Genomic DNA, 71,514 nt, shown 5'->3' on the forward strand with positions numbered 1-71,514 from the left:
TTTCTATGAAATAAAAACAATTGTGGGCTCCAACCCCCTGGTGTAGATCCTCCAGTTTTTTGTTTTCCCTCAGATTCCACCCAGAAGCGAGTTGCCTTCGAAGCCTTTCTGTACATGGTAGCTGCCTGCCCATCATTAAAATGCTGCACACCACCAACTCCCATAAGGTTGTGGAGAAATATTCTGGGTTTCAGCCACATCTGTCCACTTTGCTGAGTACCTAGTTAACCTCACAGTGACCACAATTATGTACTGGAAGGAGTGAATACCCATGCAATTATCCCTATGAGCTGTAAACTGTGCTATAAAATGCTCTAGAGTAGGGATTGGCGACCCATCGAGAGCAGCCATGTGGCTGGTACATTGCTTCCCTGTGGTGCGGACCCCTCTCCCATTACCACTGCACTGTCCTAACCCAAGTCTATACTGCCTTGAAAGGATAAAGCCAGACAGCTGGGCCGGAACTCAACCAACCCCTCCAGCCAGCTAAAAAGGAAGGATTCTTTTTTTATTTCACAGTAATATTTGTATTACTTTTTCTTCAAATCTCCTTTGTAATGGGGCCTTGCTAGCTTATCTGTTTAAAAAGAGTGATGCACCCTGGTGATCTTTTACCAGACTCTCCAAGTCTACAAAGTTGCCCACCCCTGCGAGAATGTAAAAGATTTTTAATTTTATATATGCGCAAAAAAAAAAAAAAGAAAAAGAAGGTGATGAAAAATGCTTCATGCATATTATGCTTAATGAATTGCCGCTCCAGTCTATTAGTTGGAAACCCTTGTGTCACATCCAGACTGACGGGAGTTCTAGTAGGCTAAAATCCAATGTCATGAAAAACAAAAATGCACACATTTTACCGAGATAACATACACCACTTTATTCAGGTTTAAAAGCTTTCTTTACTTGATAACAAAAATCACCCTTTTTTACTTTTTCCTCTTATACTCCTAGTTAGTGTAAAAAAGCAAAAATATACAAACGCTCCATTTTTACCCAAAATATACATGACCTTTATACCAAAAAAGATACATTTCCTCTTGCGGTAAGATACAGTTGATAAGAAAAAAATATATATATACTGCCCATTTTTAACCAAAATATACATGACCTTTTTCTGCTGCCTAGAAAGAAAAGAAGAATTAAGATCAATGAATAAGCTTTACAAAAGAATGTAAAAGAGCAGCTAAAATTGTAATTTAAACTGAAATAAATGCTGAAAAACTGCAGTTCTTTATTAATTCAATATTGCATCAACCAAGTGCATACACAGAACTCTCATCATGGTGTAGTTGTGAAAACCTCAGACATAAAAATGTATCTTTTATTTAAACTGCATGCATTGTACCCATATGATCAAAAGGTTTTTAGTTCAACGGTTAATGACTATTTAGGTTACATGGGGGTGTGTGTATATTATATATATATAATATACACACACACACATTATATACAGTATATCACACACTGTTTTAATAACTACGTTATAACTAACAGGTTATTAAATCAAGCAGTGTTTGAACAAGACCATTTGCACGGTCCTTTAAAAACAGGTAAAAGAGATACTATTGTGGTATATACTGTACATGCGTGTACTATAAACTATTTGATAAAAGTGCATAGCATATGGCCTTGTTCATACAAGTGCTTTGGGATTGTGCTGGGCACCCCTGCTCAGCACAGTCCCAATGTAAGACAAGACAGTCGTTTTCCCATTCAGACGAGTTCACACCACTGTGATGTAGTGATGTGCCAGTGAAGACTCCTCCCACAGATGTCTTCTGTGGGAGGAGTCGTGATCTCCCAATGATGTCAGCTGGAGAGATCACGTGGCCGCTTGTCTCCTCCACAGAAGCTGTCTCGTGGCTATAAAGCAGCCACGAGTCACGTGACCAGCCTGAAGACAGCTCAAATTCAGGATTTAGAACGCTTGTTTTTTAAAACTACTTATATAGTGTGCTATGCCAGCCTCTAATAGAATGGCTGGCAGTGACGATTGTACCCCCCCACCCCAAGAATAGTGGCGGGGCGTAGACAGACACAGAGAGGGAGATGACAGGCAAGAAGGAGGGGGTAAGGAGGGAGAGAGGACAGCAGCATATGATGCAGGGACATACACTGACCACGGTGGTCAGAGCTGAGCAGCCCTGATTTTCGTGGTCGGTATAGAGAGTGGATACAGGAAGTGGCTGGATCAGAGAGGCTTTTTTTTTTTTAGTTTAGTTTAGATGGGGGCAGATTACACAGCACAAGCACTATGCAATCTGCTTTAAGGGACCAGGATCTATATTTTCTTTTTTTTTGGGTTAACAAACACTTAAAAAACCTTCCACTAGTTGTTCTCCCCCAAATGCTTAGTCTTGGATAGATTTAGTGATGTGCCACTCTCTCTTGCTCTCTCCTCACAGGCTCAGAGACAGTAGCAGGAGCCACTAGCTCTTTTTCAGGACAGCGTGCCTGCACACCACTGCAAAGCAGTAGTGTGAACCAGGCACATAGGAGACAAGGTATTTTGCCTAGTCTATGCGGTGGGACTGCTCTGGAATAGCTGCCCAACGCAGTCCCACTGCATGTGTTGTGAACATACTCTAAGTACCTCAACCTTTATTTGCTATACAGTATATTTTGGCAAGATTTAACCCCTCTTCACCCTATAAAAAAAAAAAAATTTAAAAATGAGTGGAATCCTACCTCTCTGTATATGTGCTGCATAACAGTAACAAAGAAAAAAAAAAAATAGTGCTTATGTACCACATTTTCATATGCAAGATTTAGAAAGCCACTTCGACAAATATGCAAAACAAAGTATGTTAATGCCTTTTAGATGATATTGCAGCAACAGCTACGCAGATCAGGAAGTCTTTACCTCCATCTTTGCTTTGGGTCAGTGACCTAAACTTTAGAAGCATGATAACTAGCATCAGAGGAGAGGTCTGCAAGTTTCTCTTATGAAAAGGTTCCTTTAAAAAGGGAATGTATATATGCCATGTGCCATACTGGAAACTGGATGCAGGGAGGCCAGAAATGAGACTGAGATAAGTATGGTAAAAGAACGGAGTGGGGTGGCAGAGTGACCTGATGATCATTCCAGCCCTCCTGTAGCATGCGGAGAAGGCACAGCAGGCAGAGTCAGAAGCAGTGGCGGCTGGTGCTCTATTTTTTTTTTGGGGGGGGGGGTCGGTCAAATGCCAGTGATTTGCGCCCAGAGCCCACCCTTTTGAAGCCAATTAGAGCCTCAACCCCATGCGTCCGGCACCCTATTAGGGGGCGGCGCCCCTAATGGAGCAGCCGCCACTGGTCAGAAGTAGCTGGCCTGCTCATTTGAACAAGACAACATATTTCCAGAACACCAGATCACAGACAACACACTGTCACCTTGAGAAAGGGACCCTGCAAGAAACATTGGCCATCGTGCCCTTTGTGCTGCTTCAACAACAGATCCTGCTTTTCTGGGGTTTTTTCGCCTTCCTCTGGATTAACAGAGTGTATAGGATTGGATATATGGGATTGTATGATGTTTTTTATTTTAGTTATTTTTATTTATGGTTGAACTAGATGGACGTGTGTCTTTTTTCAACCTGACTATGTAAAATGAGTGAAATGGACATTTAGTGGGTGCTGGTGACAGAAGCCTTGGATAGGTGCGCTGTACTGACTTCATGTCTGACTAGGGGTTACCAGTGATCAGTATGTTCTGTGCATAGTCTTGGGGGCTGCTGCATATGGTTCTGCATCCAGTAGTGATGGTCTCTATTATATACTGCAATCTACATTTCTTTCTTAAAGGAAACCTGCGCTAAGAGATGGAAGTGGAGTGCCATTGCTGACCTCTTTGTAAACAGTGGTTGACTGGCTTTCTCTGCTTCCAGAAGTGTACCTGAGATGGCTGCTTGCAGTGGTGGTAGAACTACCCATGTGGGCACGCACCGTCTCACACATAGCTGTGTCAAAGTCTCTGTCCGGTTGCTGTGCCCATCAGCGCTCTCCAACACTGAGCCCGCAGTTCTAATGGGCTGGACAGTGAGCTCACTAATGCCGGGCCTGTGCTTTTCACAGGCTCAGTGTTACTGAACAGCGCTAAGAACAGAATGCCAGTGTGAAGACTCCATGAGTGGGGCCACAGATGGCCTCAGATGGAATAGCCTTGTTTGCTTCTATACTGTGTCACTGACTCAACAAGCATGCAGATTAGAATCTTTATTTCTGCATATTTGTTTTTGACTAGTGCCTCATTGTATACAAGCCACTGGATCAGTATAACAGCCACACAACTAGCATTTTCAGAAGTAGATGTCAGGAATGCCAAACTTCATTTTCTCTTTGTACAGGATTTTTTTTTTTTTTTAATATATATAACATTGTTAGTCCCTTTTCCTGCTAACCTTGCTGTGGCAGGAATACCCCGGGAATGTTTCACCCGTGTGTGGGGCGATGCAGGAGATGTTAGTCTCTTTTCTTGGTGTCCTTCTGGTCTTCTTTCTTCCTGTATTTCACAATCACCAGTGTGACCCAGAAATTGAGGATTAGCAGCACGATAAACCGCAGCAAAACTGCAAAAAAGAGAGTCATGTATATTACTACCTAATGCAATATACATTTCACACAACTGTCAAACTGTTGCATATGTTTTCTAAACTCCAGTTCTCAAGGCGCCCCAACAGGTCATGTTTTCAGGATTTCAATTATTTTGCACAGGTGATTTGATCTGTTTCACTGCCCTAATAATTACCACAGCCGTTTCATCTAAAGGAAATCCTGAAAACATGACCTGTTGGGGCGCCTTGAGGACCAGAGTTGAGAAACACTGGTCTAAATATTAAAGGAAAACCCCAGGCAAAAATGTAGAAGAGATTCAGCATCACTTAGGGTCCTTTCACACTGGGGTGGGGGCGATGTCGGCGGTAAAGCGCCGCTACTGTAAGCGGCGCTTTACCGTCGGTATGCGGCCGCTAGCGGGGCGGTTTTACCCCCCTGCTAGCGGCCGAGAAAGGGTTAAAACCACCGCAAAGCGCCTCTGCAGAGGCGCTTTGCCGGCGGTATAGCCGCGCCATCCCATTGATTTCAATGGGCTGGAGCGGTAAAGGAGCGGTATACACGCCGCTCCTTCACCGCTCTGAAGATGCTGCTAGCAGGACTTTTTTTACCGTCCTGCTAGAGCACCGCTCCAGTGTGAAAGCCCTCGGGGCCTTCACACTGGAATTAAAGCAGCGGCTGTTTCGGGTCGGTTTGCAGGCGCTATTATTAGCGCAATAGCGCCTGCAAACCGCCTCAGTGTGAAAGGACCCTTAGGGTGCATTCACACATCCTGACCGTTCGTTTGATCAGCTCAGTCACATTTTTTCAAAGAAACAAATAGATGAAGTTTACATCAGTTTGTCATCTGTTTTTTAGATCCGCCAGCTAAAGTCCTTAAAGAGGAATTTCACCCACCCACCAAAAAAAATTTAAAGTCAGCAGTAGCTTCTGAATTTTAATATTAGAACGCTTACCTGTCCAGGGTTCTCGCGATGTCGGCACCCCAGCTGATTTTCCAAAATCGGCTCTTGGATGCTGCCGCCGCCATTCGTTGTAAGGGAGACTGGCAGTGAAGCCTTGCGGCTTCACAGGCTGTTCCCTACTGCGCATGTACAAAGCGAGCTGCGCCTTCTGAATTGCCCATCAGCAGGGGAAGCAAGAGGGGGCTGAACTTCCAAGGAATCTCACCGCGGCAGTGTTTAATGGAAGTAGGGACGGGTGCTTTCAAAAACCGGTACCCGCTCCCCCCTGAAAAGGTGCCAAATGTGGCACCAGAGCCAGAAGCAAACAAGCGGAACATCCCCTTTTGGGTGGAGCTCCGCTTTAACTACTTGATTCCTGGAACCATTTTTCAATGCAAAAACAGACTGTTTTGTCCGTTTTTACATCTGTTTTTGTCCGATGCAGAAAAAAAACAAAAAACAGGAGGTATTTGATCCATTACCAAAAAATGGATGTTGACTGAAGCAAATGTAAACGGATGTAAATGAATGATCATCCATTTACATCCGTTTTTCCATAGAGATGCACTGATGTCCGTTTTACATCCGTCAACGGTCCGCATGTGTGAAAGGGGCCATACTCTTCTGGGTGGGAGGGAGGGAGGGAATGTACAAACAGTATGTACTGTATGCTAAACTGTACTCTATAAAACAAACATTTCTGAACAATTCACAAAAGATTTGAAAATGTAAGGAACAGCAGGGGTGGGTATTGAATCAGTCACAGGATTTCAATGGTATTGAGGTCAGACCCTGAAGCGCCGTATCCTGTGAATTCCCTTACAGTACCTGCTTTGTCTCCTGTGGTCATCAATGTTGTAAATATTCTTGCTGTAAAGAGAGAATAGTTTTGTTTATATATATATATATGTGTAATTATACAGAAATTAAAACATTTCTCAGTATGCTGTGGATTTTCTTAGCTTTAACCTATGTTGTCTCTAATAAGTAATACATTAAGATCAAAACAAGATTTTTTTTTTTTTTTCAGAGATCTTCCTAGACAGACTGTTAGGGCTGGTTCACATCACAAAAAAACACTCCATATTCGTACCGGATGCATTTCTGCATGCGCGTTAACGGTGCGCTTTTGATGAGTTACCGAATGCATTCCAGGTGCTTTTCTTTTAGTGTACTGGGGTCCAGTGCGTTTTTGATGCATTCCGGTGCATTTTTTCATGTGTTTTACTGCGTTCCAGTACAGTGCAGGAAAAATGCAGCACGTTTTACTTTTTTTTTCTGGAACTGAAATGACCTGGAACTGACCGCACTGGTGTGAACTATGCCATTGGAAACCATATAACCTACTTTCCATGCAGAAAAAAAAAAAAAAAAAAACACACTGGACTGCATGTGGTGTGAACTGCCCCTTATGCCATAAAATGTCTGCTTCCACTAAAGAAAACTTGTGAAGAAAGCTACCGTGCAACTGCCATTACTAATCTCGCTTTCTAAAAACATCAGTCTCCTGGCTGTCCTGCTGTTCCAATGCCTCCAATTTTTTCAGATTTAAAGACCTGGAACAAGCAGGCAGATCAGGAGTTCTGACTTCATTTACTCCATGCTTATTTCAGGCCAACGGATCAAAGGAGGATCAGCATTGATGCCAGGCAGCCTGCATTTTTATAAGGAGGTCAACAATGGCAGCACGCTCTTCCTTTTAAAATTGGTTTGGTAAAAGTTCTGCCTTCAATCATGGCGAGAGTCTTACTAGCAGAGGTATAGGTCGCCATGGCCCATGTGAGGGCGCTAGCTTGTCCAGAGTCTTTTGCGCGCCAGAGATGTTGCAGCTGGAGAAACTTGCTTGAGGCGCTTATCACTGTGCACAGATTCTGAAAGACACAAAGTTAGCATTACACCAACAGCACATGGAGTAATCTAAACCAGGGGTCTCCAAACTGCGACCCTTTGCTTTTCTTTATCTGGCCCTTGGGGAACTTTTTTTTTTTTTATTCCTCCCTCTGATACCAATGATGGGGCATTATTTTGCCAATTGATGCCAACGATGGGGCACTATTAATCCCACAGACCCCAACGATGGGGTGTTATTCCTCCCATTGACAGTAAACAATGGGGCACTATTAATCCCACTGAAACCAATGATAGTGCACTATTCCTTCCTGACATCAATGACGGGGCACTACTAATCCCACTGACACCAATGATGGTACACTATTCCTTCCATATAAACAATTGCCGCGCTAAATAAAAAAAATAATATACCATGTGAAATAAAATAAAGTGGCAGTCAGTCCCTAGGATGTCCATACAGAAATAAAGTGATATATTGTTGCAACACGTGTCCAAAGGATAGTGAACGATCGTACACTCGGTGCGACTTCCACCATATAAATACAAGCTGTGCCCTTACCAGATAGCCAGATTCCACATTATAGGAGTTTAATCATGCATGGAATCACACATCATGAATGATCCATCCACTGGAGGTAGAGAAGGGTGGTGTCACAGCGGCTGGTGCTGGTCAATCACTCTTTCTCCCATAGGTATTGGACAGAGGTCCTGGCTACACTAAATCAGGTGTTCCAGGCCAATGTCCCCCTAGATCCATTGTGTTTACTGGGAGTTCTGGAGGGGGTGATCACGGAGGAGGTGACGAGGGTTGCTTTTGCGCGTGCGCTGTTCCAGGCTAGAAAGGTAATACTGATGGGATGGAAGTCTGCTACGCCACCTAGTAGCAAAACATGGATACCAAATATGGGAAAAACGCTTATAATGGAAAAATATATATACCAGCACAGGGGTAGTCCCGGAAAATTTGACAGATTGTGGGACCCGTGGTTGGATGTGCCGGGAATAAGCCCCATGGAATTGGTACAAATGAGGCTGCTAAGAAGTGTTTAAGATGTGACATGTAGTGGCCGAGAGTGTGTATTGGAGAATGGAGGAGGAAGATGTGTGGAGAATGGAGAATATATTGCCGGTTTAATCAGATGGGACATATAGTCCGAATGCTGCAGTTCTAAGATGTAAACTATAACACCTAATTGATAGCCATATTACTACGTGGAAAAAGAAATGTTGATTGTGGTTCATATATATCTGTAATGTGTGTTTTTTCTTATGAGCAATAAAACCTTTTTTGATTTAAAAAAAAAAAAAAAAATCACTCTTTCTCATGGAGGTTTATGTAAAAAAGGCAAAAAGTCGCCACATAGCAGAAAAACCAGGGTGCCATTAAAAGTGACCACAGGTCCAATACAATGTAACAAGTGGATAAAAATTTGCATAAAAATCTGTAGATCAGAGTAGCGTGGTATCGCTGGACATAAACTCCGGCCTACTAGTTTCATCATACATAATGTCATCAGGGGCATGATGACATCATGTACGGTGAAACTTTTTTCAATAAAACCTCCCTGGTTTTACGTGTTTTTTTTTTTTTTTTTTTTTTTTTAACATAAACCTCCATGAGAGAGTGATTGACCAGCACCAGCGGCCGTGATGCAACCCTTCACCTCCAGTGGATGGATCCTTTATGATGTGTGATTCACATGCTCACCATCTTCCCTAAGGCCCCTTTCACACTGGGGCGGTTTGCAGGCGTTATTGCGCTAAAAATACCGCCTGCAAACCGCCCCAAAACAGCCTCCGCTGTTTGTTCAGTGTGAAAGCCCGAGGGCTTTCACACTGAAGCGGTGCGCTGGCAGGAGAAGAAAAAAACTCCCGTCAGCTGCATCTTTGGAGCGGTGAAGGAGCGGTGTATTCACCGCTCCTAAACCGCTCCTGCCCATTGAAATCAATGGGCCAGCACGGCTATACCGCAGCAATACCGCGGCTATAGCCACGCTATACGAGTGGATTTAACCCTTTTTCGGCCGCCAGCGGGGGGGGGGGGGTTAAAATCGCACCGCTAGCGGCCGAATACCGCGGTAAAACAGCGCTAAAAATAGCGCTGTTTTACCGCCGACGCCCCCTACCGCCCCAGTGTGAAAGGGGCCTAAACGCCACTAGAAGCAGGTGGGGGTACAGGGGTGCTGTGGTCTTTTCTGAGCAGGAGGACCTCACACTTCTTAAACGCCCCTTTATACCTGGCCTTATAAAACATCAGACTTACCAGTGCCAAGTCTATTATCCATTTCTGGAGGACCAAAACATTCCAGAGTACTAAAAAGCTAATGTGCAGTTAAAGAAAAACTATAGTACATTTTCAGAGAGATCCTTCTACAATGTCTACTTGATAACAATGTCTGATTTGATTTATGGAATCTATTTTCTTGCTGTGCCATATTTTTATAAAAGATTTGTAGTTTCACACTGTAGTAGCAGAGTCAAATAATAAAGGAGGCAGTCATACTTAAAGCTTGCAGAGAAACCCCACCCTGTTGGTTTAAACAAGCCCTGCAATGCAAAGCTTTTTGCATTGGGACTGCGTGGGCAATGCTGCCCAATGGGGCTGGTGTGAACTAAATCTGCCAATTTTACTGTTTCTCAAAAGAAAGCTCATATTAGAGGAGTTCAATAAATTCATTTTTTAATCAAACTTACCATTGTTGTATTCTGAAATGTTTTCAATTAAAGTTTATGCACAGTGTATGCTACACTCAAGGCATGGTGATAACCATCCCAGTTGCCAGTGTGCTTATGTCAGGTGGTCTGCCCTATTCTTTTAAGTCCTTCACTGAAAAAGAAAAGCCCAACAAAAACTTTCAGGTCCTAAAATGACCGGTGTCATAGCTCATCACATGTGCAGCACCATAGCAATTGTAGAGCTAACCAGAGGCTAAGATAGCGTTATCTTCAGTAGATATGATGGTTTAGTTGGCTTTACGTTCATTGTTAAATACGTAGGTCAGTTTGGAAGAAATTTGTCTTAAGGCAATGAGGGAGGCTGCCATGTCTGACAACTCTCAAAAATACTAGTTGCCTGGTTATCATCCTGACCCTTTTCCTCCATCACTTAGGGGTATATTATGTGAATGTCACATTCGTTGTGTTATAAATATATGTCTCATAGTGTCACTGATCAACAAGTATGCACGTAAAGATTTATGACTGCTCTCCAAAACTAATCTACATATCCAGATCCATGGGTTAATTTTACAGCCAGCAACCATCATTTTTAGACGGTGGTCAGCAATTGCAATCCTCATATTTAAAGTGGGAGCAAACATCTCCTAAACGTGCACCATTTAGCAGATATTTACTGTATATGCAGCCGATGACGTCATTGGCGCATGCGCTCTGAAGGAACGGCCACCCGGGACGTTATTTTAGAGTCCTATGCCATAAACAGCGGCTCCCGCGCTGGAATTAAATCATCGTGGCTCTGGCCAGTCACACAGCCAGCGGACCCGGAAGGAAGACAGGCGAAGATGGAAGCGGCCTCCAGCGATGACAGCGCTTTGCTGGAATGCTTCTTTTTCAGGTGTCACATAATGTGCTAGTATGCAATGCATATTATAATATTACCTTGCAGGTCAGAAACAATAAAAAAAACTCGCCCAGCAGTTTACTTCTGCTTTAAAGTCATGAGAGATCTACTTCATAGGCTCAGTCCACCTTTTGCACCATGTTACACTTGTATTGAGGGTGTAACATGGTGCAAATGCCCCGCTCTGCAACTGAAAAAGGTATGGACAGAGAGCTAGAGGAAGAGTCTGCAGGAAGGGGACATTGCATAAGCAATACTTTGCAGGCTCCTGTTAAAAGATAAATAAATAAATAAAATAAAAAGTAAAAATGTGCATTTATTAAGGTGAAATTAGCCTTTAAAATTTCAGCGTCAGTTAAGGGAAAAAAGTTAGGTGTCAATTTTAAGGGCTGGAGTAAATATCATGGGTCTCAGGCATAGAACACACACACAGGATAGACCAGAGATGAAAAAGACCTGTGCACCGTTTTAATTTAATTTGTAGAAATTTTTTTTTTTTTTTTTTTTTTAATTTTTTTAAAAAGTACCATTGCTGGGCTGCCAGCACTACAATCCCCCATCTAGCGTGTGCCCTGCACGCCATTTATTGTATGTTTCAAAGTGAAGTATCACAGCTCCCATGAATGATTGTTGAAGTCACAGGCAGCACAGTGGCTAAGTAGTTAGCCCTTCTGCCTGGCAGTGCCAAGATCTTTAGTTTGAATCCCAACCATGGCACTGCCTACATAGGGCTCGCATGTTCTCCCTGTGTCGTTGTGGGTTTGCTCTCACATTCCAAATAAATCCTGGTAGATTAATTGTGTCCTTTCTAAACTGGACCCAGTATGTGTATGTATGAATGGGAGTTATTGACCCTTAGATTGTGAGCACCTTTAGGGCAGGGAGTGATGTCAATGTATATATTTGTAAATTGTCGGCACTGTAATAATAAATACAATTCACCAACATTGCTGTTGCTTCTCCACTCCCCAGTATTAAACACAACCTTCCCATACGAGGCGTCCGACTACCTTAATTATAAAGGATACATGCTGGAGTAAGTCAGGGCATTTTGCATGCTTCCAGTGTAGTAGAAGACAAACAACAAAAGAACAACATCTAGAAGAAAAAGAAATACTTGGCATGATTCAGTAAATAACATAATTGCTCCAATGGTGGACTTGAGTCACTTGGTCATTTTTACAACTGAAATTGGTTGAAATTGAAAAAGGTCCAGTAATCAGCACAGGAACCAGTAACATACAGGTAAAGATGGAGTCACATCATTCATAATGCACATCTAAAAAGTAGAAAGGATCCACAGTTTTTCAAAAGGGAATGTATAATATTTTTCTATTTATATATTCCCCCATTCTTTTCAGCCTGGGAAGGTGAAGGGAAATGGAGAAAGGATTTGGCCAGTATTGGTTTGGAGAAAGTATAAAAAAGTCACTTGTCCAACCATTAGATGGTGCCTTCATTGACTTGAATAATTTCAAATGACTTTTTGTTCAGGTACCATGTCAGTGTCTCGCTTTTCATAGACAGACATAGGTGTGTGCAGAAGTGATGAAATGTTACTTGATCATTAGACTCGTTATGATTTTTCTCAGCCAGGTGCCAATTCAACGATTAGAAATGTGTTTCTTCCTAGTAGGCTGGACAAAAACTTTCCATTTCTGTCCTTCATTTTGTCACTTAAGCCCCGTCACACACACAGGCTGGTTCATAAAATACAAAAAATAAAAAAGGCCGACATTCGGCCCGTGTGTATGTTGGTCTGGCTGGATTCTGTTGGACAACCAGCATTCGGCCGACTCCCGATCAGCACTCTCAGCCAATGGCATGGTTAGTACAGCTAACAAGTCCATCTAGTTCAACCAATGGGGGGGGTGGGGTGGGGATAAACAATCCTGTAGACACAATTCTATACCCACAGTTGATCCATGGGAAGGCAATAAACCCCCAAAAAGCATGATCCAATGTGCTCCAGCAGAGGAAAAATGTCCTTCCTGATTCCGAGAGGCAATGGGATATCCCTCTTAGATAATCAAACATTCTGAAAACTACAACTTGTGATAAGGGTCATACATCATCAATATCTTTCCACCATCTAGTGAGATAAATATTATTGCTTTTCCTCCCATTCCCTGCACTGTGGTCCTATCTGATAGAAGACAACTGATCAGTTCATACAGCCAGAAAACAAATGATAAACAAGGCTAAGCTGTACGTTGGGTCCTTTACACTCACCTTGTGCTATGAGCATTGGATACTCCAGGTAGGTTTGTATTGGGTATTCATAGTACATCTGGTATCGTAGAAATACAAGAAATCTAGAGGGAAAGAAACAATGCAACAAAGTTTAGTGAAAAGTATGACTGTCTCTAAAGAAACAGATTATCAGAGAAACCGGAGATACCGGTCTAATACAGGTATTTGCTCCCACTTCTGGCGAAGAGTGCCGCAGAATCTGCGGTGAACTACGCCATGTCCAGCCCTTCCTCCATCCCCCCGCTGTGTTCTGGGAGACACACAGGTCCCAGAAGACAGCAGGGACCATATAAAATGTGCATGCGCAGTGGGAAACAGGCTGTGAAGCTGCAAGGCTTCACTTCCTGATTCTCTTACTGAAAATGGCGGCGCCTCCACCTGGGAGCCAAGGGACGGGTCGGCTTTGGGTGAGGACATCGTGGGCGCCCTGGATAGATAAGTGTCCTTATTTTAAAAGTCAGCAGCTGCAGTATTTGTAGCTGCGGACTTAATTTTTTTTTTTTGCAGGCAGAACTCTGTAATAGCCAGACTAGCAATGCTAGTAGTGGGGCCGTTGGCTCCGGCAGCTGGCAAAGTCAGTCAGCCAACCAGGGGAGGGAGGGAGGGAGGGAGGGGGCGGGGCCAGGTTGGGGCTCCGTGTCTGAATGGATACACGGAGCTCTGACTTGGCTTGGGTGACCCCTGTAGCAAGCTGCTAACTGCGGGGCACTCAAAAGGAGGGAGGGGCCAGGAGCAGCAAAGAGGGACCCAAGAAGAGGAGGATCTGGGCTGCTCTGTGCACAACCAACTGCACAGAGGAGGCAATTATAACATGTTTGTTATTTAAAAAATATATATAACTAGTACTTTACAATCACTTTAAGTCAATTCACAAAAAAACACATTTGTTATTTATTTCATGGTGCAGGCAGTTGATATTATAGGAATATACAAAATAACAAATGATGGAAATCTACATTGGCCAGCAAGTTAAAAGTATTCAATGTATCAGTTCTGCACTGAGCTCAGGAATGTAAGGAAATTGTAACATTTCACGGGAATTTGTTCTCTGACTGAAGACACTAATGTTTTCATAGTTTCACAATATTTCTGTGTGCCTTCCCAACAATCATCCTTTGGCGCAGTATTAGTGTTATTAAAACCACAACAGTAAAATCAGTCTGTATATGCAGTAAAGCATGGTTGTTATACTCACTGTGGAACCTAAGGAGTTAGTCCTTTGCATTGTGTAAAAAAAGCTGTTTGATGCTGTCTTCTCTGATCCTCCCCTTCTTCCACTTTCCCCAACCCATCTTCTGACAGAACTGAGCCTTGGGGGCACTCTGCACATGCTCAGTTTGGTATGTATTGCTTTTTTTGCATGTGATCAGAACAAATCCAATCAGCACTGTCCAGACAGAGGGTCAGGGGTCCTGCAGCCTCATAGGACAGTCAGAGGAGAATGAAAACTCCTCCTACAAGTTTTAATCAGACACTGATAGAAGTCACAAGACTGCTAAAACTGCTGATTAGAAAAGGAATTTATCAGTTTATATTTACTAAAATAAATGCACTTCCATGTTCTGTGTACCATAGGAGACCAGATATAGTGAATGCAGGTTCCTGGATTTAGCAACACTTTAAACGCAAAGGCAGACATTTATTATAATGCCGCTTACCAATTCTTAGATGTGATAGCTGCATTAGTTTCTTTTTTAAGCTTCTATTTTCAGCTGGTGATCCAGCCAGTAAATCTGTTTGTTTTTCAAAAGAACAAGCTCTCCAGCAGAATGTCTCCATAAAGAGTACCTGTCACCTCCCCATTGTTATCCGATATAATAAAAGGTAAATTAAATACATTTAAAAAAATAAATAAATAAAAGGGGAGGGGGAACAGACTATCAGAAAGGTGGAGTATCCCTTTAACCAGTTCCTGACTGCGCTATAGCTGAATGACTGCCACAGCGTGGTTGCACATTGCCGGGAGGGCATCATATGACATCCTCCTGTGATCGTGCTTCCCATGTGCCCACTGTGGCACAGATGCTCAAAGAATGGGGTAAAGAGCCAATCACATCAGCTTTTTACCATGTGATCAGCTGTGTCCAATCGCAGCTGATCATTATGTAAACACAAGCCAGTTATCAGTGCAGTCCCAATAGTGCCACCAATCAGTGCAGCTTCAGCAGCACACATCAGTGAAGGGGAACAAATACCTGTTTGCAAAATTTTATGTCAAAATATATATAAAAAAAAAAAAAAAAAAAAAAAGGGTTTTAATTTTTGGTAATTTTTTGTTTTTTTTAGCAGAAAAAAAAAAATCCAGCGGTGATTAACCTGATGCGGACCGCCCTATGCACATTTACTGCGGCAGGGCGGCCCCTCTGTGCAGAATCATGTACAGGCGACCCGCTCCCACTGTGATCGGGACCTGCTGATCGTTCGAGACACAGGCAGACCAGCGATCTGACTATGTAAAGACAAGGCAGATCACCGTTTGGTGACAAGGGAAGGCAGTGATCTTGTGCTTCTGCTAAGCAGAGACACGGATCTCTGCCTTCCCACAGTACAACCACCACACACACACAGTTAGCAAGCACTCTCTAGGAACACATTTAAGCCTTCGATCGCCCCTGTTAACCCCTTCCCTACCAGTGTCATTAGTAAAGTGACAGTGCATATATAATAGAAGTCTACGGCAAAGTGCAGCTAACCCAGGAAGATTGCAGATGCACCACAGGTACAGGTAAACCACGGCACATCTGTGTAAAAGCAGTCTTATAGGGGGCTCAAGCATTAAGGGCTCATTTACATCTGTAGTTTGGGGGGGTGGTAAAACCCCATAGTTAACATGCGTGTTTTTTACCACCCTTGCACCAACCACACCCAAATAGCACCAGAAGAACAAAAGGCCATCCATTTAATTTGGGTACAATGTCGCACGACCGCGCAATTGTCTCTTAAAGTAACGCAGTGCCATATCGCAAAAAATGACCTGGTCATGAAGGGGGGTAAATCTTCCGGAGGTGAAGTGGTCCAACACCACCAAAACAAAGCTCAGTATTGAGGTGGCCAATTGCTCGGTATCACCCAGGCCAGGTTGCAGTGAGCTGCTCACCGATCTCATCCTCCAGTTCAGTCCCCATTGGTCTTACCCGGTCACCTCCAGCAGCACACTTCCTTGGCTCAGCCCCTCCGCACTCCGGGCTCTCATGACGGACAAGATCTGGGGGAATTTCAGCACCATACAGACGAGCAGAGTGCTCCAGTTAGCGAACACCAGCAGCTCCGTGTCCGGCCCCATGATCAGCGATCTCCTGGAGGATGGAATCCTAGCTCGTGTACTGTCAGAAGACGCTCATTTCCTCTTCCTGACCGGTCGGCTCCGCCCCCTCCTGTACGGGCTCCTCCTCTGCTGCCCAGACACCGCAGGAGAGATAACAGTGAGGGGCGGGGATCACAGGTCTCAGGCGCATCCCGAGCGGCAGATGGGACGTAACAGCTCCTCCCTCTGATGCACATGGCCCCTCCCCTACTGTGGAGAGGAGACAGTGATGGGCGGGGCTCGAAGCCCGACGTTCCCAGGTGAGTCCTGAGAGGACAGGTGCGATGACGTCAGTGGGCGGGTCCAGAGAAGTTGATTTCTCTCGGGGCGGGTCTCAGGTGAGACCTAGAAAGCAGACATGGCCGCCGGGAGGAGCGGGGAAGCGCTATGTGGATTTAGTGAGTACGGGGGACCCCGGGGCTGATCGCTATCACTCCACAATACTTGGGGGAGGGCTATTAATAATGCCTGAGCAGGGCTGAAGGGTGAACCCATACCTAACAACCAATCAGACCTCAGTTGCATGTAATCTGATCGCTGATGGTTACATTTTGATTGGTCGTTGTATTTTGCTTTCTCAGCAGTTGCAAACTTTTTACAACTATTTTGGTGCACTGAAATTAATATATATGCATATTTCTAATAATAATAATATTATTTTATATATATTTATTTTTTTGGTCTCTGCATGGATTCAGTACAACTGTATGAGATGCTGGGGCATTGGCCATGTGATCAGCACTCTGACATTCATCATGTAGTTGGTACTTGCAGTGAAATGGGCACTGGCCCTGAGATGGGCACTGGGAGGTGCACTGGGCAATGAGATGGGCACTGGGACGCGCACTGGCCGTGAGATTGGCACTGGGAGGTGCACTGGGCAATGAGATGGGCACTGGGACGCGCACTGGCCGTGAGATTGGCACTGGGAGGTGCACTGGGCAATGAGATGGGCACTGGGACGCGCACTGGCCGTGAGATTGGCACTGGGAGGTGCACTGGGCAATGAGATGGGCACTGGGACGCGCACTGGCCGTGAGATTGGCACTGGCTGTATGATGGGCACTGGGACGCGCACTGGCCAGTGAGATGGGCACTGGGACGCGCACTGGCCGTGAGATTGGCACTGGCTGTATGATGGGCACTGGGACGCGCACTGGCCATGTGATCTTGGCTGGCAAGTGCTGGTTTAAGTGGTGAGGGCACTTCATTGGGGTTATTTACTAAACATGGAACATCACCATCTGGTGCAGCTCTGCATAGAAACCGATCGGCTTCCAGGTTTTATTGTCAAAGCTTAATTTAACAAGCGACGTTAGAAGCTGATTGGCAACTATGCTCAGTTGCACCAGATTCTGAGTGCACCAGTTTTAGTAAATCTTCCCCTATGCCTCCACTTGAATAGTCTTCTGATATTGTTCTCCCTTCATCCCTCCCGCCCACCAAATCAATCAACCCTTGACTGGCCGCTCCGGCACTGAATTGTGCATGGCATGCCCTGTATCTGGACCTGGGGTTCAAGAGGGCTGTGGCAAGTACTGATGTGGGCATAGCTCCCAAATGTCCCTGATTTGGAGGGACTGTCCCTGATTTGGAGCAATGTCCCTCTGTCCCTCATTCCTCCTCATTTGTCCCTTGTTTTGGTCTGATCTATATAGTTGTATATAAAATGCACTTTTTATCTTTCGAAAAGTGTTTCCCAGTGCTAAACATTTCATCTGATTTCTATATTGCTGCATTTGTACATTTTAAAAGCCAATATAAAGGAATAGTAGTGGTAAAAAAAAAAAGTCCTTGTGGATTTAATTAACCTTTTTGTTTTGGTTAATTCTCCTTTAAGGGGGTGTGTCAGGGGGCGTGTTCTGTGCCTACATACATTTGCTGGTAGGTGTCCCTCATTCCCATCTCAAAATGTGGGGAGTTCGGGCTTCACCGGGTGCACCTTGTACAGTGGGGCTTGTTTGAGGGTTGTTATTATTATTTAGAAGTGGCATTAAACCCAAATGTAATTTTTATAATTTTCCATGCTGATGGAAAGACTTGCATTTTCTGTTGGTTTCTTCTGATCTTTTTTTGTTTTTCCTCCCTTTTTTTTTTTTTTTTTTCATCCAGTCCCCCAATCACTGGCCCCAATTTCCATGATCGGGGTGGCTCCTTGGCTTTTCGGGTCTTATGGAGCCCTGCCTGAGCCACCCTGACATGCAGCTGCTGCCTGTGCTAGATACTCTACAAGCAGGCCAGAGAAATAGAAACCATGACCTCATGATGGGCATAGTTCCCAACTGTCCCTGATTTCGGGGGATTGTCCGTGATTTGGAGCAATGTCCCTCTGTCCCTCATTTTGGTCAGATCTATATAGATGTATATAAAATGCACTTTTTATCTATCAAAAAGTGTTTCCAGCAAAACTTTCATCTGATTTCTAAATTGCTGCATTTGTAAATTCTAAAAGCCAATATAAAGGAATAGTAGTGGTAAATAAAGTACTTGTGGGTTGAACCAATCTTTTATTCATTTTTTTTTTTTGTACAATTCTCCTTTAAGGGGGCGTGGTAAGGGGTGTGTCCTATGCTTGCATACTTTTGCTGATAGGTGACCCTCATTCCCATCTCAAATAGTTGGGAAGTAGGTGATGGGGCGTGCATGCACAGCGGCGCTAGGAATGATGGAGCGCGTATCCCTGGGGAGGGCTGTCGGGAGACTTCTGTTTAAATTCAGACTGGCGAGATGATTAATAAAGGCAAGAGGGATACATTTCTAATAATCATAAATTGCGGCTTAACTACTGCTTAAAGGAAAAGTTAGAACCCCTGTCTAGTTTTTATTGCACTTTGTGACCCCCACTGGAGGAATTTGTCTATTTTGAAGACCACCTTCACCAATACAAAGCAATTGAAAATCTAACATTTTTGGTTGTTGCTGGAGCAGGAATAGAAGGAAAACCTTCCACTGGGGACACTTGTTTTGTGACAACGGGTCTACAGGAGGACTTCTCTGCTTTTTGGGAAGATGATCTCATACTGCAGTGTCTTGAGATGGAAGGTGAAAAAATCCTCCTTTAAAAGACAGAGGGGAAAAAAAAAACTTGACAGCTTTTAAATCTTCCAACCCTATCCAAAACAAAAAAGTATATGTGGCTTTAGATACAGGCACATAGGCAACTCAGACCACATTTATGGCCAGCACTGTGTGCCATGGGGATGGGACTCCCCGGGCGCACGTACAATAATGACTTCTTCTCAGCTGGCCATTCAAGTGGCCAAAGATACGAAACTTGGAAGGAAGACCGGGCAAGGATGGAAGCCACCAGGGAGAGCCATGTCAGCGCAGTTGCTGGAGGACTCAGTTTGTAGGTAAGTCTGTCATAATGTACTGATATGCGGTGCATACTATTACATTATGACTTAAACCTGCAGGGGGGACATTTATTTCGTGTGTTTTTTTTTTTTTTTTTTTTTTGTTTACTACTGCTTTAAAGTGTACTTGAGCGCTAAAAAAAAAAAAAAAAACACTTGACTGGTACTATTCTTAGGACAGAAGAGACTCCGTTGGTCTTTCTTCATCCTGCCTATCGGCATTAATGTACACTGAGCCCCACATGCACTGTAGAGCATATATTTATGGCACTACTTTGTGCTGTGATGATGTGACTCCTGTGAGAATGTGACATCATCGCTGCCTGCCAGTCAAGCAGCCAAAAAGTCCAAACCTGGAAGGAAGACCAGGAGACAATGGATGTGCCCATAACAGACGAGAATGCTGACCTCACAGCGCTGGAGGGGACAGTTTTGACGGGTAAGTCTACCATAATGTGCTAATACGCTGTGGCTACTAGTACATTATGGCATAAAGGTCCCTCAGGCCATTTTTATTTTTTTAAGAGCAGATTTAATTCTGTTTTAAGCTTGGCCTCAAATGTAATAATATAGTACAGTAGTCGCCAAACTGTTGCTCTTTGCTTGCCTTTATCTGGCCCTTGAGGCACTATTCTGCCCACTGGCGCTAAGGATGGGGCACTATTCCGCCCTTTACTGACTCCAAGGATGGGGGGGGAGCACTCTTCCGCCCTTTACTGACGCCAAGGATGGGGGGGTACTATTCTGCCCTTTACTAAGACCAGGGATGGGGGGGTACCGTTCCACCCTTTACTGACGCCAAGGATGGGGGGGGCACCATTCCGGCCTTTATTGATGCCAAGGATGGGGGGGGCACTATTCTGCCCTTTACTGATGCCAAGGATGGGGGGGGCACTATTCTGCCCTTTACTGATGCCAAGGATGGGGGGGGCACTATTCTGCCCTTTACTGATGCCAAGGATGGGGGGGCACTATTCCGCCCTTTACTGATGCCAAGGATGGGGGGGACTATTCCGCCCTTTACTGATGCCAAGGATGGGGGGGACTATTCCGCCCTTTACTGATGCCAAGGATGGGGAGGCACTATTCTGCCCTTTACTGATGCCAAGGATGGGGGGGCACTATTCTGCCCTTTACTGATGCCAAGGATGGGGGGGCACTATTCCGCCCTTTACAGGCAGTCCCCAAGTTACGAACACAATAAGGACTGTAGGTTTGTTCCTAAGTCAAAGCTGTTTGTAAGTCGCAACACTGCATTTGTAAGTGTAACTTCCGGTCAGAACACTGCATTCATAAGTGTTTGTAAGTGTAACTGCCGCCTGTGCATGGATGTGGGATGTTCCGGGGGCTTGTTATGTTATCTGGGACGTAGTACAGCAGTGTGTGGGATGTGTCTGGAGGTGCTTGAAAGGTGTCCAGGACCAGCGTGGAGCACAAGTGGCTCGCATTTGAGGCCGTTCATAACTCGGGGACTGCCTGTACTGATGCCAAGGATGGGGGCACTATTCCGCCCTTTACTGACCATAAGCGCCATGCAATTTTACTTCCACTGGTCAGTCTGGCCCACCCTAAGAGCTAAAACATGAGACTGTCCCTGGAAATTATTGACATATTGTATTTGTTCAGTAAAGATAATATACAGCCATATATGATCTCTGCCTTCCCTCACTGTGTAGCTGCCATTGATCTCCTTGGATTGACCAATTTCTGGGTATTGGAGGATTTTCTTCACCATCTGTCATGGTTTGGATTGATCAGTTAAAGGCTTATCCTATTCTGAACTCATTGTAATTGTGCTAAAATTTGTTTGTCCAATATATATGTTCAGCCCCTTCTTGCACATCTGTGGCCTGCTTCTCATGTATTCTGCTTTGTGCAGCCTCCTTCTCTAGAAAGTGCAGAGTGGACCTCAGAACCCCCCCCCCCCCCATGCTGCTGACCGGGCCTAGGCAGTTACACAGATGACCCACAGCTCCCCTCTCCTCTGTCACAAACCAGGTGACTGCATGCAAAGTAAGCTAGAAGAGAGAACAGGTAGATGAGTGTGGGGGGGGGGGGGGGGGAGTGAGTATCAGCTGCCCGGTTACACTGGGAAAACTATTTTTGGGCTTAAGGGGCAGCTGGTCTGGGCCCAGGGCAGCTGCCCCTTTTGCCCTGGTGGTCCTTAGAACTTTGAACAGGTGACATGCTATCTCCCAAATGGGACAGCTGAAAACCATTAAAAAAAATTAAAATAAAAAAGACTTGCCCCAACAGATGCAAAAAATAAAGTGACAAACTACCAATCCCCTTCCTCCATTGGATAGTTGAAACGTAATGTTTGGAATGATGGAATTGTATTTTGCACTGTTCTAGGGCTGGTGGGAATCCTGAGAAAAGACCCCACAGCTGCCATATTGTTGGCACCTCATGGGTGAAAAAATTGAGTCTCATTCCTACATGATTTATACCAGACTTTGTAGCTCTCGTTTTATGGGTATCTGTGACTAACCTAGCCTTTTGTGTTTTATCTGCTGCTCAGTACACCTTACCTGGTTTTATTGGTGACCGGTTTTCTATTTTCTCTCTGCTACTCAAATAAAACTTAGTCCTGTATTGCAGAGGAGAGATCATGGCGTCCACACCCAGTCTGTATTGTGTGCTGTGAAACCAGTGAGATCTTATCCTACAATCATGTAAATACATGACTTCTATGAGCTTTCCAGACTCCCTGAGGGAGGAAGATGACACAATGGGCCTCCTACATGAACAGTCCCACTGGTTTGTGTTGTCCAGAGTACCACACTGGAAACATGGGGGACAATCTGATTGCCTGGTACAGATGCACAATTCTTGTTTCATCAGTCACAAGGGCCCGTTTACACCAGCAGCACACACTATTGCACACCCTGCTGGTGATTGATGTGAAGGCAGTGGTGTTGTGCTGTATTCATAATAATACATTTCCTGACATTTTAACTTACATTTTATTCAGTTCTATTGGCCCAGTGTGATGTAATGGGTTGTATGGCACCAAGCAGCACAGTGGGGTGATCTGTCATAATAGGGAATGAGGCTTTTTGCCTTGTTATGTAATGGGACTGCGTTAGCAAGCCCAGCACAGCCCAAGGCATCTGGTAAGAACCGGCCCAATGCCTTTTGTAGTGGTTGGAAGCTTTGCTCTGAAATTGAAGCCTCTGTATTCCAATACACTGTAATCTTCCTGAAAGTTTTTCTTTCAGTGCCCATCTCTGGACTTCTGTGCCATGTTACACCAAGCCCCCCGTTCACATTGGCTGTGGCTTTGAAAGCGCACAATTTCAAAACTGCATGTCAGCGCAACTTCAGGTGTGACTTTGGAAGACGTACGGCTTCATGCCGAGATGTCTATGCAAGTTGCACCTGAAATTGGCAAAAGTAATGCATGAACTACTTTTTCAAATCGGTGTGGCACTGCAAGGTCAGCATTGCACCAATTTGTACAGTGTGATTGCCAGCAATAGGGTGTGACTTGTCAAATCGCATGACAAGTTGCTCCAATGTGAACAAGGGCTAAATGCAACACAGCTCCTTCCTTTCTGAGTTGACTGTCATTCACACCCCTGTGATGTCAGCTTCTCCATGACTATATGTTCTTTGTGGGGTTTTTTTTCTCTTGCTCTTTTTCTGCTCTCCCTTATTCCTGCATTTCCTCCTTGTCATTTTATACCTTCTATCATCAGCGTGGAAAAATGTGTCGCTTGCTTCTCAACCTTGAGCCCAGGTTCACACTGCTGTGGAATTGGAATTGTGTGAGTTCAGCTGTCTGACTTCGGAGTAATTTCAGAGACCTCTGTGCGGGTTCCTGTGAAATCACACCTGAAGTTGCCAAAAGTAGTACAGAAACTACTTTTGGGAATCGGTGGAGCGCTGAAAAGTCGGCGTCACACCAATTCCGATGGTGCAATAGCTGCCGATTTGGCATGTGATTTGACATGTCAAATCGCATGCCAAAATTGCATAAATGTGAACCTCAGCTAACGCAAAGTATACCAAGGTGGGTGTCTCTCAAAAATTACCAGGTGACGTAGCCCACCAATCTCAACCTATAACTTGATCAAGATATTCCCTTTTATCCTATTAAGGATTCTAAAGTAGCTGTGAAGTTATCAACGTTCATAAGCTCTTCTAAGCTGGCCATACTCTGGTAGGTTTTCAAATGAACGTTCATGCGAAAATTTTCAGTACGCTTGATGTCTTGACCAATGTCTTTTTTAAAGTACTTCAAAATTTAATTGGATTTTAATAATCAATTTTGGAATGAATAATTTTTACTGAATGAAAACCGCATTCACTATTAGGAATTTGTTCACGAAAAATTTCCCATCTTGCTCTTTCAAATTCTCGACACTGTGATCAAAAACTAACTCCGATTTTTCACCCAACTAACAATTGGAAGATTGAATGTTTTTAAAAACTAAAAATTTCAAACCAAATTCTACTAATTTATGGCCAGCTTTAGACCTCTTGGGGTAACGTCCAAGGAGGAAGTTTTATGACCATCAGGTTGCATATGTCTGAGGTTATCCTGTCCCTGGCTTCTTTTATCTATAATAAGGCATCCAATGTTGAGCAATCAGTTCAGAATAATTATGCTGTCCAAAACCTTCCAATTTCTAAGTCTAGGTTCATATCTATGCGGCTGCGCTTGATGTGTTTTTCAGGAACATTTTGCATTTTTAAACCCTTGTTTTCACACATTTTGCGTCCTTCTTCTTTTTTTTTTCTCTGAACACACTATATATAGCTGGTTGCTAAGGAGGGGACTCTAACGGCGTGGGGTCCCCTCTCAGGTCCATACCAGGCCCTTCAGGTCTAGTATAGATTCGGAGGTCCCCCCAGGCCAAAAAAAAAATGGTATGGGGTCCCCCCAATATCTATACCAGGTCAGGAAAGGGAGGGGATGAGAGAGCGCTCCCCCCCCATGGGATGGGTGCTTTGGGGCGGCGTGACCCCCTGCCCCATGTTTATGGGGCAGAAACTGCCCCAAGTTTCTGATTAATCTGGCAGGTGGTTGTTGGGGTCTGCAGGTAGGGGGCTTATTGGATTCTGGAAGCCTCCTTTAACAAGGGAGGGCCCCCAGATCCCCCCCCCAATGTGAATGGGTATACCTATCCATTCACCCCAAAGAGCAGTGGAATGTAAAAAATAAGAGCTGGTTTTTGACAAGTTCTTTATTTAAAAAAAAAAAAAAAAATAGTTCCGAGCTGCTGTCTTCTCCCTCGCTGCCGGTTACACGCTTGGGAAAAAAAAAAAAAAAACTCATCCCCTCCCTTACCTGGCCTGCCGGGTGGCATGCTTGTATCAGGGTCTGGTATGGATTTTGGGGGAGAGGGGGAACCATGCTGTGTTTGTGTGTAAATTTTTTTTGTTTTTGTTTTTTCTTACACCGCTCCCTTAGCAACTAGCTATATACAGTGTTTTAAACAGAAAAATAAAAAAATGCAAAACACATCAAAAATCGCATCATAAACACAACACTTGCGGTTCCGTTGAAGTCTATTGCACACAAAAAAAGCCCCTCGACCCTTTTCAAAAACGCACTGGCTGCAAAACGCATAGATGTGAACATGTACCATTGGAAACCATGTTACATGCACTGTAGTGAGTTTCTGCAAACTGCAAAGCACGCTAAAAAATGCAGAGTTGTGAACCTAGGGTAAATTCTGTTTATGCATTTGCTTCATTGTACAAATATTGTTGCAGAACATCTGTGCACATATGTCAATAAAATCTCACCTTCCCACCATAAGAAAAGTGGTCTTGACTGAAGTCCACAAAAACTTTTCCATTTTTAATAGATGTCAAGAGGATAGACTGAAAAAGCTAAAGGAGAATAGCAATCCAGTTCTGGTTACACTTGCTTACCTCTTTGAAGCATATATATGGGTTATATGTACTGGTTTACTATATCTGTGTTGGTCCCTTTCACCACAATAAAAACCTAAGCTCTTGTTTTACTGTTTTTAGGCCTGGAGAAGGGACCCCGGCAGTTGATGAGAGCTGGTATTGCCCTGATCTTTGTGGGCCATATAAACTTTATCTTGGGAGCCATTGTTCATGGAACTGTCTTAAGGCATGTTGCCAATCCAGAGAAGAGGGTGAGCCCGGAATATTGCACCGCCAATGTCATCTCTGTCGTGTCAGGATTGTTGGTGAGTGGAAAAGAGGGTCAAGATATAAGATTCATGTCTGTGCAGTGTGTTGCATTATGGCAGTCTATTCCCTATGATTGTACTGCCATTTTAAGCACTTTTTTTAATGCACCAGCCCAGTGTTGTGAACTGAGCTGAGGGCTCTCGGTAGGCTGACCAGTACATATGGTGTGAATGGACCCTAAGGCCTCATGCACACGAGACGCCGTTGCAAACTCTGCTGAACACATGTTTTTAAAAGCTGAAACTGGCGTATAGAAACGCCCGTTTTGCCGCGTTTGCATCTAGAAGCATCTGCAGAGCAGAGTGAAATTTTGCAACCCAGCTTTGGGGCCCCGTATCTCTGGGCCACTTGATGCTAGGAACTACACTACAACATATCCAAATTTGGGGTTCTCGAGATATGGGGCCCCAAAGTCGGGTCGCAAAATGTCAAGCACTTTTCTGCAGCAGAGAATGACATTTTGTGACCCGACTTTGGGGCCCCGTATCTCGGGGCACTTGGTGCTAGGAACCCCAAATTTGGATATGTTGTAGTGCTAGTTCCACTGTGTTTGGCACACCAAATTCGGGGTTCCTAGCATAAATAATATATAAACGCAAACGCGGCACCGGCGTTTGGCGTCTGAAACGTGGAAAACTTTTGCGTCTGAACCCATTTTTTCGCTTCTGGAAAAACGAGGTTAAACGCAACTGCCTAAAAACGCCAAACGAGACTGTGTACATGGACACGTAGGATAACATTGAATGGGTTCAGGGGCAGTTGAAAGTGTCCAACTGCCTCAGAACGCGCATTTAACAGCGTCTCGTGTGCATGAGGCCTTAAGGCCTCTTTCACACGAGGGATCCGTAAGTCCGTTTTTCATCATGTATCCCTATGGAGCGTCGGATGTCACCGCTGACATCCGACCCGCTCCGATCCGAAAAGTGTAACGGAGGAAAACCCTACTTTTCCATCCCTGATCGGATCGGGTGACGACGGACACTACGGTCCGTCATCACCTGATCCCCCATAGGAGAGAGCAGCGCTCTGACAGGTCCGTCGCTGCACAGTGTGGGTGTTCACGGGGTGGATCATCACTCATCCGCCCCGTGTGAAAGAGCCCTAAGAATTGAATATACTAAGAGGCCTACACAGTCACCATCACATACACATTTTCTAAATCCACATTCATATAATTTTTATATATATTTTCTGTGCAGGCCTAAGGTATATAGTAACCACTCTTTCTGTACATAAACCAGTCCTTTCACTATGTATATGAAGTTATTTATTCACAAAACTCTTTATCCTTAATGCAAAGTCCAGCCCACAAGTATATATCCTTATTGATTAGATAAAGTTACTTTCAATTTTGGTTCTGTGTTTCAAAGCATTTAACTTCCGGATGGACTGTCTGAGCTCAAATAATTAAAGTTTGCTCTAGACCAGGGGATTCCAAACTTTATTTTCAAAGAGGGCCAGATTTGATGAAGTGAAGTGAACATGCGGGAGGGCCAACCATTTTGTCTGAAATTCTTTGAACCATTAAAATTCGGTCTAAGGCCCCTTTCACACTGGGGTGGTGGGGGCGTCGGCGGTAAAACGGCGCTATTTTTTGTGGCGATATTCGGCCGCTAGCGGTGCGGTTTTAACCCCCACTGGCGGCCGAAAAAGGGTTAAAACCGCTCGCATAGCGCCACTACAGCGGCGGTATAGCCGCGCTGCCCCATTTATTTCAATGGGCAGGAGCGGTGAATACACCGCTCCAAAGATGCTGTTTGCAGGAGTTTTTTTTTCTCTCCTGCCAGCGCACCTCGGGCTTTCACACTGGAGAAACGGCAGCGGCAGTTTTAGGTCGGTTTGCGCAATAATATTTTTAGCGCAATAACGACTGCAAACCGCCCCATTGTGAAAGGGCTCCAAGTGTGTTCGTCCGAGCACTAATACACTGCCCAACAAGAATTCTCTTGCCTTTGTGGCTGTGTGTGGTGAAGAGATGAGCTTGGGCGTGTTATTTGTGTATATATCTATATATCACAGTTGTGCTCAAGTTTGCATACCTTGGCAGAAATTGTGAAATTTTGGCATTAATATTAAAAATCTGACCGATCATGCCAAAAATCTGTCTTTTTATTCAAGGATGGTGATCGCATGAAGCCATTTATTATCAGCGATAGTAAATTAGAACACTTGCAGAATTGAGCGATAGTGAATCGTGGGGAAATTAATTTTATTATTATTATATTTTTTAAAATTATTTATATTTATTATATTATTTATGTTTTTGTGTTTCAAACTTCATCATACCCGGGATATCTACTAGACTCTTGGTGGACAGATTTAAGTGTGTTATTGTTAAGAATTACAGTCCTACAATATAAAACGCCAAATTTCCATGCAAAATAATTGTACCGCTTTCAGCACCTAAAATCCGAAATAATCATACCGCCAGGGAGGTTAAAAACAACCACGCTGTCTTTTTTTGGAGAGCAGCCTGTATTTCTCCTGAGGTTACCTGTGGGTTTTTTCTTTGTATCCTAGGAAAGTCTTCCCCCAGTTGTGGCTGAGATCTTTTTTGGTCTTTCAGGTGACATTGGCTTGGCATCAAGACCCCCTGAATTTTCCACATCCTAATAAGGGATTTCATTTTGTTTGTTTTTTTTTGTTTTTTTTGTTGTTGTTTTTTTTTTTTATCCTTTTCCATCTTTATAAAGTTCCATTACTTTGTTACGCAGGTCTTTTGACTGTTCTTTTCTACCTCCTCGTGGCCCATTGTCTAGCCTGCGTAGGACATCCAAGTGAGAGCTAACAAACTCATTGACTATTTATACAAAATCGCTAATTGTGATTTAAAAAGCCATAAATGTGGTAAATCTTTAGTCGCCAATTTAACCTGTGCGTGCCACCTTCTGTGTCTGTACTAAGGCCAAACATTCCAGGGTATGTAAACTTTTGCTCAGGACCATTTGAGCGTTTTCTGTTGTGATTTTAGAAGGAGCCAAAAAACTATGTGATAATAAATGGCTTCATGTGATCGCTATCCTTAAATAAACGACTGTTTGTGTTTTGTTTTTGTTTTTTGGCATGATTAGTCATATTTTCAATATAAATGCCAAAACTTCACAATTTGTACAAAGGTATGAAAACTTTTGAGCACAACTGTATGTATGTATGGTGGCCCCCAATAAATCCCCGAGCACCGCTCGGGACTAAGGATGAGCTCGGGCGTGTTATTTGTATATACTGAATTTATTGGCGTATAACACGCACCTTCGCTTTAAGAGGGAAGTTTCAGGGAAAAAAAAAAAAAAATTTTAAATAAAGAACTGTGAAGCAAAATGATGGTCATTGCAGTGACTGCAGCCTGATCAATGCCCATCTGCAGCCTTGGAGGGGACAGGGAGGGGGGCAGGATGAGCGTCGACAGATTACACACAGAAGCATCTCCTGTTCACTTGGTGGCCTCTGTAATACAAAGTCCTGCCTCCTATGATAGACAGAATAGTCGTCCAATGCAAGCCCAGGTGACAGGACTTCCTATTACAGAGGCAGCCGAGTAAACAGATTTTCCTGTATGTAATCTGACGGCGCTCGCCCCCCCCCCCTGTCCCCTCCAAGGCAGCGCTGGTAAATAAATACACTCCTCCAAATCACCAAGGGGGGAAATAAATTAAACCGGAACGCGGGCCGCAATAGGCCAGAATTTGGACATGCTTGATCTAGACTGAGTGATTGTCACAGATGAAACAAGTATATGTAACTTGGAAGTTCTTTGATGCAATGTGCTTAAATGTCAATGGGGATTCCTGTGCTTGGCTGGTAATGGCTTCTGTGAGGTACCGAAATTTACTTAATGGATATTGACTCCTCAAGTACACACTCTGAATACTCAAAGTTAGAAATGGTTAGCATTCCTTTAATACACATCGCCCTCTTGTGGAGTTTCACACGAAAACATACGTATTTGTACGGACAGATGTGAAGAAGAATCAAACCTGAGTCTGATGCTGTCACTTCACATCTTTCTGTGGGAGGAATTTGTCACAAGACATTGATGCCTGCAGCTTTTTTTTTTTTTTTTTTTTTTTTTTGAATTGTATTTTTATTTGGATAACAAGTACAAAATTGTAACAAAATGTAGAATATACTATCAATGAAAGTGTATCATAAACAGTCATAATAGAAAAGAAAAACAAAATAGAAGGTAACATTTATAAGTAAAAAGGAAAAAGAAAAGTGTTCACAGATACTAGGCACACGTGTGAATTGCATCGTTTCCCTTTGGTGTACACAGTAAACGTATTAAGGATAAAAATCTAGAACCTCAAGATTAATTAGAGCCATATAATAGGTAAAGAATTCCACGATAGAAGCAATTAGGGAGTTAGGGCGTGTTTGGTGGTATAGGATTCCGAAAGATCCCACGGTTCCCATATTTTATTAAATTGGGAGATGCAGTCATGTACTGAGGCTGTCAAAAACTCCATCATCCGTATCTCACCCACCAGATGGAGAAATCTGGACCATGAAGGAGGCGCATTGGATAACCAGGACTGTGGGATAAGCCTCTTGGCTAGTAAGATATAGGATATTAGTCTATTTGTCTTTTTAGATACACCCAAAGAAGGTAAACCTAGCAGATAATTCAAGGGATCCATCGGAAAGGACACCCCAACCACGTTTTGTATAAGTAAATGCACATCACGCCAAAAGGGTTGAATCAGGGAGCATTGCCAGAAGATATGAAATAAAGAGCCTATGTCAGTCCCACACCTCCAGCAATGTGGCGGAATTGAGGGTTTATATTTATGAATTACGTCAGGAGTTTTATACCAGAACATGAGAATTTTAATGGATGATGCCTGCAGCTTTTGATACATCTACTTTGCCTCATTGAGGGAACACTGCCACTCTTTATTGGAGGCTCTTCTGTCACATTAGACGGCCTTGCATAGATCTTTGAGTATAGTGGATTTTCCATAATTTCCATTTGTAACAAAGCCTGCCTTCAAGCTTCAGCATCTTTCTGACCAGTCTATCAACACACCATTCTCTGGGTAAGGACCCTCAGTGGATGCTGTCCCGCGTGCCCCCCCATATACCTAGCAAGTGTGACCTTGTAGGCATTCTTGAGTTGTTACTGTATACTTTTCCTTTCTGCAGTTATTTCAAGAACTGTAATGAAAATAATTTTGTAATAGGTTGGTAACAACTCTTGACTCTAGATGTCAAATACTGTAATGATGTTAATGTACCATAAGCTGTAGGTTTAGCAGGGTTCTTCAGGAACCTGAAAATCATTTCGGGGGGGTTCTCAGGGGCAATGAGGTTTAGAAAGGCTGGTCTAGACAAAACTGCATTCTCTACGTATGTTGACATCCATCCACAATGCTTATATGACCGCTAATATGGTTTGCACTGTTGTAGTTCTCCACTTAGCAAGGTGTGTTTGTATGGAGGCACTTTTCAAAAGCCGTATTAAATTGAACAATAAAGTCTCACCATATGATACCATCTATATAGCTGTGGTTGCATCAGATATTTCTACTGGGTGCTATTATGAAAGAATGAAGCACCATCCAGGTTTCAGTATGACTTTGTCTTTCGGCCCAATACAACAAAACAAGGCAGATAGAAATCGTTTGGTCTTCAGCACGGCCTTGACATGGAGCATTGCTGACAACCAACAGCTTTCTACCAGCAGATATTTTGGATTGCAGATTGCATTAATGGACTAATCCTATTGTGCCTAAAGAGCTATAGGCATATTAAGATGCAGATGGAAGGTCTTTCTTTCATAACTCATGTAGTTGCGAACACTGGAAGTTATTTGCTATATGTGCATCTGCCAGGAAGGCCCCAATTGCTTTTCTCAGTATGGATTCTGCTTAAACATAAACAACAAATAAAAGTTTACTTGCTACTTTGGAGCCTTTTCTATCTGTCTTGCCCCTGTAGTCCATTTGTGTATCTTTACCAGTATTTAGTTGTCAATACTAAATTTATTTTTATTCACGGCTTGTAAATGATCTCTGTACAGCAAAGCTGGGTGAAAAGTCACACAGCCTTTACTAACTTGCACGGTTTCAGTAAAATGTTGACATGTAATAACTTTTCTGTGTCCTGCAGAGCATCACTACAGGGATCTGTGCAATCCTAGCCTCCAGGAACCTTGCAAGCGCCAAACTTGTAAGTGTGTGCTATTTCTTCTCTCTCATGAATTCTTTGTCTGATCAGAGTTCCACCTAGCAGCACTAGGGTCCTCTGAATCCCAACAAGGACCCTACCAGTATGGAGTTTGCATGTTCTTGTGCTTGCATGGGTTTCCTCTCACATGGTGATTTGGCTGCTGTATAAATTGGCACCAATGCTGTGTATGTGAGGTAGAGATCTTGGTTTGTAAGCTCTTTGAGGGCTGATGTAAATGTACCATATGTGGTAACTTGCTGGTACTATACAATTACCTATTCTAATAACAGAAATGAGACCAGTGGAGCAGTTGTCTATATCTCCCAGGCAGGTTTTATTTTGACTTGGTAAAAGGAAAGAGGGAATCTAGTAGCTGTGGGCAACCTTTCACTTTCTCTAGATTTGCTCCTGGGCTTATAATCCATGTTCTAGAATAACCATATACCTTGCTATATATATATTACCAACAGATCTTTCTTTGTTAGGCCTTCCCGCCTCTCTGCTTCTTGATAATAGGCAGTTTTCTGTGTTTGTGTCTCTTCACCTTTTTATCTATGGTTGTGTATGCTACCTTTTTTCCTTAATCTTTCCTCGTGTCTTGGTTTACCACTCATCTGTCTTCTCCTTTCTACTACTTTTCATCTCTTGTTCCTACTTTGGGACCCTAATTAGTTCTGTCATTAACATGTTTGTGTCCATGCAGCACTGGGCCCTCCTGGCCTTCTCCTTGCTGAATGCTCTGCTATCGGCGGCCTGTTTTGTGGGTCTTATCCTGTCCATCTCCCTTACAATTGCCAATGGAGGCAAGAACCTCATATCTGGATGTAATGCTACGGTCCTTCCTGCAGACACCCGCTCTGTCATCATGAGCAATGAGTGCCCCTTTGACACTACGCGGATCTATGTGAGTTTCTGGCATTACTGGTTATATATGACAAGTTTATTTTGTTTCATACATTTTAATTTGATTTAAATGTCGATTCAAAACCATACTAAATACACATTTGACATTCACACCACCACTACACTTCCAGGTTTTAGTACCAAAGCTTAATTGAACAAGCTGAGGTTAGAAGCTCATTGGTTTCTATGCAGAAGTGAGCCTGATTTTGCACTTTCCAACTTTAGTAAATAAACCCCATTGTGTACTTAAAAGTGGGGTATGCCTGTACTGCTTTAAACACTTACTGAGTATGCAGCACCCTCCTTCTTTGTTCTCAGTTTAGGCTGGGGCCATGATCACTGCCCCAGTTTCCTGTTTCAGGGTGGCTCCTTTTCTCTTGCAAATTCCTATGGAGCCACCCTTCCATGCAGGTACTAGGGTTGCTTCTTCCTACATGGTGTGCATCAATAGAAACACACAGCCCCATAGCCTAGAATAGCAAGGCACCCCCCTCCCCCTCATCCCCTCCAAGCTAACAGACTGGCTGTAAATGTCACTGTCCCAACTGTTTAACAATTTTCCTTTTGAAGAGGTTTAATACTAATAGAGCTTTCCTTGTAAATATGGAGCCAGTTTGACTTTTTTTTTTCTGTTGGCCTGTGCTTCTAAATGGTAAAGGAATGAAAATGTTAAACTGCCTATAGCAGCTCCCCAGTCTCCAGATGTGTTTGGTTACCTATCAGAACCAACAGTTTTCCTCAATCTACTTTCAGTATTTGTTTTTGCATCATTGCTGCCTTATTAGTGATGTCTCTTATTTCTTGTCTGTGCAGGAAACAACCCTGGCTCTCTGGTTCCCCTCCATGTTTCTGTCTGCAGTGGAAGCTGCACTGTCTATCCGCTTCTGCGTTGTGGCATTCATATTGAGGGGCATTGGACCATGCGGGGAGAATTACCTCAGAGAAAAGGTAGGTTAAATTCAATGGGCTTAATTAATAAGTCTTAGAGAAGATTTTGTCTGGAGGCCAGAATCCCCTTTAATTTATCAGTGCACCCTGAAAGGGTGCAGTGCTAATAGGCGTTAAAACCACATATTTGAGATGCACGATAAATGCTTAGGGGCCCCCGCCCAGGCTGACAAGGTTGAATGGTGCTGACTGAGGGTGTCGGCTGGGAAAGGTTAGTCAAAGACCCAGAGCACGCTGTAGAAATAGGAACAGATAACCCTGCGTCACACACCCCGCCTTCTGCTCTATTCATCCAGACCATGCTCCCAACCTGTTTCGCCCTGCCCCTGGGGCTTCACCATGATTAAGCCTGTGGGGTGGGCGAAATAAGTTGGGGGCATGGTCTGAATGAATCAAGCTGAGGCTGCTTTTACCTGCTAACCACTCAGGCCAGGTGAGGTGTGTGGCGGCCACATGAGAGCTTTTGCATTTTTTGAAATTATTTTTGTAAAGGGGAAATTTTGGGAAATTTTGTTTGCGTGCAATGCCATTGTAAACATTTTTAGGAGCTTTAGTTCAGGGTGTCACAACAAAATTGCAAATCCTTTTGGAAAATAAACCATTTGTATTTCACACTGTAGTTAGTGTTGCCTACAGTTTATGGCTGCAAAATAAACATCTCCAGCCACCATCAAGTGATTACTCAAACGGCACGGGTCTACCTTGCCACAAGGGCTTCTGTGTAAGTGCCACTTACTTTGACCGTTGCTGACTGCATAACCCAAATAATATTTTATCTACCCAAATCCATCAATTTGTCTTAGAAACTGGAGGTACAAAATCTTAGTAACCGGGACATCTAAAGCTCATATTTAGATCTAAGTAGTACTAAGTGACCATGGCCTGTCCTAATTCATTATAACCTATTCTACTGCATTTTGTTTCAGCTGCAGGAAGAAGAGGCTGAGAGAGAGAAGCTGGAGGATGTTGGAAGACCAGAGACCCACCAGCTGATTGCAGCACGGGCCTAAGAATTGCACTGGTGAGTGACCTGTCCAGAATTCAGATATCTTGGTGGAATATCGAGAGACTTTAAATGAATACACCAGTGAAACAGGACCTGTTTAGGGTCTGAGCATTGATCTTCTACCTGGATATCCAGCATTCTAAATCCCTAAAGTAGCTGATGGTATGCTTGCCAGCCCTGAAACCGTTTGTGAAAAAGCAAGTCTGTTTGCCCAGTGCTTCAGACACAACAGTCTGTGTGCCAGTACAGCCTGATCTAGGACCTTGGCAGACTACCCACTCTTCTTACCTTCACACTTTGACTCACAGTTGTTGGTGTGACCTTTTTTCTGGCTTCTCCCTCCTTTTTTTTTTTTTTTCTCCCCAGTACAGTCAGAACACTGCTAAATCAGTGCTGAGCTATTTGTAGGCCAGAGTCGGCAGACTGGGAAGCTTGCATTAAGAGGGGAAGTGATTCTAAAGGGTACCAGTAAGGGCTCTTTCACACTTTTCTGCAGTAAAAAGCGCAGATGCAATTTTGATGCATTCAAAAAGCACACCAAAATCGTGGTTGCTTTTTTTTTTTTTTTTTTTTTCCACCCATTGATTTCAATGTTTAGGTGTTTTTGGTGCACTTTGTAAAGATGCAGCATGCAGGACTTTTAAAAGTGCACCACACTCACGGCACGTTGGTGTGAAGCGTTCCTTGGGTTTTAAAGGGATATATTTTTCATGCATTTTTGTTCTGCTTTTTAAACATCAAAAACTGATGTGTGAAAGGGCCTCAAGCAGGAAATATAGGAAATATATGTAATGATCAAATATGGATGCATGCATATACTGTATATAGATTTACATTAAACTTGTTACACTTTAAAAAAAAGTTAGCCAGAAGCATTTTTATTTAAGTTTAATATTTGTATGTATTGTATAAAGGGCTGTGTTATTGCCACTGAATTTGTCGGTTTCTCTTCCCTTCAGATGTTTGTTGAATAGGAGGGCTGTGGGGACACATGTCTGAGAAGTATCGCCAGGTCTAAAGAGCCAGGATATGAAAATCCGAATGGTCGTAATGCTTTTCTACAGTGCCCTTCCAACCGAGACACTACCATTACCTGTGACAGCAGGAGCTGCTCTTTGTTTTTGTGTTTTTTTTTCCTTTTTGTGAAGATTTTTCGTTCATGTTTTTTTAATATATTTTTTATTAATTAAAACACAGCCATTGTTTCCTGTTTGTTCTGGTTAGGCGGAATTGTGATTGTTTTCCAAAATTAAATATATTTAAAAGAGTTAGGAGTTTGTCTGTCCTTCTTTTTTTTTTTTTTGTTTGTTTTTTTTTTTTTTTTGTATGTGAGTACACCCCTTTTTAAGAAATTTGAAGAAATGGCACTTTGCTACAATGTAAAGTTAGTGAGTGCACAGCTTGTATAACAGTGTAAATTTGCTGCCCCCTCAAAATAACTCAACACACAGCTGTTAATGTCTAAACCGCTGGCTACAAAAGTGAGTACACATATATATATATATATATTTAATATTACTTTTATGAGATTCATCGCCAAGGATTCGCCAAACCCGGGCAGTTTAAATTATTTTTACTAACACTGTTATAAGACTTAACAGATATTTCTGCTTCTACTTGTGTATGGAAGGAGCTCTGAACAGGAGGAATTTGGATGACTATGGTTCAAATTATTCAGATCACTGCAGCATGACAGCCTGCTTTTACTGCTTTCCAATCCTACCCTATGGTAATATCTCCAAATGCCCTCTTGGCCATGCCTGTAACCTGATATTACTCAAAAGGAAGATAAGGTGTCTCCAACCCCAGAGAAAATCTGCAATCTACTAAGCAATGCCTGCATATAAGGAGGAAATCAAACACCCCCTTACATAAACACAATGTTTCTTGTGTGTCTTCCCACAGGGAACATAATCTTTCAGAGTAAGGTGACCAGACTTTGAGGGCAGGGCAGTGGCAGATTATTGGGTATGGCTAAATTGTACCATTGAGTGGAAAGGGGTTTAAAGAGGTATGGTTAAATAAAACATGAGCCTTCTCTGCTCTAGGTCAAGAGTACAGGGATCAGAAGTGATTCAAAGTAAACTTTGCCAACTTGCAGCTTCCAGACGCAGTAACTGCAAGAGCCTCAAGACTTCAAGGAGCTGCTATAGTGTAGACAATGCAAAATGCACACTGTACATACAGCTGTGGAAATATGCTCTCTCTGAATCAGCCGCTGAAATAATACTTTTGTGGACACACATCAGTGTTGCAGCACCTGGAGGGAAGTCTTTAGTGGAATATTACACTTATGAACCATGCAGCATCACAGAAATTATTGCTTTGCCATAGGGGAACAAGGCGCTTCCCCATAGTCTGTGCTATATCAGCCATTTACATGCCCACCTCATGTAAAGTCCCAGGGCGAGGTTTTTTTTTTTTGCGCATTTTAGGGATGGAGGTGATTCACTGGTGGTGACACCAGACCTTTCCCTTTCTTCTATGAAGTATGGACTACGAATGTAGTGGTAGAGGGGGGAGGGGGCATTTGCTAAATACAAGTGTAACCTAGTGAAAAAAGGTGGCGTTAGTCTTTAAAGCTAAACGAAATTCTAAAAGAAGGGAAAAAAATAACATGCCGGCTCTTGATTGCTGCAGAGGCATGTAGTGTACTGTAATTAATAAAATAAACCAACCTGCCTGCTCAGTCTTCTGTGGAATGTATACCCAAGCAGAGTTTTTTTTTTTTTTGGTTTGTTTTTTGTTTTTTTGTTTTTTTGCAGAAAATTGTTTTTCTTTGTAATTAGAATTTTTCATATCGTGTCGAGTGGTAATCCCTATCAGATCAGAGCTGGGAATAGACATGCATAGGGGCAATGCCTGTTGGGCCTCATGCACGCAGGATGTTTTTGAGGCTGCTTCTAGTGCCATCTATCAATTTTGTGCTTTTTTTTTTTTTTTTTTTTTTTCTGCTTCTAAACTCCCCTGCATGTTGGCCTGTGTCCTTGCACGCATAGGCTTTTAGCAGCGTTTAGGAAAAAAACCCCGGTCAAGGATAGCCTCTTAGTATATCTGATTCAACAAATAACATGCATAATCTACAAAATTCATATGTTTATTACAAACCTTAAAATAAAAACACACTAGGGAATCTAATTCCACCATGTATCACAGAAAATCAATGAGGCAATGGTCAGAAGGGTAGAAGAATGTCCTACACTCTACGCTGTCACAGCCGTTTCCACAGGGCTTCAAAGTCTCCATGTGACAAGATGCCGGTGAGGGACCTCTTGGACATTGGACCAGTAATGCCAAAGTTAAGTATAGCTGGATTTATTTTCACTTTAAGGCTGGGTTCACACTTATGCGAATTGAATGCGGTTTTCTCCAGCATCCAATTCGCATCTCGATGGAGCCGGTTCACACAGCTCCGGGGTGGCTGCGGTCTGCATTTGGAAAAGTGTCCTGTGTGTCTTTTGACTCTGAATCGGGTGCGAATTCAGGCAAAAATTTGGAACTGATTCTTACCTGAATCGAACAGGGATGCACCAGACTCCCTATTGTGAGCTGCAGCAAGTGTGAATCCAGCCTTAGTCCAACTCTAGTTGTTTTAATTTGGCTGGAGCAGGGAAGGGTTAAGCTTATGTCCAAGTTATGAGTTAACCTCTTGGCAAGATATCCTCTTGCTGTGCTGACCTCTTATGGTGACAGAAAATTATTAAAACTGTTTTTTGAATATGGAAGTGTTTGAATCTGCCAGTTTTTTTTTTTTTTTTTTATTGTATACTATGTACAACTCCCAATTTCTAGAAATCACAACACACTGTTGTACATGCCTTCCTGTCCAGGTGACACTTGCACCCCTGTACATGTCTTAGGGACAGGAAGTGAGAAAACCTCTCTAATAGGGGTCACATATAAGACAAAAAATTGGAGGAATATTGCATTTGAACTTCTGACAGATATATAAGGCAGGCATGAATAAAGCTCTGCTTTAAACATTTCAGCCGATGCTTATACCAAGTCAAGCTTGGGTACATTAAGGCTTCATGTACACATAGCCTACTTTGACTGCTGGCTGTGGGAAAATGCAAAACACTGGTCAAAACGTTCCTATCCTGAATGCGATTCTTCTGCATTCAGGAGAGGGAGGTTGAAGCTCCCCTAACTGCAGCAGCCCCTAAACTGGAAAAGCCTATGAGTACATTGACATTTGGCATTTATGAAGATGAGTTTAGGAGCTTTGCCAAAAAAAAAATGCCAAAAGATCCTACACAAGTTTAGGAGCTGTAGTGTACATTAAGCCTAAACGATGAAGTTTGATTTCTTTAGAAATCAGTGACAGCCGGAGTAGAAAGATTGTCCCCTGCAAACTTGCTGTAGAGGAGGACCCTTGGTCTCTGCAAGAAAATAGTGATCTCATTGGGAGAGGTCCACTATGCCCCCTGCTGTGCTCACCAATCAGTGGGGAGTATGAACTTCGGAGCTAAAGGTCTGCCGCAGTAGGGGGTATGTTGGACCTCTGCTATGAGACCACTACTTTCCTCATAGCCGGAAAAGTTTTCACTCTGTATCTGCTGGCTGGGGGACAGGCTTTTCTACTTGGGTTGTTGTTGCTGCTGTCTAAAGAAAAACTCAAGACATTGACCACCTTTTTGGTTTTGATTCACCTGAAATTTATTTAGCCAATTTAAATGGAAGGGTCAATCTGACTTATCTGTCATGTACAGCTCCCAATTTCTAGAAATCACAACTCACTGTTCAGGTTTTTAGTAAAAAAATTGATAATCTGGGAGCTGATCTGTTTCACCTTATTTTGAGGCAAGCAGTAAAACCGTACCCCGAAGACACTGGCCCATGGTACCAGAAGTTGCCTTATGGACATCTGGTTCTATCTTGCTTACAGTGCTAAATTCTAGCAGGGTTCCTCCTTTCCTTCAAACCATGTGTAGAAAATATTCTGCTGAGGTATATAGACATTCATGACCGTTTATCAGCAATTGCAGTGTTATGTCAATAAGTAGTCAGTTGTGCTTCTGATTAACAGGGCAGAAGTTCTGTTCCCAACTTCTTCTTCTGATTTCCACTGGTCAGAATGAAATCCATGTGTATGAGGCTCTTCCCCAGGTCTGTGTTCATTCTGCTTCCAATGCTCTGGTTGGTGGTATTGGGCACTTGGTCTGAGAAAACTGCCACTTGTTCAGGTAGCTTCTCTACTTCTTTTTTATTGCCCTAAACAGAACAGAAAACAACAAAGCTGGGTTAGTCGGGACAAGAGATCATAGGGCCCTGTACAGCTTACCTGACACCCCCCCTCAATACTGTATGTACTACTTCTACTAACTCACTGCTGGCCTTGGGCCAGGCAGTTATTATTTAGGAGTGTTCAATGGCAGCACACACATGATGGAGATCCCACTGCCTTTACCAGTCTGCTTGCTCAGCATGTGATTGGTGCAGTCCTTGGCATCACCCTGTACAATTCTCCCCTCTGCCAGCCTTCCTCACAGTCCAGCTGTTTCCTGTGCCTGTCACATGAGTAATCAGCCCTAGGCGATTGTCCTAAAGATCCCAATTAATGCACAACCCATACTCTCCAATCTTGCTGCCCAGAGAGGGACTGAGTCCCCCTTGCTTCTCCCTGTCTGGTTCTGCCATTCCTACTCCTCAGCCACCCTCCCCTGCATCACCCTACACCATCCTCACTTCTGCCAACTTCACTCACCACCTTCTTCCTATGACTGCAGCGTTCCCCTGCTCACCGGATGGAGCTCAAGCCCAGTACGGGAGGACTAGCTGTATCCCCCAATCGGTGCCTCAGGTTGGGGCTATAATAAATGGCTATAGCAAATAAAATAAAGTTCTCAAAAGGAGGAAAAGGGTATAAGGCCTAGTTCAAACAGGATACACATTGGGCTTCAGAACAATGGGCATAGCTAGGAACTATCTGCCTTTCACCCAGAGACTCCAACTAAGCTGTTTTATTACCTTGTCTCTGGGCCAGTCACTAGTTTGACTACCTTCTTTTTGTCTGGAACATTGAATCTTTTTCTGCTAGTCAGAGGACAATAGAGATAAAATGACTAGATTTGGTCAGGATCAAGGTCATAGTCAGGATCAGTGTGATTATATAGGAGGAAAAAAAAAGCAGCAAAATGGGCACTATTATTTCTTGGCTGTACTCTGGCTAAAAACAACAAATAATATACACATAGGAGGTATTGTGAATGCCAAGAGTAGAATTTATTTCATTGGTTTTATTTTTGGTGGTGGGCCATGGTAATGACAAGAAATCTACAGCCACATTTTAAAAAAATGGTTACTATTTTGGGGCAGAATTTGAAAATTTTTTGCATGTTTTTCTTGGAGGATACATACCACTAAGGCCCCTTTCACATGGCCTTGACCGATCGAGTCTGCCTGTCAGTTTTTTAGGTGAGCCTATTCAGACCCTCCATTGCCCTCTATGGAGCGTTGACACCCACCGACATTCGATCCAATCCTATCCACTAAAAACAGGTGGATGAGGTTTCAATCCCCATCCGTCGATAGGATGACAGTTGGGTGTAAACAGATGTCTGTTTATAACCGTCTGCCCATAAAGGACAGTGGGCTGTGTCTGTATCCATTCTTAATAAGCAGAGCGGGCATGGACAAGCCACCCGCCTGCAGCAGGGATCAGCGGACAGATTCCCTGCAGGGCAGGTGGAGTCCGCCTCATGTGAAAAAGGCCTGAGGGGTTAGTGGGCAAAAAGCAAAAATGACAAGCATTTTTAGAACGAGAGGTCAACAATGACAATATATATATTTCTCTCAGACTCTCACTAAGAGTCGGTTCACATTAGAAGCGGCACGACTTGCAGGTCGCCTCACCGAGGCGACCTGCACACGACTGCCGCGGCGACTTGCAAGACGACTTCTGTATAGAAGTCTATGCAAGTCGCCCCCAAAGTAGTACAGGAACCTTTCTTCTAAGTCGAAGCGACTTGCGTCGCACCGATTAGAACGGTTCCATTGTACAGAACGGGAGGCGACTTGTCAGGCGGCTAGGTCGCCTGACAAGTCGCCCCCGTGTGAACCGGCTCTGAAGGTTTTCTTTTGAAGAGAAGGGGGGGGGGGGGTTGCTAAAACCCAACCACTCTGGTGCAGCTGTGAATGGTAGCCAATCAGTTTCTAACTTCAGCTGGTTTAATTAAGCTTTGTCAATAAAACCTAATAGCTGATTGTTTTTTATGAAGAACCATACAACCATACCTCCCAACATTTTGAGATGGGAATGAGGGACACCTACTAACAAATGTATGTAGGCATAGGACACGCCCCCTGCCACACACCCTTAAAGGAGAATTAACCTAAAAAAAAAAAATAGGGGGTTAATTAAATCCACAAGACTTTATTTTACCACTACTATTCCTTTATATTGGCTTTTAAAATGTAAAAATGCAGCAATTTAGAAATTGGATGAAAGGTTTAGCACTGGGAAAAACTTTTTGAAAGATAAAAAGTGCATTTTATATACGACTATATGGATCAGACCAAAAATGAGGGACAAATGAGGAGGAATGAGGGACAGAGGGACATTGCTCCAAATCAGGGACAGTCCCTCCAAATCAGGGACAATTGGGAGCTATGGAAGAACTGCACCAGATTTTGCACACTCCCGTTTTAGTAAATCTCCCCCACTGTCTTTGCCAAGGCCCCGCTCCTTATGCGCACCTTACCGGCACCCTGAAATCACCGACCAAAGAGGAGTGATAACATCTCTCTAGACTGGTTGCTAGGCCTGAGAACTGTCACAGGGATGGAAGTCAGATGCTCCCCCATGCCTGGAAACATTCGATAGTGTCACCGGCTGCAGCAAAGAAAGGAGTGCAGGTCAGTATAGCTGGGTTGGAGGGAGTCCTTTGCAGATCCACTGTCACATTTCATGGGAAAGGGGACAGTGAGAGAAGTATGTATTCTGTCATTGTTGACCTCTCCTTCTAAAAATGCTGGTTGCTTGGCTGTTATGCTGAGCAAATGACAATAGTACTTTAAGTCAGAAAACAAGTATGCAGATCCGGAATTCTCTTGCTGTATACTTGTTCTAGGACAGATACTTAGCACCAAAGCTAGATACAGCCAGAAAGCTAGCATTTTCACAAGGAGGTTAGTTTTAGCAGGCAATATTTGTTTTCCAGTTCTTTTTTTAAAAAACAATTATTAAAAGCTTGCCTTACCAGTGCATCATACTCCTTTAGGAAGCTCCAATTTTCATGCCTACATGAAGTAAAAGAAAAATCATCTTCATTACTTATTTGTTACTTTATACTGGTAGCAGCTTTGACCAGCTTAAAGAAGAATTCCAGGTATAGATATTTTATACATTATATTGGTCCAGCTTGGTCCAATGTAACCATGCATTTACCATACCTGGCCGATCCCCCTGAAATCATTGCCCAGCCTCTCCACTTCTTCCAGTTAGAGAACAATTTTTTTCATTCAGAAAATGCAAAGCATTCTCTGACTGGCACCTGTTTCACGTGGATGACCTCCTGTGTTCAGAATACAGCAAGGCAACTATTTGGCGTGGGACCTGGAAGTAAGTGGAGATCACTGGATTAGCAATGTCTACTTCATTGATTTCTAGTTTCCAGTTACATTGGCCAGGTATGGTAAATGTATAAGTAAATATGTAAAAATATACAGTACCCTGCTTGGAATTCATCTTTAACATAGTCTATAACACCCCCAAACCAATAGCTAGCTAGATAGACATACAGATATTTACAACATATGCAGTATATATATATATATATATATATATATATATATATATATATATATATATATTTCATCAGCACCCTCCCTTCTGGTAAAATAGAAAATGAATGGTAACAAATGGAACAATCCAACTATGAACAGAAGTGTGATTAGACTTTTCCATAATACAAGTGAGGGAACATATCCTGAATAGTGTCAAAGACAGAAATAAAGAAAATGAAAAATTTGTAATCATTGTTCCCCATTCCATCTCCTAAATGTTTTTTTTACAGCTCTACAGTTAAAACAGTGGTTTGACAATCAAATCTAATTTCAAATTATTCATGCGCTGGTACATGGTCCCTCAGCATTTGGGAACATTTGTCTCCAATGCTTCTGATTAATGTTTTAGGCCCTAAAGGGGATGTCAGACTCGGGTTGCCCATTTACACATATGGTGGGAGTGCCCAAAATTAGAAGACATTGGACTGGTGTATCAATTGGTCTATGTACTCCTGGGGAAAGATATTCCAAAAAACTCAAAAGAAGCTTTATTAAACCTGAAACCTGAGTTGTACGAATAAGCCATTTCATCTACTGGCATTTATTTTCATGGCGGCTAAACAGATTCTAGCAAAAAGCATGATAGTTGTCAACCCCTACAACTGGCCAAATTAAACAGTAAATTAATTTCTCAATGAGAAAATGGCAGCATTCCTCCAAGACTCCAACTAAATTCAAATGGATTTGGATGCCCTGGATCGACCACCTGATTCTGATTGGATGCTATTGGAACTTTGATGAAGTAGCCGTTAATCCCAACAATAGGGTGACGAGAACCCAACCTCCCACCCATCTGTAACACTCCTTTCTAGAACTCTCTACTACTGTATAACTCCCAACACTTCAATTCTTTTGCTCTGACTTCCCACTTTCGCCTACCAACAATTTCATACCAGGGGTGGTAGATATCTATGATGAACTCTCCTCCTTTTGGCTCCTTCAGGAACTTCTGAGCTTTGATTAAATAAAACTTGAAACCTGGCAGACACATCCATACATGATCAATGATCATTCATAGTGAAATGACTGAGCAAGTGAGAGGATGTCTTTCCAATGTGAGGGAAATCTCTTGAGATGGCCATATAGCAGTAGAATTTTGTTTAACCACTTGCTTACTGGGCACTTAAACCCCCCTCCTGCCCACACCAATTTTCAGCTTTCAGCGCTGACGCACTTTGAATGACAACTGCGCGGTCATACAACACTGTAGCCAAGTGAAATTTTTATCATTTTTTTCACACAAATAGAGCTTTCTTTTGGTGGTATTTAATTACAGTTGGGATTTTTATTTTTTGCTAAACAAACAAAAATAATGGAAAATTTTGAAGAAAAAAAATCATGTTTCATAGTTTGTTATAAAATTTTGCAAATAGGTAATTTTTCTCCTTCATTGATATGCGCTGATGAGGCGGCACTGGTGGGCACTGATAGGCTGCACTGATGGGCACTGAAAGACACAGTTAAGGTGGCACTGATAGGCACAGATAAGGCAGCAATGATGGGGACAGATAAGGCGGCACTGATGGGTAGTACTGATGGGCACTGATAGGTACCACTGATGGATGGCACTGATAGGTGGTACTGATAGGTGGCACTGATGGGCACTGATAGGTGACACTGATGGGCACTGATAGGTGGCACTGATGTTCAGGACTGTAATGATGCACTGATTGTGGACACTGATGGGTGGCACTGTGGGCACTGATAGGTGGCGCTGGTGGGCACTGGTAGGTGGCTGCTAGGTGGCACAGGTGGGCATTGAGGAGCTGGCGGCAGCTCTCCGTGATCGGGACTGATGTCCCTCTCATGGCCGCTGGTGATCGACTTCTTTTTTTCTCCTCACGCTATCAGCGTGAAGGGAAAAAATAGCCGATTACTGGCTCTGTTTACATCACGTGATCAGCTGTCATTGGCTGACAGCTGATCACGTAGTAAGGGGTCGGGATCGACCCCTTACTCCGATCCGTGATCCAGCGAGTCTCATAGACTCACTGATCACAGAGTGCACCACGCGCGCCCTGCTGGAGGCATGCAGGCCGCTCAGGTATGGGAGGACGTCAATAGACACCCTCCCGGCAAAGCAAGTGTGCATGGTAGCCGTCATTTTGCTATAGCACGGATCTGAAGAAGTTAAAATGTTTTATTTTCGTCAACTTTCTAATGCAGTCTTTCTCAACCAGGGTTGCTAGAGGTTTCTTGAGCAATACACACTTTCTACTTCACAGATAAGTGACCACCAACACTAATATCTTTTTAGATTTCTGTAAGAGAGACATTCCTCACACTGACCATCAATGTAAGAAGTATTCTTCCCACTGACCACCACACTAATGTACCAGGAGCTGGTAATATAGTAATTATTGTCAGGGGTTTCCTAAAACCTAAAAGTAATTTAAGCGTTCATCCCTGTTAAAAAGGTTGAGAAAGGCTGTTCTAATAATTAGTGGGGTCAAATTGATGATCGGTTTCAATCGTAGTGATGAGAAAATTCAAAGGCGCAGGATAGAAAATTTTTTTGTGTATGGACAAAGTTCTAAGTGTGTGTGTGTGTGATTTTTTTTTTCTTTGTTCAGGAAAAAATCGTACATATTGTAATGCAGTCTATTTAGTTCATCTGGGATTTCATTCAGAATGCAGATCTGGACAAAGGGCTTTCAAGTGAAATCAATCGACTCAGTGATAGAAAGAAAGAATGTTCTGATGGATGATTTTTATATGAACGTTCAAATGAAAATCTGTGTATGGCCAGTTTTTGTCTCAGGAATAAATGCCCCCTTTGGAAGATTTACCCTCTATTTCCATTCTGGTGGCAACTCAAAATTTTGGATTTATTCCCACTTTCATTACCAGTGACATTGGTCATCAGAACAGTTAAGTTTCTACAGGTGGTAAAAGGGTGATAAAAAAAAAGGTGGTTGATCCACATTTTTACCAGCCCCCCCGACCACCCACTGCATCTACAATTTAACTTAATGAGTGATCAGGTCTATTCACGTTGCCACAGCCATAATGTTTTGAACATTTTTACTTGGCATAGAGTGGTAAAGTCCTCCGCTTGTGTGAAAGGGGCTTTGGGGTAGTGCATCTCCCTAAAGGGGACACAGGTTGCAATAAAAACCTGACAGTGGTTCAAACTCCTCTCTATCAAAATCGAAAAAAGTTTTGCCTTTAGTTATAATGTAATCGCCACACATTGGGAACCAATAGTTGCCTATGGTGAGAGGTACCAAGTAGTAGTTATTAATCACCCACATTTGAAGAATTGGGGGATCGTTAGCGTATCAAATTGTAAAAGTTGTAGAAATGCACCAGAAAAAACTCCTACCCACAACTTTGATACAACTACATTTTTTTTAGAAATCTCAATGACTTACCATTTTTTTTCACCTCTCCTTTCTGCTTCCACAAACTCTCTCCATACATGGTCCTGCCTGACCGCATCCCCCCAAGTTTGCTGCTCTTTATCCTTATTGGACAGAACAGGGGAATGTTTGGTCCCAGCGTGGCTCAGTGACACGGAAGAAGTGGATGTCAGCTTTGTTTTGGGTTTGTCTGGCATCCTATACCCGGCGGAAGTGGCCCTCCTTAACGGAATCTGTCTGCTGCCCATTTCCAGCGTCTGCTTAAACAAGACAAGGAGATAAAGTTCCAATGATGAAATCCCTTGCTTTTTCTACGTTGTGTAATTAGGCGAGCTCTTAGAATGATTTCATTAGTGCGTGGAGGATGTGAGCTGTGCTTTTGCTGTGTTGTGGAAGTAAATAGCACAGAGAAGTATACACATTGCCGGTGTGTTTATTGTAGCCATGGGTAACCAGATCTACGACAGGGATCATGAATACTTAGCAGAACAAAAGAACTAAGCAGCCAAGACTTTGCATGCATTACTTCATAGGGGACTGCTATGGAGATCAGGGAAGATCACAGAGGACACAAGGCACAGGGGCCAGATAGAAAGGGAGAGTCAAAGATCAATAGGGCTGGATTATATTACATAATTATTAAATTATTATTATTGAATTATTGTAGGCCTGGTCCACATCAGATTTGTTTTCATTTATTTACATATAATACAATACATACAATACATTTTCCAGGGCAGGCAAGGTGAATGGACAAGAGGAAATGTTTATTTTAAGAGCGCCTCCAGTGCTGAAGACAAAAATAGCATGGCCGAGTGATGATGGTTTCGACTGACCTAAGTTTGGTTGTCGAAGATAAAATTTTCGTAGTCACTTTCGGTTTTTATAATCAGCAGAAAAAATCTGTACACTGCGAGTACCAAAAAAAATGATCGGACGGCTCTAGGGCTGCCCAGATCACTTTTAGGGTCCATTCATACCACACAGTGTGCATTAAGCACACATAAACATGTTGCGTTTTAAAATGCACTGAAATACTTTTTTTAATTAAAACTTCACTAGGCTTTATTTGTAAAGGAAACATGACCTGACTGTTTTGACTCTTGTGTTTATGTGCGTTGCATTGGACTTACATACATTGCGTCAAAAACAGTAGGGTCTATTCTAACAAGGTGTGAACTGCTCCTATTGAACTACATCGATTTTTCGATGTATACACATTGACATGCGTTGATCAACTTCTGTCAGCGCATCTGATGTGAATGGACCCTTACATAAAAGCAGGAGCCAGCTGCTTGTCTTTCTTCTTTATACTCTGGACGTACCAGACAAATCTTCAAGAGCTGAAAAGGTTAAAGCGGAACTTCACCCAAAAAGGGAAATTCCGCTTGTTTGCATCCTCCCCCCTTTTTTTTGGGGGGGGGAGCGGGTCACTGGTTTTGACAGGTACCCACTCCCACTTCCAGTCAGATCTCAGATGGAAGTTTGCCCCCCCTCCTTCCCCCACAGTCTTCTGGGACACATCACAAGTCCGAATCGCGCATGCGCAATAGGAAACCGTCTGTGAAGCCGCAAGGCTTCATTACTCTTCCCTTTACTTGAGATGCCAGCGCCTGCACCTGAGGCCGATTAAAGAATCGGCTCAGGTGAGGACATCGCGGGATCCCTGGACAGGTAAGTGTCCGTATATTAAAAGTCAGCAGCTACAGTATTTGTAGCTGCTGACTTTTTTTTTGTCAGGAGCTCGGAGCTCCTCTTTAAGATACCAAAGCCATGTGATATGAGAGTTTACTTAACCACTTCAATACCAGGCACTTATACACCTTCCTGCCCAGACCAATTTTCAGCTTTCTGCGCTGTCACTGTTTAAATGACAATTGCGCGGTCATGCTACACTGTACCCAAACAGAATTTTTATCATTTTGTTCCCACAAATAGAGCTTTCTTTTGGTGGTATTTGATCACCTTTGCGCTTTTTATTTTTTGTTAAACAAATTTAAAAAAAGACCGAAAATTTAGAAAAAAATAAAAGTTTTTCTTTTGTTTCTGTTATAAAATTTTGTAAATAAGTACGTTTTCTCCTTCACTGATGGGCACTGATAAGGCGGCACCGATGAGGTGGCACCAATGAGCAGGCACTGACAGGCACCGATGATGGGCACTGGTAGGCGGCACTGATGGGTGGCACAGATATGCAGCACTGATGGGCACTCATGGGTGACACTGATGGTCACTGATAGGCGACACTGGGCACTGAAAGGCTGCAAAGATGGGTACTTATGGCTGGCACTGATAGGCGGCACCGATGGGCATTGATACGTGGCACTGATATGCGGCACTGATAGGCATCCCTGGTGGCACTGGCAGTGGTAGGGATTGTGAGTGGGCACTGACTGGCAGCTGCCTGGGTATTGATTGGCAGCTGCCTTGGCACAGATTTGTATTTCCATGGTGGTCTAGGGGGGGCATACCTGGTGGTCCAGTGTGGATGGCCATCCTGGTGGTCCAGGGGGGCATGATGGTGGTCCTGGGCGGGATCTGAGGGGGGGCTGTGCTTATAAACAATCAGCACAGACCCCCCTGTCAGGAGAGCCGCCGATCGGCTCTCCTCTACTTGCATCTGTCAGACGCGAGTGAGGAAAAGCCAATCAACGGCTCTTCCTGTTTACATCGTGATCAGTCTTGATTGGACATGGCTGATCATGTGGTAAAGAGCCTCTGTCAGAGGCTCTTTACTGAGATCGGTGTAACGGTGTGTCAGACTGACACACCGCACCACCGATCGCCGCGATGCACGCTCCCCACGGGCGCGCGGCGACTGTTATCCTGCAGGACGTCATATGACGCCCAGTCAGGATAACTGAACCTCTGCCCGGCCATCATCCTGCTATAGGCTGGGCAGGAAGTGGTTAAACAATCCTTTCAGTTTGAATCCCATTGGGTAGGCCCCCCACTACATAATTGTTGATGGAGCTAAAGCAGATTGTACAATCAGATTGTAGGCTGTATGGCCAGGGTTAGGCACATGCAGGCATAAACATCTGTTAATACATGTGTTCCAGTATGATCGAGCCCTATATAATATTTGTTGGTGATTGATTACTGATATGACCGTAAGAGAACAAATAATAGAAACATACACTTTACACTTGTTTTATTAGCCCTGCATGCTAAACATTTAATCATTTCTCAACAAATTGGAAAACCCTTGTGAATAATATCTTGCCTTTCTATCTGTCACCAGCATATAGACTGCTCAAAAGAATGAAAGGAACTCTTTAAACAAACATCAAATCTCAATGTTGAAAAATATCATGCTGGATATCTATACTGATATGACTGGGTAATGTGTTAGGAATAAAAGGATGCCACATCATTTGATGCAGGGCCGTAGATCATTTTTTTTTCCGGGGGGGGTTATGGTCTCAAACTTAAAGGCATCATTTACACTTTTATGTTGGGGGAGGTACAGTAAAAACATGTGACAGCAGAGTGGGGCCATGAGGCTTTGCAATGCAGCGCAGCAAAAATGATCCCCATTCAACTGAATAGAAGGCAATGCACGTAGTTGTGGTGCAGTACTGTACTCATTAGTACAGCGAGCTCCTCCTAAGCTCCCTAGTTTTTTTTTTCGTTCAGCCCGCAGGGTTGAACTAAAAAACTTACCATGTGAACCGGGCTTTAGATCTCCTTCATATGTTCTAAATGGCAATGGAATAGCAAATATACCATGAATACCTACAGCCAGGATCCCAGATGTTCCAATTTTTGTCAGCTGCTCAGCCTGTTCCCCGGAGTGATGGGCTGAAAAGAGCCACTGCTGTTAACATGTATCTGTACATCTAGTGGTCCTCATGTTTAAGCTCCGGGGGACAAAGCAAAACACATTGGGGTGTGGCCTGGTGGGAACCCGGGCTGAGGTCTCCCCCATCACTACTATATTACCATAGGACTCCATGGATGTGCGGCACCAGGGATTTTTTTTTCTCTCTTCCTTTCAGTGACTACAGGAGCTGGGATGAGCTACATCCCTTGCTGGCACTCCTGCAGCACATTTGGTATCATCTACTTTACTCCCCACATCGATTAAGCCTGAGGAACACACTAACAAACCGCGGGTCACAGTGGTTACCTGCTGTTAGGGGCAAATTTCTGACCCTGGATGCAGAGAGATTTTATCCAAGGGCAAAAATGTATCCCTACCTGCAGGTAACCACTGGATGTGCAGATACAGGTGGATACATGTTTACAGCAGCAGACAGCCTTGGCTCTTTTCATCCCATCACTCAGGTGTACAGGCTGAGCAGAGATTGGAACATCTGATCCCGGGTGCAGGTATTTGCAGTATACTTGCTGCACCATGGTCATGTAGGATGTATGAATGAGACCCAAGACTGGATTTTAGCTAACCTTACTGTGCAAGTTGAGCAGGTGCAAGGGGCAACATATTGTGGTAGGCAGTAAATTCCGTGATTTATTTAAACCTTAAAAAAATGTGTCCTAAGAAATTTTATGAAATGTTTTAAGAAATGAAAAAAAAAATATTGTGCACTGCCTACCATAGGATTGTGCCCTTTGCACCTGGTCAATATGGTTGGCTTTTATTCAGTCTTAAACTGTAGTAAACCCAGCTTTTGAACTTGTGCCTGCAAGTAAGCCTATAATAACGCTTACCTGTAGGTACAGTGAATATCTCCTAAACTTTTGGTGAATAGGAGATACTCACATGGAAAGCAGCCGTGATGTCACTGGTGCATGCGCTCTGAAGGAACAGCATACCGCTTGGTTGTACTTCTTCTGGAGGGGAGTGCGGTTCGTTCTGCGCTTTTGTGACCCATTTTTAGCCGACAGCCAGCTATAGCCTGCTGTCAGCTGACATTGTTTAGCAGGACCAGGCTGTGGAAAGATCCTAATTTTAAAGTCAGGATTCACCCAGATGCCTGGACCAGCAGCTAGCCGCTCCTGCCCCCTCCACAGCCAGGCATTCCTGCGAGCTTGGGGGGGGGGGGCAGAGTCAGGGACTGACAGACAGTCACCACTCTGTGCTCACTGAAGGCTGAGAACTGAGTGATCAGCGGTCTTTGATCGCTCTGTTGTTGGGCTTAGAAGCAGATGGGGACAGATGCAACATTGGATCAAGGCTCCATCCACCTGGGTAAGTATAATTTAAAAAAAAAATCTCTTTTAAAGGAAAAAAAATCCCCCTCTCCCTCCTAAGAACCCTCCCTCCCCAAGCAAAGATTCCCACTGTAAAATATCTCCCTCCCTCAAATATCCCCCCCCAAAATTAACCCCCCCCCCCCCCCCCTGTATCTAAACCAACCCCCCCCAAAGCAAAAATATCTCCCACAGTCAACACCCTCTTACCCAGCAAAGATTCCTAATTATGAAGAAAATCTCCCTTCATCCAATCAAACTCCCTCCCAGAAGCAAATCCCTGCCATTAACCTCCCCCTGTAAACTTCTCTAGAAGAAACTCCCCCCTTCTCCAAAAGCAAACCCACTCCCCTTTCCTTAACCCCCCACCAAAAGAAACTCCCCCAGGCTGGAATTCTCACTTCCTCCTTCCCAAAACAGAAAATTGATGCCTCCGCACTTATCAGACTTCAGATTCAGCACGGTACAGAAGTAGGAAAACTTCTGCATCCCCAGTCTCCCTTCAGCTGTGTCATATGATACCTTGAAGAGGAGTCTAGGAGTTCCCTCAACCATGCACTGTCAATTGCTGAAATCTGAGACCTCACAGTAATTTCATGCTTTTCAGGGGGACCCCTTATTAAACTGAGGGGGTGGGGCACAATAGAAGGAGGGCTGGCTGCTGCACTCCGAAACTCTGATTTCTTCTTCTGTGCTGATGCTGAGGCTAAATAAGCAGGGACACTGTCTGAGCATTTTGTGAGGATGCTCTGGGGGGGTTTGAACACCCCTGACCCTCCCTCTTATCTACGCCTCTGGTTTGGTGGAAATGAAAATTATCAACCTACAGAGGGCTGAATTCAAAGACATCACAAAAATCAAAGTGAAAAAATGATGCAGCAGGCTAGTCAATTTTGCGGAAATTTTATTGCAGCAACTCAAAACAATACTGTGTAGTTTGAATGGCCCCACATGCTTGTATGCCTGACAACGTCAGGGCATGCTCCTAATGAGACAACGGATGGTGTCCTGGGATATTTCCTCCCATATCTGGACCAGGGCATCACTGAGCTCCTGAACAGACTGAGGTGCAACCTGGCGGCGTTGGATTGACCGAAAACATAATGTCCCAGAGGTGTTCTATTGGATTTAGGTCAGGTGAGCGTTTGGGCCATTTAATGGTATCAGTTCCTTCATCCTCAAGTAAGCAGCTGCATACTCTCACCACATGTGACCGGGCATTGTCGTGCACTAGGAGGAACCCAGGGCCCCCAGCACCAGTGTAGGGTCTAACAATGGGTCCAAGGACTTCATCCTGATACCTAATGGCAGTCAGGGTGCTATTATCTAGCCTGTAGAAGTCTGTGCATCCATCCATAGATATGCCTCCCCAGACCATCACTGGCCCACCACCAAACTGGACATGCTGAACGATGTTACTGGCAGCATAACCTTCTCCATGGCTTCTCCAGACCCTTTCTCATCTGTCACATGTGCTCAGGGTGAACCCGCTCTCATCTGTGAAAAGCAGAGGACACCAGTGGGGGACCTGCCAATTCTGGTGTTCAATGGCAAATGCCAATCCAGCTCCACAGTGCCTGGCAGTGAGAACAGGGCCCACTAGAGAACATCGGGCCCTCATGAAGTCTGTTTCTGATTATTTGGTCAGAGACATTCACACCTGCTGGAGGTCATTTTGAAGGCTCCGGCAGTACTCCTCCTGTTCCTCCTTGCACAAAGGAGCAGATACTGGTCATGCTAATGGGTTAAGGACCTTCTATGGCCCTGTCCAGCTCTCCTAGAGTAACTGCCTGTCACCTGGAATCTCCTCCATGCTCCTGATACTGTGCTGGGAGATACAGTGGGGCAAAAAAGTATTTAGTCAGCCACCAATTGTGCAAGTTCTCCCACTTAAAAAGATGAGAGTGGCCTGTAATTGTCATCATAGGTATACCTCAACTATGAGAGACAAAATGTGGAACAAATCCAGACAATCACATTGTCTGATTTTTGAAAGAATTTATTTGCAAATTATGGTGGAAAATAAGTATTTGGTCACCTACAAACAAGCAAGATTTCTGGCTCTCACAGACCTGTATCTTCTTCTTTAAGAGGCTCCTCTGTCCTCCACTCATTACCTGTATTAATGGCACCTGTTTGAACTTGTTATCAATATAAAAGACACCTGTCCACAACCTCAAACAGTCACACTCCAAACTCCACTATGGTGAAGACCAAAGAGCTGTCGAAGGACACCAGAAACAAAATTGTAGCCCTGCACCAGACTGGGAAGACTGAATCTGCAATAGGCAAGCAGCTTGGTGTGAAGAAATCAAATGTGGGAGCGATAATTAGAAAATGGAAGACATACAAGACCACTGATAATCTCCCTCGATCTGGGGCTCCACGCAAGATCTCACCCCGTGGGGTCAAAATGATCACAAGAACGGTGAGCAAAAATCCCATAACCACACGGGGGCACCTAGTGAATGACCAACATAACAAAGGCTACCATCAGTAACACACTACACCGCCAGGGACTCAGATCCTGCAGTGCCAGATGTGTCCCCCTGCTTAAGCCAGTACATGTCCGGGCCCGTCTGAGGTTTGCTAGAGAGCATTTGGATGATCCAGAAGAGGATTGGGAGAATGTCATATGGTCAGATGAAACCAAAGTAGAACTGTTTGGTAGAAACACAACTCATCGTGTTTGGAGGAGAGAGAATGCTGAGTTGCAACCAAAGAACACCATACCTACTGTGAAGCATGGGGATGGCAACATCATGCTTTGGGGCTGTTTCTCTGCAAAGGGAACAGGACGACTGATCCGTGTACATGAAAGAATGAATGGGGTCATGTATCGTGAGATTTTGAGTGCAATCCTCCTCCCATCAGCAAGGGCATTAAATATGAAACGTGGCTGGGTCTTTCAGCAAAACCTTTGGAGGGAGTTGAAAGTCCGTGTTGCCCAGCGACAGCCCCAAAACAGGAATGGGCCAACATACCAGCAACAATGTGTGACAACCTTGTGAAGACTTACAGAAAACGTTTGACCTCTGTCATTGCCAACAAAGGATATATAACAAAGTATTGAGATGAACTTTTGATATTGACCAAATACTTATTTTCCACCATAATTTGCAAATAAATTCTTTCAAAAATCAGACAATGTGATTGTCTGGATTTGTTTCCATATTTTGTCTGTCATAGTTGAGGTATACCTATGATGACAACTACAGGCCTCTCTCATCTTTTTAAGCAGGAGAACTTGCACAATTGGTGGCTGATTAAATACTTTTTTGCCCCACTGTAGACTTGTGTAATTTGCTTTGTAACGATGTGGCCGATTTTGCATCTTTCGGACATTTGGATGCAATAGCATGTCTGAAGAAAAAAAAAAACGAATTTCAACTAATGCGAAAGAAATTATAATGAAAATAACAAATGAATTTGACATGATTCGTTAATTCGTTAAATGTCTAGGGAAAAGGTCAACTCGGAGTAAATCTTACAGTCCTGGAGTTGTGCTGGATGTTGGATTACTGGAAAAGTGCATTCCTGAGAAATGAGTGAGAAGGGTGTTGTATTTGTATTTAAACAGAGGAGAAGAGATATTGTCAGTGTGTGTGTTAATGGATTCAATAAACAAATGACTCTCTGAACTATGAATCGTTATCACAAATATATTTGTACTCGGAGTCTCTTGAAGATAATCAAGGAAATGTAATGGAGAAACGCGGGAAAGTGTGCCGTGGTCACGTGGTCAGTATGCCTAAAAGGGGGCATACCCAAGAAGTAATTGGAAATAAAGAAGTACAATAAAGAGAATGGGTGGGTGGGATAACGGGAAGAGAAACGCTGACGGAAAGGGGAGGAATAGGGGCAGATATTTATAGGGTGAGCCTCCTCCTACAAATTCAGGCTGGCCCACGGCCAGCCTTCCTACTTGTTCTCGGAGTCTGTTGAAGATAATCAAGGAAATGTAATGGAGGAACGTGGGAAAGTGACCTGGGGTGTGCCATGGTCACATGGTCAGTATGCCTAAAAGGGGGCAAAAATAAAGACAGTAGGATGAGCATAAAAAGGAGGTTTATTTGAAACAACTGCACAACACATTAATCAGCCAAGTGTGCAAATGCATGGGACATCTCGACGTGTAGATCTGGAATATACCTGGAGTAGCATGACGACTTCCACCTACCTAACCTCTTGATAATGTGACCAGGAACCCCATGACGAGAGGCCGCTGAAGCAGCCCCTATCCTGAAAAACTACCTGAGTATGACTTAGGGTCCAACCTCAAGTTCATCAGAAGGGTGCAGTAATGTTTGACAAAGAGCGCTGTGGGTAAGGGTCGTGGTAGGGGGGTTACCCATCTGGATACCCTTAAGAATGGCCTTAATGGAATGTGCCGAGAATATAGATAGCCTATCGGAATGCCGTAAGGAAGCAAAATGTTGGATTCCTGCTAAGTATGTCTTAACGGTGTTGTGGGGCAGTTTAAGCTGTGAGTGGCAGTAGTCCACAAAGCTAGAAGGTACCGAATGTTGTAACAGTCAGGCCTAGGGTACCATGCTTGAAAAGTCTGGAAAGTATTCCAGGCCGTGTTATAAGCCTTCCCCATGTTGGCAGATAATGATCTGTCGACCAACCCTACCTCGATAGCCCAGCGAGTATCTAATCCATTGTTAGAAGCGAGAAGTGTGGGGACGGGATGGCACAGGTGTCTGGGAACTGCTGGAAAACATGGATAATTAAAACGAGATATAGAGTGTCTGCAGCTGTATTCTGTATACCAATTAATGAACCTACAGTGCAGCTGGAATTTGAACTGGAGAGACAGCCAAAAGAGCCGACGTACGGAGGCCATGTGTCAGGGCTGGGCTCAGCCCTTCCTTCTCTGAGCTGGTCGCTCAGCTGTCGGCTAATTGCCAGCTCCTATCTCTCCACAGTGACTCACCTGTTGATGATATCCTGCTCATCAGTCCTGCCTACTTAAGCCGTCCAGCCCAGATGATCTCTGCCTTCCCCTTGGTCACATCTCTAGAGAGGTTTTTTTTTCTTTATGGCATGAGTGATGGCCAAATCAGGCCTAGGTCGCTAGATTCCGGATAAGCAGGAATAGTATGTATACACATAGCAGCAACTGGATGGTCTCCATTTTACACTACCTTACATGTTTTTTTTCTACTGGTAACCATGTAGTAGGTATTTGATTACTGTCAAGTGATACTGTGATCCCTCAACATGGTGGGTTTTTTTAAGGACGTTAGTGACTGCTGGGCAGGTCTTGATACTTGCCCAGGGTCTACTGAGAAGAGAAACGCAGACGGAAAGGGGAGGAATAGGGGCAGATATTTATAGGGCGAGCCTCCTCCTACAAATTCACGCCAGCCTTCCTACATATACACATACCTAAATAATGAATTATCTGAAAACGAAACATTTAAACAAAAAAATGAATCGATTCATTATAACGAATATCTATACACTACAGAAATAACAAGTTATCCAAAAACGAATTACGTAAAAACGAATATAACAGAACTAAATTATGTATTTTACGAATGAAAGCAAAACTAAACAAAATTTTCCATTGTGCACAAGTCTACTGGGAGACACAGCAAACCTTCTGACCAATGGCATGTATTGATGTTCATTCCTGGAGGAGTTGGACTGCCTGTGCAACCTCTTTAGGGTCCAGGTATCACCTCATGCTTCCATATATATGCCGCTGATATTAAAAACCAAGGAAATATATGCCGGTTCTTCCAACCATATTTGCCGAGGGGTCAGACAATTAAGGATCACACCAGGGCTGGGCCACTGAGATCTCCCTGTAGGAGCATAGGGCTGGATCAACAGGACTGTTGTTGGGAGTGTTGACATAAATGGCCGTGATAGCAGGGGACAATGCACAAAAATATACAATTATTTAATGGACATCCTACAATGATATTTAGGTATACAGTATAACGTTATAAAAAGTATATATGTATACAAATTTCTTACATCATTTAGAGGAGAAAAGATGTCAAGACAGCTATGGATGACAAGCTAATATTCATTTCCCTAGATAACGGGTGGATTTATGTGCAATAGTATGCCTTTCAAGGAATGGTCTACAAGATTGAATGTAGAACATAATGGTAAGAAAGGAGGTTCAAAAAAAAGAATGTCATTTTGACAAGACATGATATAAAAATCTATCCTAGAGCAGGTAAGTATGGATCGAATGGTGAATTACTCCACGTGCGACAAGCATACATGGCGTTGGAAACACAAGTGCTTGGTTGCTGGAGGGGAGGCAGCTATAAACACCCAGAAGGCTTGAGAGACGGCCAGTCAGACAGAGAGTTTTGATAGCTTAGCCAGTTATCGGTTACTGCAAGGTACTTGTGTCACTGATGGTGAAATCAACCACCCTGTGCTTGGATGAAATCTCTTGGCCCCAGGGTGCAGGGCGGCACCTTGTCACTAAAGTAACTGCCTGTCTCCTGGAATCTCCTCCATGCTCTTGAGACTGTGCTAGGAGACACAGAAAACCTTCTAGCAATGGCACGTATTGATGTGCCATCCTGGAGGAGATGGACTGCCTGTGCAACCTCTATAGAGTCCAGGTATCGCCTCATGCTACCAGTAGTGACACTGACCCTAGACTAGCCAAATTCAAAACTAGTGAAAAACAATCAGAAAAGACAAGTAGGGAAAAAAATGTCAGTGGCTTCCAGCTGTAAAACCATTCCTGTTTTGGAGGTCGTCTCATTGTTCTCATCTAGTGCACCTGTTGTTAATTTCATGCGTGTTCTCTCCTCTGATGCAGTATCTCTCAGCTCAGCGTTTAAGAGCTCACTCCTGTGATGGAGGAGGTGAGCAGTAATGACTAGGTCTCACTTAGCAACCTCCTGAGAATTTTTTATTCAGGCTTCAGGGGGTATGTAAATGGTCTACACCTATAGCAAGGAAATTATTTACCTTTAGTCGGAGCTGCACAGTTTGTTTTTATCTACAGAAGCCCCTTGTCTGCCTAGGCAGTTTTTTGTAAAGGTGAACTATGCCTTCAATGTTTGAGAGCTCCTGTGATTGTGAAGGTGAGCAGTCATAGCTGGGCCTCTCTTAGCAATGTCCTTAAAGCGGAGCTCCACCCAAAAGGGGAAGCTCTGCTTATTATTTGCCTCCTCCCCCCTCCACTGCCACATTTGGCACCTTTCAGGGGGCGGGTACCTGGTTTTGCTATGGGGACACTCGGGGGGGGGGGGATTAGCCAGGAGTGCTGGTGGGGGACCACAGAAGAGGAACATCAGGGCTTGCCTTGTGCAAAACCATTGCGCAGAGCAGGTAAGTATAACATGTTTGTTATTTGTAAAAATAAAAAATAGGTTTACGATCTCTTTAAACTGCAAACTTTCTACATATAACATTGCAATTTTTTTTGTTTTTTCATTTTTTTCTAACCTTCCTGCACTCTGTCTAATTTTAACACAAATGTTTTTGCTGAACATTCACCTCAAATGAGCCTGGCACTTTGCTCTCTGTGTGTGGTCAGGGCTGACAAGCTAATGACTGTTATTTTTTTACTTCTTTCTGCCTTCAGTCATTATTATGGTGCCAGCAGGTACAGCTTTTATTTAAACTTCGATTTTAGTGATGGAGCCACTTTAACCCCTTTTACTGCCATGGCTTATGTTGTTGACGGGGGGTGGGGTGGGGGTTTACCTAGCTGCTGTAGCTGCGTGTATATATTACGAGTAAACTGTTGACTGTCAGACGAAAGTGATAAGGTGGCTCTTCAGCCAACCAGATGCTTTCACAGACCACCAAAAAGCTGCCCCCCACACAACTTACCCCCCAACCCCCCACAATGTATCTTGGATGCCATGTCTCGCTTAGGGGCAGATTTTTACCCAGTGGGGAGCAATTCCATAAGAACAGGAGAGTTACCTTTTTTAAGATCCTGTTGCTAGTTAGTAGTCACCAATGACACGATTACTAGTGGAAAGCCGAGCATACACGTGGATGAATGAATCTCCCGCTGTGGCTATTGTATATTCACAGCCAGCCTGGCTGGCTGCCTGAATAACTGAACAGCATCTGATTGGATCCTGTCATGGTTCAGGATCAATTTCCTGCCTGGTTTCTTCAATTTTTCAGTCAAAAGTATGTTGGGCATGTGCAGGCCATCTTAATGCATGGGCACCCCTGGGCACTGCCAGGACCCCAAGTGTAGATGGGGCCCATCAGAGCCAGAAATAGGGGGGTGCTGTTGTGGGCTTGGATGAAGGAATCCCCCCTTTTCTTTTTTTATCGGCCCGCTGGCTAAACAAAAAAAAAAAGATTACTCTATGGGCATCTTTACTCCTGACTTCTGCACTCTCTATATATTATACATTATATAGCCCTGACCAAAGTGTTCATTATCTACAAAAGTTGCTGGTTTTAATAAAGTTTTACTTTTAGGTGGATGAGTCAGGCAAAATTATATATTTTTGTGTGCAGAAAAGCATATGAAATTGAAAGGTTTTTTTTTTTTTTTTTTTTTTTTAAATGATCCTTTCGTAGTGAGGTTTATGTGTCTGTGAGACTGTCACTTGTGACACAGTAATTAGGAGTATTTTGTGGGTACAAGGACTTTGGCAAACAGTATGAGTAGAGTGTATACAGGAACTAGGCTTAGGTTCCTTTAAGTCATTACCACGGTTAGGCCCAAGCTGACCATGACCACCATTTGCCATGGAGAGCTACACACACTGCATTAAACAATGCTTTCTTATTGTTTAAAATCATTTTTATTAAAGTACTAATAAATGTATGTTTCATTCTATCAACGTTTTATACTTTAATTCTTGAGAGTAGATGTGTAAATTGAGGCAGGCTGGTAGGGGCCACAGTGCATTACTTTGCCCAGGGGCCCATCAGGCATGTGACTTTAAATGATTGTCTCGTCAGGTGCTCTTTTGAACGTTGTTTCATAATGCTGTTATGCACTCTATATATGTAAGCAACTTTACTTCTACTAATTTGAATGTGTAATAAAACAGTATTACACAGTTTGCTTTGCCTTTAGGTTTTTGTTTTTGGCACGTTGAGATCAGTATTCCCTCACTGCTGGAGTCAGTTATTAGGTGAGCTGCCTGTTTTAATTAGATGCGGCAGATCCCATTACCATTTTAGAGCATCATTTGACCTTTTATAATTAAAAAGTCAACTCCATTCAGTGAGTTAGTTATCTAACCATGGTGGATAGTGTTCCTTTGGCTGCACAGATTGCACCAAGAAGACCTCACTTGAGGATTTATCATAAATAGTGGGACTACAGCCATGGCCAAAAGTTTTGAGAATGACACAAATATTATTTTCACAAAGTCTGCTGCCTCAGTTTTTATGAGGGCAATTTTCATAAAAATGAACTTAATCCCATAAAAAATGTTTCCACTGCATTTGTGAAGAAGGCTTCAGGGCATCTAAGAAAGTTCAACAAGCACCAGGACGTCTCCTACACCTATTTCAGCTGTGGGATCGGGGCATCACAGTGAGGTGAAGACTTTTGGAGGATGGCCTGGTGTCAAGAAGGGCAGCAAAAAAGCCACTTCTCTCCAGGAAAAGCATTAGGGACAGACTGATATTCTGCAAAAGGTACAGGGATTGGACTCCTGAGGACTGGGGTAAAGTCATTTTCTCTGATGAATCCGCTTTCCCATTGATTGGGCCATCCGGAAAAAAACCTTGTCCGGAGAAGACAAGAAGCGCTACCATCAGGCCTGTGTCATGCCAACAGTAAAGCATCCTGTGACCATTCATGTCTGTGGGGTTGCTTCTCAGCCAAGAGAGTGGGCTCACTCACAATTTTGCCTAAGAACACAGCCATGAATAAAGAATGGCACAAAAACATCCTCCGAGAGCAACTTCTCCCAACCATCCAAGAACAGTTTGAGGAACAATGCCTTTTCCAGCATGATTGAGCACTTTGCCATAAGGCAAAAGTGATAACTAAGTGGCTTGGGGAACAAAACATTGAAATTTTGGGTCCATGGCCAGGAAACTCCCCAGACCTTAAACTCATTGAGAACTTGTGGTCAATCCTCAAGGGGCGGGTGAACAAAAAAAACCCCACAAATTTTGACAAAATCCAAGCATGGATTATGCAAGAATGGGCTGCTATCAGTCAGGATGTGGCCTAGAAGTTAATTGACATTGTTATGGAAATGATTAAGAGCTCCAATCGAGCCCAAGGTTATCTGCTGCTGTCTCTAATTTGAAAAGTGTTGATATGCATGCATATAAAAGTAAACACTCTGAGACACGCTCAGCAGCATTACTGTTACACTTCTAATTTATTCAAGGCGGTGTTAATGTTTTATACACACAAATACGTCATTGCTATGTTAGTCTAATAGGTACATCTCATTGGTTAAGAAGATAAAGAAGATGGAGAATTTTCATAACGAGGTTTGGCTGTCTTTGGTCTTATCTTCAGTTCCGCGTTCTTCTGATGTGTGGGATGTAGGGGGTACCCGCCATCTTGAGAAAATATAGGAACAGCGCAAACCTGTACACTTATATAATGAGTAAGGAGAAAAATATGTATGCACATGAGAAAATAGACATTTTCAGATTACTATTATTATTATCTACATCACATTCCTTCACAATCCCCCCTAAAATGACTATTTTCTCTTTTCTGTCCCTAATACTAAAGGTCCCACTTTGGCCTGGCCCTTCTCCTCAGCAACTCTTTTAGGCTGTATATAGAATTGGGCAGCAACTGTTCACTTCCCTCCTCAATACAGCTGGAGAGGTGCAGTCAGGCGCTATCTATCCCTAAAACCCTAAAGGATTGTGAGATTATGGACAGGGAGTGACTGTAGGGGAGTGAAGGGTTTGTCATCTTCCATCATAAGGAGGTCCTCTTCTTCTTGGTGGAGAAATGTAGGTGTGCTATTGTCTACAGCCTTGCTCATTAACTTCTTTACAAAAGGTAGCATACAGCATACAATCAGGGCTAAAAGAACCAGGATTATTAATACCGTTACCCCTATCTGGACGAGCACCTTCTGCCACCCACTCATCCAGCTAAAGTATTGGTCCCATGGGTCTGTGATACCTGAGTTCTTCTTCAACTCCAGTGACAGATCTTCTAATTTCTTTATAGCTAGAGTAACCTTACCATTTGGGCCAATATTATCAGGAATGTATGTACAACAGGTTCCCGTTTTTTCCTATGATTTTACAGACACCCCCCTTCTCGGCTAACACCATGTCTAAGGCCATCCGGTTCTGGAATGTCATGTAGGAAGTGGGGGCTAACTGGTCAGCAATTCCCTGGAGGGCATCTTTAGTGTAATTTACACATCTCTGTTGGTTATAATATGTGTAGTGTCAGGTCACCTAGAGGCTGGGTGACAGATGCACACCGTTGGGATCAGGAGTGCACCGCAAGGTAGTGGACCCTACGGGTGACTGCTGCGGCTTAAACCCTGGGAGGTTCAGGAATCAGGTCTACTGGATCACTGACACAGATCCCACTGGGAGCTAGAGCATAGATTTCCCAGGGCGCGGAGTCTAAGAGCCAGCAGGTGTTCACCAGAGCCTCTAGTGGTGAGGATGGACTGCGCTGCAGTCTGGCTCCAGGTCGCGGCCCCCAGGGTCTCACAGCTCACGCTCACGGTAGACTACAGGAGAAGAGGAAGGAGGGAGCTGGCTGGAACATCAGGGTCACAGGCAAACAGGGATGGCCGGGAACAGGCCAAAGTCGGTAACAGAAATCAGATGTAGGAAACACAGCAAGTACACACAGAGGCTAACACACAGTGGTTGATCAGCACTGCTGGCTTGCAGTGCACAGGTTAATATAGGGTTCCCTGATAGGGCCTGGGGTGGGGCCATGCTTAGAGGAGAGGTTACAAAAGCAGTCAGGTGAGGGTCAGCTGGTCTCTAGAGATGAACACATGGAGACAGGTATGCTGATCGACAAACTCTATTGCATAACCATGACATGTAGTTAATCCAATCTACATTCTTGCTGACAGTTGTTATGGGGATCAAAGACTCAAAACCAGCTTTTACCTGATCCCTGGCTTTAAACTCATCAGGGACCCCCCTTGTAACCCCTATGACATGTATGTATACATGAGGATCAAAAGCTTCCGGAGAGAGCTGCTCGCTTCCTCCTCTGACTGTGTGCTGGGTCAGTGCATGTATCAGGGGTATCTTTGGTTAGGATATGGGGGCTTTCTATTTTCATCTTTTTTGTCTAATGCACTCTGTGGTCGCCCAGTCTGGCCCTGTGTTCCAACCCACTGGCCCCCACAGAAACCACAACTCTGTCCCCAGTAACTGTCTGTGTGGCATACATATATGTCCTTACCGTCAGGGATATCACTGTACCAATGGCATCACCATGAAGGGTCAAACGGACAAGGTACTATGTCACAGTAATCTAAGGTAAAGGTGGTCACATGTGTACCTGAAGAGTTACACCAAAATGTAATTATGTTATCATTTTTGTGATGGCCACCTCCTGGGCCCCTCCCCCCTAGATCAAACAGAAAAAGGATATGCAGCACCCGAAAACACGCTCTCCTGCAGTGATAAGCGTGCATTCAGGTGTTCTTCCTGGCCAACTTGACTGAGGTAGCTGTGGTCAGCAAAACTTGGAATGGACCATCATAACTTGGCTCAAGGATCTCCAGACAGTAGTTAGTGTGTTCCTGTATCTAATTCAGGATCTGGAATGGAAGAAAACACCTGGACATGCATTCAGGTTAATTCTCGTGATAATGTGGTTACATAATTAGTCAACACATCAGACTGTAACTGTAACTGTTGTAGAAAGTAACAACCAAGTCTGGGAGCTGAACCAAACAAAATTTCATAAGGGGATAGGGCATGTTTCCCCTGGGGGTGTGTCTGACACTGAACAGGGCAATGGGCCAACTCATGTTAGTCTCTTGGGCCATCTTTAACATCCTGTTTTTAGTGTCCCATTCATCCTTTCTACCTTCCCGCTACTTTGAGGGTGGTATGGGATGTGTAGTGCCAACTGAACCCCCAGTGCTGCCCAAATCTCTTTTGTAAGGGTTGTTGTTAGGGCTGGTCCCTGATCTCTCAATATCACCTCTGGGACCCCAAATCTACATACTATCTCACTCAGTAGTTTCTTAGCTGTGGTCCTGGCAGTCGTGACCACTTCCACTAGGGCGTTTTCAAATCTGTCACTTCTTGGCACTTGAGAATGATCAATTTGCATCCTCTGGAATGGGGTATAGGGCTTTTGCCAGGTGCTTCTTCTGTGCTTCTTCTGTGCTTCTTCTGTGCATCCTGGGTTACATTTGGTGCAGATAATGCATGATCTGCAGAAGCTGTCGGTCAGTGGAGTAACTCTTGGTGCAACACTTGTTGATAAGAGAGTTCATAAAAGTCTTTGTCAAGTGGGCAGCTCCATGTGCCCATTGCACCACGGCTGGGTACATACTCCTGGGTAGACAAGGCTTCTTGTTGCACTCGAATAGTCCATTTCTGAGAGTTGTTCCTCTCCGTTTCCAGCTTTCCTTCTTATCCGCACTTATTGTTTCCTGTAGTTCTTTTAGATAAACTCTGTCCACTGGGAAAGTCTGTAAGGTAAGCACGGGGTGGTCTTCTTCTACCACCCTGCTGTCCACTTCCCGTGGACCACCAGCTGTCTGTTTGGCAGCTGTATTGGCTCGATGATTGCCTTAAGCTTCCTTTGAGTTCATTTTGTCGTGTGCTTTACTCAGAATAGTCACTTGGGTTGTGAGAAGCAAGGCATCAATCAAGTTTTCACAGGTGTTCCTGCAGTCATCAGGAATCCTCTGTTCTAGATAACACCATAATCATGGGCAATGTTGAAAGCATATCTTGAGTCCATATGAATGTTGGCTCTTTTTCCCTCTGCCCATTTACATGCTGTAGTAAGTGCTTACAGCTCTGCCTCCTGTGTAGACATCACCAGTGGTAAGGCTTCAGCTTGTAGAACAGTGTTTTCAGTGGTGACCGCGTATCCTGTGTGGTCATGGGGTACCAAGTCAAGACTCTACTCCTCCTCCTTTCCCCCCTCGAGAAGTGGAAGAAGGGTGGTAGGGTTCAGTGTTTGACAACTTAATAGAGTAATGCTGTCCAGTAGGAGGGAACACAGGAGTCTCAAGTGTCTGGTAGTGGACAAGTGTTTCGGTTGGATCTTGGTTGAATATGGCAACAACGTCATGGGGAGCAAGCAGAACGAGGCAGTGTCCGAGGACCAAGTTCAAAGTTTTGTCAAGCAAGGCTTGCGTAGCAAATCCAGCTCGCAGACACAATAGGCCTCCTCTGACTACCACATCCAGTCGACAGGAATAATATCCTACAGGGCGTAGGCTGATGCAGTGTGATTGGGTGAGTACACCTGCAGCATGTCCCAGACGTTCGGATACAAAGAGCTTGAGCGATTTGTCGTAGTCTGGGAGCCCTAGTGCCTGAGATGGCACACTTGAGGGCCTCAAACTTAGATATTTCTTCAGGAGACATCTGGAAGGGGTCTGATTGCAGAGCATCAGTAGGAAGGCTTCTGGAATCCATGCTCTGCACTAGGAAATTAGTCCAAGGAAAATGACAGGTGTTGAGCACCACTGCAATTTGGGCTTTGAGGCTCTGCACCCCTGGTTGGCAAGATAGCACAACAGGCTTTCTGAGGTGACTTCAACAGGGGGTAAGTCAGCTGCACAAAGGAGAAGGTCATCAACATGTTGGAAGAGAATCACTTCCGGGTGCTCCTCTTGTCATGTGTCAAGGATGATAGCCATAGCTTTTGCAAACTGGCTTGGAAAGTTCTGTGCCCCTTGTGGCACAACTGTTTAGGTATGTTGCCGTTTCTTTCCGTGGATGAATGCAAAAAGGTACCAGCAGGAGGGGTGAGGGTGGACACTGAAGAAAACGTTTGTAAGGTCCACCTCTGTGAGGTATTTTGCAGTCAAAGGCATCCACAGCAGGTACCTGGTTCTCCTTTAGGGGTTCTCTTCTTGGGGTTATTGTGGTTTCCGGGGCAATGATGCGCCCTCTTTTAGCTTGACTGAAACTGGTGGCACCTTTAAGTGACCGTTGTCTTCCGGTCCTGTGGACCATAGGCACGCAGGGATTCTGTCAAGTACTTCCTGCAGTATTGAACTTGAAGTTTTTGCTTCATTAAGTGTCATCAGGAGAGGCAGAGAACACAAGGCAGATGAGTCTTCTAAAGATAGGGAAGTATGTAACTTCATCCCCCCTTCAGGCGTGTCCTGATTGAGGCCTGTAGTCTGGACAACACATCAGCTCCTAGTAGATTCAAGGGACATGTAGAGGACACCACAAATCTGGCAAGCAAATCAGGAAGTGGAAAGGAAAGAATTATTAGGCAGGTTCACCGCCCTCAACACACTTTTGGCTGCACCCCTGTCAATGAGGAAAGTGGTAGGTTTTTTCGTCTGGGACATCTTGGGGCTCTGCATTCTTTTCTGAAGTGACCCCGTTTCCCACAGTTGTAACAGGTGATCCTTTCCCTGGTATTGGGCAGTGGTGGTGGACTAGTGTAGGCGGGATCTTCGTCATGGGTTACCATGAGGGGCGTTGGTTTTTTACCTTTTTGATTTTCTATACCTCTGGCCACCAACAATAAATCAGACATTTTCATTGAATGGTATTCAGGGCGGGCCACCATCAGGCCTTTTCTGATATCCTCTCTGAGCCCTGAAACAAAAGCAGTTGATAACATGTGTGTGTGTGCCTTTATGAGTCTAGCATGATACTTCTTCACAGACTCCCCTTTATCTTGGGTAATATCTTGGATTGTGGTCTTCTGATCCGTCAACTTCTCCTTTGCCCAGTCGTGGAGTTGTGCACAGAACTCCACGCCTGAGGTGTAGGATGTGGCACTTGTCAGGCAGGCATCATTGAAGGCCGTCTGCATGACTGGCCAAAAGACATATCCTGCTTTGATTTGGCATAGGTTGATCAAGTCTCTCCAGGCAGCTGAGTAAGTTTCTTGTATCTGCACTATCCTGTGGTAGAAGGGAATTGGCTGCTTCTCTGGGTTAGGCAGACTTGTCACTAAGGCCGCTGCTTGTGATAGAGTAAAAGCGACATACATCACTGGTGCCCCTTCTGGTAACCGAGACTGTTGTTGGGGCAGGGTCTGGCAAGAAGCACTGTTCTTTACGGTTGCCAGCATGTGTTTGAGATCCTCTCGGAACTGAAAGTCTGGAGCCGGATTGGGGGTTAAATCAGTGGGTGGCCTTGCTGCCTGCTGTCGGGCTTCCCACTCAGATGCTTCTTCATCATTAACATATCCGGCCTGGGAATGTGATGCTCCCGTATTGGGGAAGACAGGTGTGTGGTATGAACCATCTTGGTTTAAAACAGGGAGGGCTGGGTACAGGCTGTTTAAGCTTACTGGGTGTACCAAGATGGCCGCCGGCAGGAAGTGCACTGGACTGGGTAGAAAGTGAAGGCATGGGTGCACTAAGATGGCCGCCGGGCTGAGTTGTCACAGTGGGTTGTGCTTGGGTGGTGAGAAAGGAGTGGTTGTTAGACGGAGGGCAGTGCTGTCCCTCCCCTCCTTTGTTTCAAGTTCCAACATATCATCAGCTCTGTGATACACATACATAATACAATCGCCATCTTTCTTAACTTCCTTTATCCAATTTTCTTTATCACACAGGATTTTTCTCCCTGTTTTCTTCAGCAACATAACTTTCGCCACTTCTTTCAACTTTGTTAACTATTTCAACATCTTCTTTGCAATATCACTTTTTTTTACAATATCACTTTCTGTTTCTCTCGTACAACCAAGGGGTTAATATTTTTCTCAGCGTTCTTATCAGCAAATTCCTTCGGTGGGGGCTCATAAGACTAATGTACGGTTAATCTCAGAACAAGAACAAACACATCAGGGGTAGTGAGGAGCTACAGCCCGCGACCCAACAGATCCCCCGGGCAGCCCCCCCTCCGACCTTAACCAGTCCCCACCCCCTCTCATGTATAGCGAACAGTAAACCACAAATACACTCACAACAGGACATTACACCTGCCACTCTTCGAACTGCAAAATTTCAGCAGGCTAAGATAACCACAAGGGCAGACCACCCTGCAAAAATAAACCCGTTTATAGACGTTTTTTTTTCCCCGCTCTACACCAAGAGGCCGACAACTCGTCTTGGGGTGAGACTTCTGTAACACTTTCAGACTGCAAAGCCAGCAGCTGAGATATCCCTCAAAGGTTCATCGAACCCAGAGTACACCCGTCTATAAACGTTTTCCACAAGGGAAACAATCTCATTCCAGAGGCCGACAGCTCATCTGGAGATGAGACCACACATTCACGCATGTAGCACCCTTAGACTGCTGAGTTTCGCAGCCCAAAGAATGGCAGACAGTGAACAAATACAGTCAGCAGAAACCCATTGGCAGGTTCGTTAAAACAACCTCAGGCGAGGAAATACCTGCCTCTAAGACAGTCTCAGCATACCGACAGAATCCAGCCGTCAACCGAAAGATAAGAGAGTCGTACAGTGGTAAGAATATAAATCAAACTTACCGTACTGTTAGGGCTGCGCAAACCCCACTCTCATCAATCAATTAACGCCCAAATGCTTGTCGCGGTATAACTTCGACTGTAGCCTGAGGTCCCGGGTTTCGGCACCATCTGTTATGGAAATGATTAAGAGCTCCAATCGAGCCCAAGGTTATCTGCTACTGTCTCTAATTTGAAAAGTGTTGATATGCATGCATATAAAAGTAAACACTCTGAGACACGCTCAGCAGCATTACTGTTACACTTCTAATTTATTCAAGGCGGTGTTAATGTTTTATACACACAAATACGTCATTGCTATGTTAGTCTAATAGGTACATCTCATTGGTTAAGAAGATAAAGAAGATGGAGAATTTTCATAACGAGGTTTGGCTGTCTTTGGTCTTATCTTCAGTTCCGCGTTCTTCTGATGTGTGGGATGTAGGGGGTACCCGCCATCTTGAGAAAATATAGGAACAGAGCAAACCTGTATACTTATATAATGAGTAAGGAGAAAAATATGTATGCACATGAGAAAATAGACATTTTCAGATTACTATTATTATTATCTACATCACATTCCTTCACAACAGCATGCCAGAGCGAATTGCAGAGATCTTGAAAAAGAAGGGTCAACAATGCAAATATTGACTCTTTGCATAAACTTAAAGCGGAGTTCCACCCAAAAGTGAAACTTCCGCTCATTTGTCTCCTCCAAATGTAGCACCAGAGGGGGGGAGCGGATAACTCCTGTCTTTCGGGGGGGACAGGTATCTTATCCCCTCTTCTGGGAGTCCAGGCCGCGGCGAAGTACGTCACAGCTTAGCTCCCCCCCCCTGCTGAACCAGTATGAGAGCGCAGCGGTGCCTCGCACATGTGCAGCAGGGTTTCCAGCGTGAAGCCGTAATGCTTCACTACCACGTTCCCTTACCGGCAATGGCGGTGGCAGCACTCGGCAGCTTATAGAAACATTAGCTGCGGTGCTGAGATCGCTGGACTCCAGACAGGTAAGTGTCCTACTATTAAGTCAGCAGCTGCAGTATGTGTAGCTACTGGCTTTTAATTTTTGGAGGGGTGGGTGGACCTCCTCTTTAATGTCATTGTCAATAAAAAGCCTTTGACACTTATGAAATGCTTGTAATTACGGTATATTCTCTCAATCAATGTTTGCTATCTTGAAGCCTTATGCTGCTAGCATTGGTAAATAGATTGGAAAGTATCATATTTACTTGTTTTAAACTTTTTATTTAACATTTCTTCTTTTACTGCCTGGCTTCCAGGCGTAGGCAAATGATGTCATACATCCCAGGAGACTTCAGGAGGGGAGGAGGGGTGTTCTCAGCTAAGCACACCCTCTCCTGCTTTCATGCCTGAGCTAAGGGCAAAGGCATTCCAGGAAGTAAATGCTACAGGACTCATCTGCCCTTAAACAAGATGGCCTCTGCCAGAAAAGCTAGAGGAGATTTTTCAAAGTAGACATGGATGGATGGGTGAGTTTGCTTTAAATATTAATAATGAATTAAATTACATTTTACATTTGTGGTTGTCAGATGCAGTGTAGTTCTGCTTTGAATTGCAATTCTTGTTTGGTTCCTTGCTATCATCACACAATATTAAAGTATCACTAGCCTGAGTTCCTGTAGTTTTGGACAAAATGGAGAAGGGACAGAACC

General features: G+C 43.8%; 3 protein-coding genes across 4 annotated transcripts; 1 reads left to right on the top strand and 2 right to left on the bottom strand.

Moving 5' to 3' along the window:
- Positions 1-851: 851 nt before the first annotated feature.
- Positions 852-16,560, bottom strand: SLC66A3 (solute carrier family 66 member 3). Its single transcript, XM_073625376.1, has 8 exons — positions 16,293-16,560; positions 13,138-13,220; positions 11,934-12,003; positions 9,589-9,646; positions 7,225-7,345; positions 6,303-6,344; positions 4,380-4,547; positions 852-1,121 (listed from the first exon to the last, which is right to left on the bottom strand). Exons 1-7 carry the CDS (start codon positions 16,439-16,441, stop codon positions 4,441-4,443), a joined length of 630 nt encoding a protein of 209 aa, XP_073481477.1. The 5' UTR covers positions 16,442-16,560; the 3' UTR covers positions 852-1,121; positions 4,380-4,440.
- Positions 16,561-16,569: 9 nt separating this feature from the next.
- KRTCAP3 (keratinocyte associated protein 3) lies at positions 16,570-36,285 on the top strand. Of its 2 annotated transcripts, none has more exons than XM_073625375.1 (7): positions 16,570-16,722; positions 25,807-25,991; positions 32,104-32,163; positions 32,867-33,067; positions 33,880-34,014; positions 34,941-35,035; positions 35,980-36,285. In XM_073625375.1, exons 1-6 carry the CDS (start codon positions 16,692-16,694, stop codon positions 35,022-35,024), a joined length of 696 nt encoding a protein of 231 aa, XP_073481476.1. In that variant the 5' UTR covers positions 16,570-16,691; the 3' UTR covers positions 35,025-35,035; positions 35,980-36,285. The 2 variants fall into 2 exon arrangements, with proteins under 2 accessions (XP_073481476.1, XP_073481474.1); XM_073625373.1 differs by lacking the exon at positions 16,570-16,722 and adding an exon at positions 16,725-16,860.
- A 2,375-nt stretch (positions 36,286-38,660) lies between these two features.
- Positions 38,661-47,608, bottom strand: CIMIP5 (ciliary microtubule inner protein 5). The gene is made up of 3 exons (XM_073625377.1): positions 47,182-47,608; positions 43,222-43,261; positions 38,661-40,234 (listed from the first exon to the last, which is right to left on the bottom strand). Exons 1-3 carry the CDS (start codon positions 47,415-47,417, stop codon positions 40,043-40,045), a joined length of 468 nt encoding a protein of 155 aa, XP_073481478.1. The 5' UTR covers positions 47,418-47,608; the 3' UTR covers positions 38,661-40,042.
- Between the last annotated feature and the right edge of the window lie 23,906 nt (positions 47,609-71,514).

This window comes from Aquarana catesbeiana, linkage group LG04 (assembly GCF_042186555.1).
Source record: "Aquarana catesbeiana isolate 2022-GZ linkage group LG04, ASM4218655v1, whole genome shotgun sequence".
Lineage (NCBI taxonomy): Eukaryota > Metazoa > Chordata > Amphibia > Anura > Ranidae > Aquarana > Aquarana catesbeiana.

Excerpts from the sequence above, each read along its gene's own strand:
- SLC66A3 (XM_073625376.1), bottom strand. The coding sequence starts at position 16,441 with ATGGGGCCGGACACGGAGCTGCTGGTGTTCGCTAACTGGAGCACTCTG. Across the intron at positions 13,221-16,292 it reads GTGCTGCTGGAGGTGACCGG|ATTTCTTGTATTTCTACGAT; the intron begins GTAAGACCAATG and ends CTTTCCCTCTAG. Across the intron at positions 9,647-11,933 it reads GCCCTGACTTACTCCAGCAT|CTTTTTAGTACTCTGGAATG; the intron begins GTATCCTTTATA and ends ACTGCACATTAG.
- KRTCAP3 (XM_073625373.1), top strand. The coding sequence starts at position 16,821 with ATGGCCGCCGGGAGGAGCGGGGAAGCGCTATGTGGATTTA. Across the intron at positions 25,992-32,103 it reads CTGTCGTGTCAGGATTGTTG|AGCATCACTACAGGGATCTG; the intron begins GTGAGTGGAAAA and ends TGTGTCCTGCAG. Across the intron at positions 32,164-32,866 it reads ACCTTGCAAGCGCCAAACTT|CACTGGGCCCTCCTGGCCTT; the intron begins GTAAGTGTGTGC and ends GTGTCCATGCAG.
- CIMIP5 (XM_073625377.1), bottom strand. The coding sequence starts at position 47,417 with ATGGGCAGCAGACAGATTCCGTTAAGGAGGGCCACTTCCGCCGGGTAT. Across the intron at positions 43,262-47,181 it reads AGGAGAGGTGAAAAAAAATG|GCATGAAAATTGGAGCTTCC; the intron begins GTAAGTCATTGA and ends TACTTCATGTAG. Across the intron at positions 40,235-43,221 it reads TAAAGGAGTATGATGCACTG|GGCAATAAAAAAGAAGTAGA; the intron begins GTAAGGCAAGCT and ends TGTTCTGTTTAG.